A 68,797-nucleotide genomic window follows, 5' to 3' on the forward strand; every position below is an offset into this window, starting at 1 on the left:
CCCCTCTATCTGAGCTTTTCAAGGGTGATTGCTATTCTCTACCAAATGACTCCAGTCACATGTCAATCCATTTCATCCCTGAAAATCTGTGTCCTTTTCTTCCAGATTTCCATTACAGTGGCAGACTGCTGCATAAACCATCGGTTTTCATGGGGATATTATTTCAGTTAAATGCCACCGCACTAAGTAAGAGTTCTAACGGACACACATGTAAGTTGGGAACACCAGTATGTGCCTAGGAGGTCTATTCCACTCTAGCAATTTCCAAGTCTTGATGTTACTAACATTACATTATTCTCTCTCCCTTATCAAATCAATAAATTCGATTCATGAGCATTTACTGAATGTCTGATGCAAGCGTGCACAGGATTTGACCTGTCACTTCTCCCACTTTGCGTCCTTCCACTCCCCTCAAGGATGCCTGCCCTGCTGTTCTTTGATGGAGGGAGCACACACCGGCTCCAGGGCCCTTCTCTGCTGCTCTCTCATGGTCTCACTTTCCAGATGACTTGTCCCCTCGTCTAACCTAGGTTTCCTCCTCTCCCTGTTCCTCTCCAACTCCTTTCATCCCTCTACTTTCCTTGATTGTACATATCAGCACATGACACACAGTTATCGCCATATTCGCTTATTGTTTTGTCCTACTCTCAGGGAGGTGGGCGCGGTCGGAGAGGACGGGGTTTTTCACTGTTTCCCCAGCTCCCTGGGCCGCGCTGGGCACATGACAGGCACTCAAAGCTTCTTGAATGAGTTCTGCTGTCTTGTGAGGTGTAGCTAGGTAAGGTCCCATGCCAACAGCCTTCACACCCTAGAGAGGGAGGAAGTTCGCACAAATAACTATGATAAGGCCGCCCAGCCTTACAGGTACTGTAACAGGAGAACAAAGTACTATAGGAATACTTTATAGGGTCTCCTGGATCGCTCTGCACTGCAGCTGGGTTTTGCAAAACGGAGAATACCTTGAAAGGCTTGTAGGGACGCAGATGCATTCCAGTTAGGGGGAACTGCTTTGTGCCAGAGCACGGAGGAGACAAAGCACAGGGTACCTTCTGTACCAGGAACAAAAAGAAAATGAGTGAGGGAGAGTAAGAGATTAAGAATGTGGAAGAGAAGGAACCCCAGTGTGGAGGGAGAGGGACTGGAACATCGCTGCATACCCTGACTACAATCCCTTGCTTAGGCAGGCGCTGCCAAAGCCTGCAGGTCCACAGCACCCGGCAGCCCAGCCAAAGGTTGCCGGGAACAGTTTTCACCGTGGGTGCAGCCCCAGCTTAACACTGCGTGCAGTGAGGGGGATACAGGCTACAGCCAAAGGGCAGCAGCAAGGACTCAGAACGTTCTGCTAGATTAGGACGTCACGACGACCTCACCAAACTGCGGGCATTACTATTCACACTTCGCAAATGAAAGGTGTTTTTAACGCTTCTGACAACCCCATATCGAAATCCCTATCAGACCCTAATCCGTTAGGATGGCAGTGAACAGCAGAGCAGGGCGCGGTGCTCCACAGAGAGCCAGGGAGAGATGGGAGCGGACGGGGCCACGGCGCGGCCGCGTTTCCGGCGCGGGGCTCCGCAGCCTCTGCAGAGAGCCGCCGCTGGGCGACCGGCCCCCCGCACGCAGCGGCGCTCCCGGGCGCGGGAACCTGCGCGCCGGTCACCGCCCGCCGCCGAACCCAATCTGGGATGCGGGGGCGGGAAGGGCCGACTTCCTGTCCCGCCTACGCTAGCCGCCCTCTCGCCCGGAAGTTCGGGGGGTCGCCGAGGAGCGACGGTGACCTCGCCGCGGCCGGGAGGCCGTTGGGATACTTCCGGCCGGCAGGGCCGACCGAGGCGGGCCGCCACAGGCTCGAGCGCGCCGCACGGGTGGCTGGGAACGCGCGCTGCCCCGCCCCCTGCGGCGCGGCTCGGCCAATCCCGGGCGCCGCCGCCGACCGCCGGCCCCGGCCGCCGGAAGCGGGCCTGACGTCACTGCGGGTCTGCCGCCGGCCTCTGGGCCCCGGCCGGCCGTGGGAGCGGCGCCGGGTGGCCCACGCTCGGGGGGCTTTCACACAGTTTGGGAGCAGAGGCGAAGCCACTCCCCCGGCCCCTCACACACCTCGGTGTCAGAATTTCCCCCTTGCGCCAGCGCTGCCTCAAATGTCAGGGCTCGCCCACTCTTCTCCCGTCTCGCCGACCTAACCTTTTGGGGGCTCGGAGGGGAAATTCGCCGTTTCTGCCGGACCTCTCCGAGGCTTGCCCGCGCCAGCCTTTAGTGACAGTCGCAAAGTACCCTCACTCGCGGCGGCAGGGGCCTAACGTCGACCCAGGAACTGCAGTTCAGCCCCTCGCCCTTCTCAGTGAGCCTGGGAAAGGATGAAAATCGCGGCACATAAAATTTCCCACTCGGTGTCCGGCGAAATGAGTTTAATGTGGAAAAGAAGATAAAATCGGAATGAGAAACTGGTTGGAGCCCCATTGTAAACTGTAGTGTTCTACAAATGTAAACCGTTGATCCATAGCGATAGTCAAAGGAAGGAACATCTTCAGGGTGAAACTAAGACACGGCTTAGCAAGTATTTACGGAGCACCTGCTATGGGCCAGGGGCTGTCGCCGGTGACAGGGATTCAGCAGTGACCAAGACAGGAAGGTCCTACTGAATTCACAGGATTAGAGGGAAACAGATAAGGAAACAGAAGACAAAACGCTAAATAAGTACTATCAATGAGGGAAAAGAGAACATCCACATTCATAGAAAATTGAGTATTTCGTGAGATGAGATGTGAAATGTTAAGTGATGAGCGGGAAAGTAATAAGTAACCCGGCAGCAGTTTCTTTGCTATTTATTGTGATCAGGCTACTTTGGGGGAGGGTTGTTTTTTGGAAGCAGGATCAGAATGGCCACGGGTGGCTGTTGTTAATGTAGGGCAGGCAAAAACTGTACCTCTGTTTCCTTAGGGTCTCTGGCAAAGTCTGAGAATTAAATGAATATAAAAAGGTTAACAGAACAAAAGCATACAAGTTATTTAAGTTTTGGGAGACCCAGAAGCCTTCATAAGAAAATGAAGACCCAAAGAGGTGGCAAAAGGTAAACGTTTACATACAGAGTTGAGCAAAGAGTGGCAACTATGGAAAAGTAGCTAAAGTAAAACAGGGAGACTGAAGGAAGATAAGGGTTATTGTAACAAGGTCTCCATGTGCAAATTCTTCCAGACTCAAGTGCTTCTCTGGTGGTGGTTCTTTCCTCTTGGCACTGAGAGGGCAGCTCTCACCTGAGAGTTTCCTCTTCTTTCAGGATGAAAAAAGGGGGGGGGGATCTGAGTGCCTTTCTTGCACCTCTTGTTTTAAAAAGTGCCTTTAACTAAACATAATATGGCAAGGTGACATTTGGAGGTAGCATGTCCTGAACTCCTTCACTCACATTATCAGTATCATTTCTCCATTGCTGGATGAGGAGCTCATCAAGGCAGAACAGTATCTTTAAATGTTTCAAGCCCTTCGATAAAAAGATTTTAGGCTATCTGAGACCAGCCAGAGACTTTTAGTTTGCATGTCCTGCAATGCATAAAGACCTACCAAATGTAGAATTGAATAGTGAATAGGATGAGGTTTTCCTGCCTGGAAATCAGGGACTGAATTAGAAGGTGTCTTCACTGACAGTAATAAAGCTACATTTTTTGGTGAATGGTTGAATTTTTTGTTTTATTCTGCAAATGTGTGAGGAGAAATAACTATGAGCTAGAAAGTTAAGATGGGTGTCATGGGTGTTATGGACTTATTAAGAAATACTGACAAGAGTTTATGGTGGCTAGAGTGTGAATTTGGGTATCAGAATATCTGAATTTGACCAAGACTCTGTAGGTCCTTTTAGTCATTTCACCCCTCCAGACCCCAGGCTCTGCAGCTGCGAAATGAAAAGTATGTTTTCCAGGAAGTTAATATACAATGTCTAAAACCAATACAGAAAAATTATAGTATAAAATATTGTTTAAAAATACACTTGACTCTTGAACAATGTAGGGCCAGCAAACACTCCCCCACCCCGCAGCCTGTGCAGTCAGAAATTTGCATATAACTTTGACTCCCCCCCCCCACAATTATTTAAAAAAGTAATAGTTCACTGCTGACCGGAAAGCATTTCAATAACAGTCAATTAACACACACTTTGTTGTATTTTATATATACTGTATTCTTATAATAAAATAACCCAGGGAATAGAAACTGTTAAGAAAATCATAAGGGACACCTGGGTGACTCGGTTGGGTGTCTGCCTTTGGAGCAGGTCACAATCCCAGAGTCCCAGGATTGAGCCCCATGTTGGATCTCCTACTCAGTGGGAAGTCTGCTTCTCCCTCTGCCTCTCTGCCCGCTTGTGCTTGCGCTCTCTTTCTCAAATAAATAAAATCTTTTTAAAAAAAATCCTAAGTAAGAGAAAATACACTGAGAGTACTGAACTGTGTTCATTGAAAAATATGTGCAGACCCATGTAGTTCAAGCCTATGCTGTTCAAGGGTCAACTATTGAGACAATTACAAGAACTAATTTTAAAGAGCTGAAAATATTTTCCTCTGGAAAGCAGGGTTGACGGGTAGGAAGGACTGAGTCAGAAGACTGCTGTTTTTCATTATGAGCCTTTTAATGCTGTATCACTGAGCTGTTATGTCATATCAAAATCTGAGTACTAAAGTCTGCCATTTGGCTGTGGTGACTGCCTTGGGCACAGATACAGGTTGGCCGAGGGAGCACGTATTCATTCTGAAACCCAGGTTGAATGGGCAGCAGTAGCAGCCCTGAAGGATAGTCCTTTATATGACAGTGCAAATGTACAACAGAGCAAACCTGGTCATCAGGTCAATGCTTCTCAAGCCTTCAATCAGGTCTCATCTGTTAACATTCTTAGCTAAAACAAGGCCAGACCGGGGGTGCCTGGGTGGCTCAGTTGGTTAAGTGTCACCCTTCAGCTGAGATCGTGATCCCGGAGTCGTGGGATTGAGCCCCACATCAGGCTCCCTGCTTAGTGGGGAGTCTGCTCTTCCCTCTGCCCCTCCTCCATCTCAAGTAAATAAAATAAAAATCTTTTAAAAAAATAAATAAAACAAGGTCAAACCCAAAGTCAAGGGGCAGGAAATATCCTCCACTCATGCAGATGAAAGAGGAAAGAGTGGATATTTCTAAAAGATAATCTACCGTAAGCAATACTTGAGTTGTAAACACTATATGCAATGTATTCATTTGATAAAAATCGATGCTGACCCAGGTCCATTTCAGATCTTGATGGTGATGTAGATGTCTCAGGAGTGTTAAGTCAGGTTCATTCCCTCTCCTCCCTTTCACCACCAAGACCATCTGTCTTGCCATTGTTGTTCTATGCTGGCTATCTCATGCTGCAGCAAGCCACCAGCACGGCTGCCTCCTTCCAAGAGTTTACTGTGGGGCACTGGAACACAATAGCCCATCTTTGCTTGGTCTTCCTTCATCTACGTAAATTCCTCCTTGGTTTCTGAAACACATGTCTAACCCCTTGCCTATTTCCCACCATACTTCAAAACTGAAAGGAGGTGGCTTTTTCCTGCTTCCTCTGTAAACAGCTGAAGATAAAGTCATTCCAGAACTCCCAAAATGCTTTCTTAAAATGCCAAATAAGTACCTTATTTAAAGGTACTTAGGAATTTTGCATAGTGCAGTGTTGCAATTTATAAATCTATGTACAATTCTTAGCAAAAACCACTCTCACCACCATTGTAAGGATCTCATGAAATATATTAAAGCACTTTGTAAACCAACAAAGGCATGCAAGTTATTTCTTGAAAATACATGTTTTTAATAGCTAAACTGAAACTTCCAAAACACCCAGTGTATTTAAAATACTATTTGAGCTCACATATTACTGGCGAGTGATAAGTGACTTAACTTGTATGGAGTTGATGGATGTATCCGCCACTCCTGGGAATTTACTCCCCAGTTTTGCCTATACAAGTAGGACATATGAATAAGGTGATTCAGCGGTTGAGCATCTGACTGTTGATAGCATCTCAGGTGTTCTTCATCTCAGGGTCGAGAGTTCAAGCTGCAGGGGTTTGGCTCCATGCCCGGCAGGGAGCCTACTTTAGGAAAAAAAAAAAAAAAAAGTTGGAAATAACCTAAATGTTTATCAGTAGGGCACTGATAAACTCTGAGACATGTCACAGTGGCATATTATCTGAAAAGAAGGAAGTTCCTTTTGAGAAGGAAAGGTCTCCAACATCATGTGGTGGTGGCAGGGAGAGAAGGGGAGAACAATACAGTCTGCTCCATTTCCGTAAGCAAGAAGTAAAACTGTATCTGTTTGTGATTGCACAAGGAAATCCTGGAAAGATGCTCAGGAAACTAAAAGGTTACCCGCAGGGAGCCTGCGAGCGGGGACGAACTGCATGGGGACAAGGATAGGAGTCCATCTGGTCAATGTAACGTTTATCACCTTGGTTTCTGAAATAGGTCCAAGTATCAATATTCAGTTCAAACTTTTAACAAAATTTGAGTTTCTAACTTAAATAAGTGTCACCGATCAGGTCCATGTACTCAGCAGGGCTCGAATCCCGAGGCTGCAGCAGCAGCACCGGGATCTTGGGGGGAACAAACAGCTCTGAGAAACTAACCCACGGGAAATGCTAAGAGTCGCCCAGGACCGGGGGACGGGTGGCCCACCGTGGGGACACGAGCGGGAACAGGTCGGAGGGGACATGGAAGGCGCTCCAGGAAAGGGACCTCGAGCGCGCATAAGAAGCGTGAAGACTCAACTCCGCTCCAGGAAAACGCCTCTTCACAGCAAACGGCCAGAGCTCCCGAAGGGAGCGCGCGATTCAGGGCTGCGGCGCCCAGCTAAGGGTTAACTTCGTGAGGATGCATGAACCAGCGGGATTCCCGAGACGCTGGCGGCGCCATATAGAAACATCCCTGGACTCACAGGAACGACTCGCAAAGGCCGGCGCTCCCCCGCGCCTGCTCTGGGTGGGTCCTGCCGGATGTGACGTAAGCAAGCGAGCGGCGCCGATCGGTGCCCCGCAGGAGGTGAGGCCTGGGCGGCGTGCGTCTGCGCAGTACTGGGGAGGACGGCCCGAATAAGCCGAGGGGGCGTGCGTCTGCGCAGTGCAGGGCCGGGGCGGGGTGGCGAGAGGAGACCACGGAGGGGTCAGCGCGGCAAACGTCTGCGCAGGACCGAGGGGCGGGGCAGAACGAGAAGCCTGGCGGCGTGCGTCTGCGCAGTGCGCGTCTGAGGGTTCGAGTTCGGACGACGTGCGTACGTGCTCGGACGACGTGCGTACGTGCTCGTGTGCGTGAGCGTTTAGTCCGCTTGTGGTTTGGTCGTCCCTGGCGGGGAACTGCTGCGGAAGGGGTCGAGGTTCGGGAGTGTGGGCAGGGTCGAGGTTCGGGTTGGGGGTTGGGGCGCGCTGCGGGCGGCGAGGGGTCACGAAGCCGGCGCGGGCTTCGGAAGGGGACGGCGGAGAACGGGGTCCCGCCGCGCCTGCAGGGCGGGCGGCCTTCGGGCAGGAGCGGACGGGACGGCCTCGTATTCTGCGGGTCGTGTGCAGGGCCTCCTGGTCGGCAGCCGCGGGTCGACGCTGTGTTGGCTGAAGTGCTTTCATGAGCGCCGGTGCTGCGTGGACCGCAGACTCCACAGGAAGCACAGGCTAAAAACGGCTCCGACCCCCGCTTGGCAGCTGCCGTTTGCAGCAAAAGAGCCAAGTGCGAAGAGCGGGTCCAGTTAGGTTGAGTCTAGTGGGGGGAATTCCCATCTTTCTACGTCATTTTAAAAAAATGTGAAATATTTAGCACTGTTAACTTTCCAGAAATTCTTAGTGCACTTATTGGAACTTAAAAGAAAATCCCCTCCAAAAATCTCACCGGCTAATTGCTGAAGACTGTGTCTGTAGCTTTTTGCCCGTGAAATTAAGTTTAGTCGTTTCTCTGAAATAGTATTTCCAAAAATAAGGCTTTCTCCCCGCATTGTGTGAAATGCAAGACCCATGTATTTGTGTTTTAGAAAATTTTGGTTGCAAGAAGTCATTGTATACTGGGTTTTAAAAAAATGGTAAAAGAGAATCCGAACAGTGCTAACATGTGTTAGCAACCTTGCTGTGTTTGCATCTCCAAAAGTACAGCAGTGGAAGTTCTGTGTAAATCAGTATTACCCTAAAGTGCTACTTTACATTCTGTTTATCAGCACCTTTTCCCTAGGAGGCACTTAGTCACTTTGCTTAAAAAATGTACCAAAACCTGAACTTTCGGACTATTTTAGGGTTGCACTGCCAAGATTTTTGAAATTCTTCTTCTTCTTTTAATTAAGTCTTTTAAAAATACAACATAAGAATGGCTTCGAAAAGAGCTCTGGTCATCCTGGCCAAAGGAGCAGAGGAGATGGAGACAGTCATCCCCGTAGACGTCATGAGGCGAGCTGGAGTAAGTCCCCCAGCATTGTCTACCCTCCCCCCTTTTCAACTTTCTGGGTTTTGAAGTCCTTCTTAATAAGTAATACTCAGTATACCTCATAAGATATTTCAAACACACAAAAATAGAGTGCGTAGTAATGACCTGCTTCTTCTCTGTCCACATTTAATGCTTGTTAACATTTTGCCATATTTCTCATAGACCCACTTCTTGAGGAACAGGTGCATTAAAGAAATAAAGCGTTGCCCAGCCCTCTTTGTATATTTCCCTGGTATTATTCCCCTTCTGGCCCCAGAGATAACTGTCTGCTCATTGATGTGTATCCATCCCATGCATGTCTTCAGAATAGCGTTAGACTGCATTTGCATTTTGCATGTGTCTGTCTGTCTCTTTCTATATATATATCCATAGTGAGCACTTAAATAGCATTTACTGATGTTAGGTGTCATTCTAAGCACTTAATAAACTTGATTAAGCCCTGTAACAACCCTGTGAGTTACTGCCATCCTCTTCATACAGTTGAAGAAACCGAGGCACAGAGAGACTAGCTAAGGTGTCCATGTTGTAGACTTAGTGAGGATAAGAGCCAGTACTTCGATCCTAGCAGTCTGACCCCAAAGTCTGTTAACCCTTCATTTTTCTGGTTCTCATGAATGAAGACACATCCAGATCCGGTTTGTTTATTTAAAATTGCTGCTTATTTTTATGTTCTAGGAATATGCGCCAGTCTACCCATTCTATGCTGCTTCAGGACATTATAATACTTTAATAGTCTTGTACAGGTTTCCTTATGCAAATGTGTGGAAGTTTTTCCTGATTTTATTCCTGAAAGTGGAATTGCTTGGCCAAAGAACAGCCCACAGGTGGCTTTACCAGATTTTGCCACATGGTTCCCCAAAGTACCAACATGTGGGCCCACCAGCAGTATAGGGAAATTCTCATTTTCCCAGTACCAGCTCTTGGTTTTATTAGCTTCATAAATTTTTGCAAGCTAAAGTAATATTTCATTATTTTAACTTGTCTATCTTTAGGAAACACTGTGGTATTTAAATAGCAACAATATCTTTGTAATTGTTTTTTTGGTAATTTTAATCTTTGTAATTGTAATCTTTGTAACAACATCTTTGTAAGATGGATTATTAACATGATGATCGCCCAAAGCAGAACAGTTGTGGGAGAAAGGACACTAACCAGACAGGGTACCAGGACAGCATCTGTAAATCAAGACTGTCTCAGGCAAATGGAGAGAGACCTAGTTATTATAGTTAGCTAACTTACTAGCTTAAAGTCAGCATGGTTTTGTTGCAGTATTTCCTGCCAAGTTATTTTAAAACAGCAGCTATGAAAATGTTACTCTAAATTTATGTTTGAATGTTTTATTTGATGTCCTCTTTCTCTTAGATTAAAGTCACCATCGCGGGTCTGTCTGGGACAGACCCGGTACAGTGTAGCCGAGACGTCGTCATTTGTCCTGATGCCAGCCTGGAAGAAGCAAAAAAAGAGGTTTGTTCTCCATACCTGATGTTACTCCTCCTGTGCCTTCCTTATCGGGTTCTTCATATGTCTTTTGATTACATCTCAGGCTGTTAGCACTGACTTATTTTTAAAAAGTTACTTTGGGGGACGCCTGGGTGGCTCAGTTGGTTAAGCAGCTGCCTTCGGCTCAGGTCATGATCCCGGCGTCCTGGGATCGAGTCCCACATCCGGCTCCTTGCTCCACGGGGAGCCTGCTTCTCCCTCTGACTCTGCCTGCCACTCTGTCTGCCTGTGCTCGCTCTCGCTCTCTCTCTCTCTGACTAAATAAATTAAAAAAAAAAAAAATTAAAAAGTTACTTTGGTTGGATGTCTTCCCCACTGTGATAAGCCCTGGGAAGTCGAGGACTCTGCCGTTTTTCGCTCTGTATCCACGGAAGTTGGCAGTTCCATGCTGCCTGTGCTCAGTGAGTGAGTGGTACACTGTCATCAGTGTTCCTCTGGCCTCGAAGGCCGCTTTGCCTCCTGATACATCCTGATTCATCACCTGATACAAGGAGTCACCTGCCACATTTCCTGTTTCTTATTTATTCAAAAGCTGCTTTTTGCCTTTCCATTTTCAGTGACACGGACATAGCCGTGTGATCCATTTTACGTGGGACAGCTCATAGTTGATTAGTGGTGTGATTAAGGGAGGAGTAAGAATTCTCGTGAAATTGTGAGACTTTATCGACAGCTAACACTTGGGAATCTTTGAAGAGCTAAGGTCCCTTTTCTCAGAAGCAAGGCCACCCAAACATGCACAGGCGCTTTAGCCCACCCTTCCTTGTGGTTCACTGCTTAATGGCCATGTGATAGGGCTGTGGGCCATATGCTTATGGAGCATCTACGTGGCAGGAAAACCGGCAGAGGCAGCTCGTCGATGGCCATTCGTGCCCTGCCAAGAAGCCCAGAGTGTGATTCCTGTGCTCGGCTCTCCTCACTCAGAGAATGGTTTATTCCTATCTGATAAGTTCACATATTTCAATGCCAGATTGTAGAGGATGGGAATATTGGTATATATATAGAAGGTGTTGAGAGGTTCTAAAGAACATGTTCAAAGTGGCTGACTAGAGGTAGGTACTCCCTGTTAACTGTTCTGTTTCAGCTTGTGTCTGGGTGTCTTAGAATAGTGGTCACCTTTTGTATCTGTTTATTCAGATTCTAAAAGGAGTGAAAGAAGTTCTGTACTGAACATACTTTCTGTTCAGTTGGTAGTTTTGCTTGGTTTTAAAGCAACAGTAGAATGTTCCCTGTCTTCAAGAGCAATTCTAAGCAATATGTGTTACCCTAAGTATGTACTAAGTTGTCACTTGGTGATCTGCTGAATGACTAAATTTTTAAAACTCTTTTCACATCTTTAAAGTATTTTAAACCAATTTCCGTATCATAAATTCAGCAAGTGTGGACTCGGTAGATCTCTGGGCTGTTGGGTGCTTGGACCACGAAAACACTGCTGTTGTGCCCCGCCCCATGTATCACTTTTCACAGAGGTGGAAGCTTTTTTCTGTGCCTTTCACTTAAAATTTGTTTTCTTTTCATTATTTTTATGACTGTACATTCTTATTAAAAAAGTAACTCTTATACAGCATGGACCTACAAAAAGTCCCAAGTGTTGAAATGTCCCTTTCTCACTGTCCCCTTGCCACCATCCTGCTCCACACCCCAGTAGCAGCTGGGCTGCCTGTTTGGTCTGTGGGTGTCTGCAGACCATACCTGTGTATCCCATGTATGTTGGGACTACATGCTTAAAAAAAAAAATGTTTTAAAGTAAGCTCTGCATCCAACGTGGCATGCAGACTCACAGCCCCAGAGAATAGGAGTCACGTGCTCCACAGACTGAGCCAGCCAGACACCCCTTTTTTTTCCTTCTACAAGAATGAGATCATGTTACACCTGTAATTCTGCAACACGGACATCCTTTTGTGGTAACTGTGTTTAGAGTTTTCACTAGTTACGACAACACTACACTGTGGAGAAAGACCTTCCTTTATGTAACTGCTCTTCTGTGAACAGTGTTTTGCTCAGACCCACATTTACAACCGGGAAGTGTTGTTGAGCTATCACTGTAGTGCGCATTTCAGATGAAATGTTTTACCATTTTTTTTCTTCTTAACTACAGGGACCTTATGACGTAGTCGTTCTGCCGGGAGGCAATCTGGGTGCGCAGAATTTATCTGAGGTAAAAACCACATAGAGGAATTATTTCAGCATCTGCCTGGGTTCTGTTGGTTTTGTTGCTAAAGTATTTCAGGAAGGAGACTGGGAATAAAGTAGGAGCAGGTAAAATGAACAGAATGGTGTTCTGGCTTAATTAAGGAAACATCTCTACTAACATTTATCACATGAGTAAACGAAATTGGTGGAACAGTCCTCTGTGAACAGATTCTGTGTCTGCAGTAGAAGAATGAATCTAATTTTGTGTGTCATGAAGGTTTAAGCATAAAGGGGCTGGGGCCCGGGAGCTGCAGGGGAGTGAACTGCCAGTGGGGGGTGAAAGATGGCTTCAGCACAGGCCCCTGCTTCTTCACCGAGGTGCTCTGCGCGGAGCCAGCCTGCCGGAATAGCGGGAGAGAAGGGAGGGGCGCGGCCGACAGAAGCCTACAGAGCAGGTCGGATCTGACGTGGAGACTCTGCTGGACCCTGTTCCTTACTCGGCCGTCCAGAAACACCCAAAACGCCACACACCCTTCCTTTTCCTTCTCTGTCCCAGGAGCACAAAATGGCAAGGGTCAGTTTGCCCAAGGGAAGTTACTTTTCTCATCTCATCTTTAAACATCTTTTTAAAAAGGATGCCCTTCCCTTCTATCAGACGCCTTGCTTAGGTCTAACAATGTAGAGACGGCGTGAACTTGGTAATTTTTCTATTAATGATTTAGAAATGTTAGAAGATAGATTGAAGATCTTGCAGTTTCAACTAAAAGCAGATTCTCCCAGGGTTTCCAGCTGGAGATTGAACTTGTGGCTTCATGATAACTTGATGTGTTTGGGCTTTCCTTGAACAGTCTCCTGCTGTGAAGGAGATACTGAAGGAACAAGAAAAAAGGAAGGGCCTCATCGCTGCCATCTGTGCAGGTAACGTGCAGACCCGTCCTGTGGTAAAATGAGTTGTTGGGTTTTCTTCAAAAATACATGACAGGTAGTCTTGAATCAGAAGATTTTGTTCCACATACTCGCCCTTCACAGAGCATGAAGGGCATCCGTACTGGCCTATTTAGTTTGGGTGGCATGAAGTTGGTGTCACTTCAGAAATGAGTACAGTTGTTCTCTTTTCTGCCTCTCTGTGCTTTTGGTCTATGTTCCGTGAAACTTAATGGTTTCCGTGTTTGGTTGACCTCTGAGGAAAATAATGCCCTCTGGAATTCAGTAAACAGCTTGTTACAGCAGATCTCTGTGCCAGGAAGTATGTCTGCCAGCACCCAGTCAGCAAGAATCGGTCAGACATAAACATAACAGCGCTGTCCTGTGCTTGCCCTGTGGATTCGAGGCCTCGGGGTGCTTTCTGCCTGATCCTCCATGTTCAAGTTTAGATCTTAGGCACCGTGTTATCTGTCACGTAGTTTAGGAGGTTGTTGGTCCTTCATAGATGTCCCCACATCTTAGAAACTTGGTAATATTTGGTTTTCTGATTCCACTGTAAAATCCAGTCTCAGTGCTCCAGTGTCCTGGCACTCTGCCATCTGCATTTTTTCCGTATAACTTTGGCCAGTGCCGCCTTCGTTATTGGTCTTTATGAGGTCTTTGTCAAAAGAATAAATAAATGAATGGATAGTTAGATAAAATGACACGATGTTTTGGTCAGTACGAGGGACTGGTTAAAGAAGTTACAAGCCCGGGATCCTGGGGACTTTGCATAATTCCAGGAGAGATTCTCGGGAGTTCTTTCAAGGGGGTCATAAGGTGGAAGCAGATATTAAGACATTCTTTGCCCTTTTCCTTCCCATTCTCAGAGGAGTGACAGGAGAGTGGGGCGATGCCATCATTTGGGCGTGGCATGGATGCTCAAGTATTGTTGTGTTGTAAACGTTTCCCAGTTTTAATTTCTAACACGTGGCAGTTGCTGGTTGATGTAACCCACGTAAAAGCTCAGGGTTCCAAAGACCCGGCTGTTTAAGGACCACAGAGATGACCACCCTGGCAGGGCCTGTCCTCGGGTTCCAGTCAGCGCCAGCCCCTTGACCTGCCCTCGGGCACAGAGCTTTCTCCTCCCTGAAGGACGCTGCAGTCCCTGAGGCCACAGCCTCATTCTTAGGTTCTCTAACCAAAGGGAGAAAGGAAGTCTGGGGCTATTTACTGCTGAAAGTAAATAGCACATGTCAGTGTCCTTCTGTGTCACTGAGGTGGCAGAGTCATTAGCCAAATCTGGCTCACTGTCGGGGGCTCAGGCAGCCTGAGTGCCGTGCTGAGGAGCTCAGGCCGTGTAATCAGTTAAATCGACGTTAGCCCTAAGCAGTGCTCTCGCCTTGTGTATGTGTTGCTGAACGCTCTGTACTGCTCCTCTGGGTGCGGCCCCAAATAGGAAGAGTGGTGAAAAATAAGATTCGGAAGTGTTGCAGTTGGGAACTGCCCACTGTACTGAGACAATGTTCGCTTTGCCCCTGGTATTGAGGGATAATATGGAGTCACTGAGACAAACTGGAAGGGAGACTGTCTTGATGAAGAGACAGGGAAAGGAGCCTGGAGGTGACGGGCCCAGGAGTCCTCAGATGCCTGGCTCTGGGTACCAACTCCGGGACATGGGGGTGGGGGGGGGGTGACCTGTTCTCTCTACACGTCACCACACGGTGGCACTGTTGGCTTCTGTGTTGTGGCCCAAGGGGCTTCTGCCTGCCTTGCTCTCTGCTCTCCGCTGGCTGGGTCTGTGCTGCAGACTCAGCAACATTTCATTCGCCAGAGTTTCAAGTAATGGCAGGTAAATATCTCTTCTCGAATTCTCCAAATAGGATTTTTAAACCCCCAAAGCAGTAATTTTGGGCTCACCATGATGAGAGAGGCATCACAGAATTCCTACATCCAACCGAAACACGAGTTTATTAACGTTACCAGAGGCAGCGATTTTATCAGCTGAAGGGAGCAGCTGAAAACCCCTGACTCACTGTACGGTCACCTCTCAGGGTCTGCTTTCAAGTACAAGGTCATATAGGGAGTTATTTCTTATCTCTTAAAATCTTAGAAAGAATTCAGGGTAATTGATGAGTCCATTCAAGTAAAATTTGAATGGCAATTATTTAGACTTTACAGACTTAAAATTTGCCACCATACATGGCTGTCCTGTGTGTAGCATAAAGGTAAGGTGGAGAGAGACATCAAATCTATTTGACGCTTTTGATTTAGGAGATAGAAATTGGGACTTGGCTTGATGTCAGGCGGAAGGCTTATGTAATTAAGTATTATTTGTTGATCTTCCTGGGAATAGCAGCTGTGATCTAGCTGGTAGGTAGAGTCTATAACTCCCTTTTCCTTGGAACTGTGTTGATAAATGAAAAGTCAGTGAGAGCAGGTGCGTGCATTGGCTGAAGCTGAAGCTCGTGCGCTCAGTCCTCTGGGCTTAGCCACGGCACCCCAGCCCCTTCTGAAGGTTACGCTGCTGTCCCCAAGCACGTCTTTCTAGGTGTGGCATGGGGCTTGGAGAAAAAAAGTTAGAATAACTACTGTTTTTAAAGTTTTAATGTAACAAAGTTATAAGATATTTCTGCTTTTGGTCCTTATTTGAGGACTGTTACTTATGAAATATGCTTGTGGTTATCAATGAAATTGATCGCTTTCAAAAGTGAATACATTTGGATAAAAGTCTCAGTTAGCAACTACATGTTTCAGAGGATCAGAAATGGACATTTGTGCAGGACCTTAAGTGGTTTTTAATAAAGAAATGCTGGAGTCCTTCTCTCTCAGACTTCAGGCATTTCACAGGGCTGGACAATGTCCTGTTCCTTGTAATAATCCTGCCACCTGGGATGTTCGGGTGGGTCGATGGAGGAATGAGTGCTCATCTTTCATTTTCAAGTAGAAAAAATTAGTCTGTGAGGTCGCAGTCAAGCCCAGCAGTTGGGAGAGCACCAGCTGCCTTTTATGTGCTCAGAGGAAGCCTTGGTGGTCTCCCCTGCTCCGACCCCTGGGAGCCCTGCCTCAGTTCCTTGAAGGGGGCCACACGCCGTTTATCTGGATGCTTCTCAGTGTGTTTGGATTAGATGGGTATTGAAGTATCTTGGGTTCATGCTCTTGCCAGATGTGCTCAGCAGATGGTTTCTTACAAACATACTTACCTCTCATATGAAAAAGTGTTTAACTTCAGAATCATAAGTATATTTTAGGTAAGAGCCTCCTGGTTTTGAAGACTCCTGCTGCTGTTGCAATTTTTAAACCATTGGTTTTCCTGTGTCCACCCTTAAGTCTTTCTGTTAATCTTCTTTTTAGGTCCTACGGCTCTTTTGGCTCATGAAATCGGTTTTGGAAGCAAAGTTACAACACACCCACTTGCTAAAGACAAAATGATGAATGGAAGTAAGTATATCCTTCTATTTTAATGTCTAGAAAGACCTTCCAGAAAGCTGCCATTTAGCACTGTTTCCTGCCCGGGTTAGCCCTGTGCAGAGAGGCTGGGGGTTGAGGTGCGGGCTGTTCTTAGCTTTCTTCTCAAGCATTCCAGCTAGAGGGAGGGTAGAGAGAGGGAGCCAGCGGGGGGCGGGGGGGGCGGCGGAGATGGTGCGTGCCTGTCTCTGTGTGCGCCCTGACGGGGACGCGGGCTGCGCAAAGGCCAGCCAGACGCCTGATTGTCCTAGATGGGAATGGTTATGAAATGCCAGGCTTACTAGGATTCTCTACTAAACACTTTGCCAGATGCCTGAGGGTAAACTTTAAACCTTGACAGCAATTTCAGAAAGTGCCCTTTCGCCTGCAGTCCAGAGTAAAGTGAACATCGCTCTCTTCCTGGGTGGTGGGTCTGTTTCCTTGGGTGACATTGTTTTGGTTTTTTTTTTGTTCGTTCATTTAGATTTGTTTGTTTATTTTTAGAGACAGAGAGCATGAGGGGAAGGAGGAGGGACAGAAGGAGGGGAATAAGCAGACTGCCCGCTGAGTAGGGGCCCAGTGGAGGGGTCGATCCCAGGACCCTGAGGTCATGACCTGAGCCGAAACCAAGAGTCAGTCAGCTGACTCGGCCACCGAGGTGCTCCCTTGGGTGGCACGTTTCTTTTATAAATAACAGCTAGACAGCTAATTTTTATTAATTTATTTTTATAAAAAACAATTTATATTCGTGGTGTAGAGTGTAAACAATACAAAAGGGTGATGAAGTCAAAACATAAAGATGCCTTTTCTTACTTCCTTGCCCCCTTTCTGCTTTTCAGCAGTAGCTTCTGTTAGAAAGTTCCCTGTGCAACTCTAGAACTTCTCTGCACATATTATCCTTTGTATTTTAATGGTTTGGTATTTCTTTGTTTTTTTGTTTTTTTAGATTTTTATTTATTTATTTATTTGACAGAGAGAGAGAGAGAGAGAGATCACAAGTAGGCAGAGAGGCAGGCCGAGAGAGAGTGGAGAGCCCAATTCAGGGTTCGATCCCAGGACCCTGAGATCATGACCTGAGCCAAAGGCAGCAGCTTAATCCACTGAGCCACCCAAGTGCCCCTGTGTTTTAATGTTTTTTGTTTTTTTTTTTTTTAAAGATTTATTTATTTGACAGACAGAGATCACAAGTAGGCAGAGAGGCAGACAGAGAGAGAGGAGGAAGCAGGCTCCCTGCTGAGCAGAGAGCCCGATGTGGGGCTCCATCCCAGGACCCTGGGATCATGACCTGAGCTGAAAGCAGAGGCTTTAACCCACTGAGCCACCCAGGCGCCCCTATTTTAATGTTTTTACTCAAATGAGATCTAGATAAATTGTTTTGCTGCTTGCTTTTTAAACCTAAGATTGTATCCTTTGAGCGCTGGGGGGTAGGGGTCATCTCTCAAGCATTTCTTTAACTAGAAGGCGGTGTGTGACTCCCCAGCAAAGCAGGGTGACCAAGCACCTGAGGTACGAGTCCGTACTGACGGAGCCTTCCCCGTGACCACTGCCGCTCTCAGCACGAGCTTCAGAACACCAGCCCCGTACTGTGTTGTCAGGTGGCATCTTCCTCTGCCATCTGTCCCTGGAGTGCCTGTAGCAGAGAGGCAGAGACCTGGGAACTTGCAAAGAGAGAGAAAACTCACACTTGTGTGGGTAATTGCAAGAGCATCTGAAATTTCCAGTTAGAAGCCAGAAGTGGCTCGGCTGGCGCTCAGCCCGCAGGGAGGCGAAGCGGCTGGCTCTGGGTGAAACATCAACCAACCTCATTTCACTGAGCAAACAGCAAGACAACACGGTAACGTTAGCAGCTGATGTCGGGGTTACCTTGTTTCCCCTGCCTCAGGCCTGCTGGAGGCTGATACTGAACTAAGACAAAAAGGAGGGCAGGTAGCATCGCTTTGGCGGTCTTTACAGCCAAGTCGAGCTGTGCATTTTCACCATATCTTTTCTAATCAGTAGCAGACCTTGCTTTTCAGAGCAGTGTTAGGCGCACAACAAAATGAAGCAGGATGTGCGGAGTTCGCGCGCGCTTCCTGCCTGGGCGCGTGCGCCGTCTTCCTCGCCTTCCTCTCCCGCACCCCAGCGGTCTCTGAGTTAGGGTCTGTGAACCTGCCCTGACGCAGCATTATCGGTCCAAATCCATCATTCATGTTAGGGTTCACTCTTGCTGTTGGACATTCTGAATATTCTTTTTTTTTCTTTAAGATTTTATTTATTTGACAGATCACAAGAAGGCAGAGATGCTGGCAGAGAGAGAGGAAAGGAAGCGGGGTCCCTGCTGAGCAGAGAGCCCGATGCAGGGCTCGATCCCAGGACCCTGAGATCATGACCTGAGCTGAAGGCAGAGGCTTTAATCCACTGAGCCACCCAGGGGCCTCTGTTCTGAATATTCTTAAATCTGATCCAAGGTAGTATATTCTTAAAAATTTAGAATTTTATTTTAGTTGCTAGAAAGATACTTAGTTGTTGATAAAACCATCCATGTGGAAAGTGATTTTTTTTTTTTTTAAAGGGTCTTGCTGCTGAGCATTTTTAAATGTAGGAATAGAATTTACTTAGGGTGCCTGGGGGGCTCAGTTAAGCGTCTGCCTTTGGCTCAGGTCTTGCTCCCAGGGTCTGGGGATCAAGTTCCATGTTGGGCTCCCTGGTCAGTGGGGAGTCTGCTTCTCCCTCTCCCTCTAGCCCAACCCTCTGCTCATGCTTGAGCGCATTCTCGCGCTCTCTCTCACTGTTAAATAAATAAAATCCTCAAATCTAAAATCTTTAAAAAAAAAGAATTTACATGGAGCTAAAGGAGAGGTTTGGGAGAGTTGGGAAGATCGGAATCAGGCTTCCTTTAGTCCTTACGACATATTGGGGGAAGGGTCGAGTAGTAGGCCACTTGTTCTTCCTTTATCTGAAGGTGATCTGTTGTGTCTGTTCTCTTGTAATGCCTCAAGAACTCTGAGGTTGATTAGGAATAGAAGCAGATTAGATTGTTAACTCTTAGAGATTATAAAGTACATTCACAGACATTATCTCCATGGAGCCTCGCGGGCCCTGGTGCCCAGCGAGGCAGGTACTGACTTCACAAATGAGGAAACCGGCTCGGAGAGGCCCAGCGACTTGCCCAGAGTCAGGCTGGAACTCAGGCCCCGCCTCTGTCCCAGTGAGGCTCCCACACACGTTTAAGTTACGAGGTATTGAGTTCATCCAGTAAGTCCTACTGTGAAGAGAAAAATGCTGGAAGCATCTGCCCCTTCAGAGGCTCCGAGAGGTGGAGCTCTCATCAGCTCCTGGGTGTCTCCTCTGGTGTGCTCAGTAGATAAGAGTGAAATTTTTGCTCAGATAAGCAATCCAGTGAGAAGACTGACACAGTCTTCCCGTTTCTCCGTTTTTAAATGAAGAAATTGTGACTTCAGTAGCCTTTCCAGTTCCTCCCTGTCGGTGGTGCCAGGAGGCCCAGTCTGGAAGCTGAGCCCGGAGGAGCTGGGCCCCGGCCAGGGGGTGTGGGCGCGGCTCCCTGCTGGGGGCGGTCTCCTTCCCCCGCCGAGCCTTGGTTTCTCACCTGTCCTCTGAGGATACCGGTGGCCCCTGCTTCGCAGGGCTGTTGACAGGTCCCGTGAGTTACTTACTGTGTGTAATGCCTGCAGAATGTTGCCTGGCACGAGCCCGCGCGGGGGAGGGGAGAGCTGGTAAGTGCCCAGCTCTGGGCCGGGTGCTGGGAGGCCAGCAGCGAACAGGCTGTCCTCACCGGGCCGCCGTGTGTCATAATGACACCGCCCCCGGTCCTGCACCTCTGCGGGACTGGACTCCCACAGCAGGTCTGGGCGGCTGGCATCCTCCCCAATGTACAGAAGGAAAAGGTGAGGCTCAGAGCAGTCAGCTGACTGCTGAGTGTCAGCCCTGGGATTTGAATCCAGAGCTGCTGCGCTCAGAGGCCAGTGATTTTTTCCTTAAAGGGCCAGAGCGTAAATATTTCGGGCTTTGGGGACATTGGGTGTGGATGGCAACTACTCTGCTGTCCCAGAGCCACTGACCAAGCAGGTGAGACGTGCGCCAGTAAAAGCTGCGGTTCGGTGCTGACCCCTCACGTACAGTTGCCTTTCCTCTGAAGAGACTTCGGGATTTGGAAGGCTTGCTTCAAGTTAAAAAGAAGTTAATAATTAATGCTTCGTGGCAACGGAGGTGTCCATTTGCAGAGTTCCCAAATCCGCATCAGCTGAACTGCGCACACGGGCTCGGGCTTGCTGGTCCCGGCATGTGCGTGTTGTCCTTGTCCGTCATGGCCGCTAGGTGGAGGTAGTTGGCCAGTACGGACTGTTGGTTCGTCCTGGTGGAAACTGGAAAGAGCTGTGGAGCCTTGAAAGGTCTTGAACCAGTCTAAGCTGTGTTTGTAATATTTGCCCACGAAGGGGTTGTTCGGTGAGCCGTTTAGAAATCACCCGCCGGCAGTTCATCTGTGAGCTCCGGAAGATTCGACCCAGCCAATGTTCTGGTTTAGCATCTGACATTGCCTTGGCCCGGTGTGACCATCAGTAAGTGAGGTTAGAGATGAAAACCTTTTCTCTTCAAACTGGAGAAGATCTTTTCTTCTCTAGTAGGATAACTAGGAAACTTGTGCTGTGCTGTAGGCAGTTAGTTTCGTGAGTGACTTGATTTCTAATAAGGATAATAGGACATAAACTGCGCTAGGTGTTCTTGATCACTCGCAAAGGACGCGAACATGAGTGTGTGGTTTCTAAGGCCCGAGAATGCAGCGGAAGCTGAGTGGTGTCTGTGTGGCGCCGCCAGCAGCCCCGTCGCCCAGGACAGGCAGCGGGGGTCCTCCCTGCCACCCACGTTCGGTCCTGCGTGTCGTCTCTGAGGTTTCTTAAACTTTGATTTCTTCTCTGTCCCCACTGTCCCCACCCAAGTCACCATAAGCTCCCACCAGGATGGCAAGTTCTTCTCTGTCTTCCCCTTTGGTTCCTTCCAGTCCATTCTCTGCGTGGGTCTGACCCAGAGGTGTGCCCACCAGGATGGGGAGTACAGAGTCACCTTTAGGTGCTGGAGGAAGTTGGCAGAGGCTTCTCCTGGGGGCAGAACCAGATATGCTCTGATGTGCACTTGGAAGGGTGACCTTTTGTGGTGCTGAGCCGCGAGTGGCGAGAAGGGCGGCCGAAGGGGAGGGCTGGGACGCGCAGATTGTGTGTGAAGGGGCAGATGCGGCGAGGAGAGAACACGCGTGTTCGTAGGTTCCCCTGACACGTGGGGGCACCCCCGGGTTCCATCAGTGTTCTAGGCCACGTGAGGCCGATGGCGGCCCAGCCTTTTGAAGAGAGGCAGTAAACAAGGAGACTGTTTGTACCAGGTCCGTCCTGGGAGGTGCTGGTGTAGTGACCCGAGCGACCCCATCTGGGGAGGGATCACGTGTACCTCCTCTGACGGGGGGGTGGGAGGAGGTGGGAAGAGCTTTCTGTGCAGTGGAGGCAGGGGCCCGGGGAATGCCCGTGGGAGCCCGGTGGAGACAGGTTGGGGGGGCCAGGTTGCGGGGGCACTGCTGCTCCTGAGGAGTTCGGGCCTGGTTAGTCTGTGCACAGGGACGTTTGGTGACTGCTTGTGCGGACGGTATGGCCTTGGGGAGCTGATGCTGAGGAAGCCCAGCTTTGTGGCTGTGATATGCCCAGATGTCACATTCCCTGAATTCAGATACAGGAGAAGCACATTCTTGGTTTATTGTATTTGCCTCCAGAAAGCTAGTTGGGGAACACAGAAGGGGCCCCCGAGAAATGAATATGGTTTCTCCCTCCACTCATCTCCCTCATCCCGCCCCTGGGTGTCAGGTCTAGGTTTTGCTTGTTTTTGAGACAGCACAGTGTGTGTGTGTGTGTGAGAGAGAGAGAGAGAGAGAGAGAGAGAGATACAGGCAGTCTGAGGGGGACTCTGAGTGACAGGAGTCTGCGTGACAGGAGTCTGTAGCCTGTGACACGGCGCCTGCGTGATAGGAAGTGTGCGCCGCAGGCGGTCTCCGACGTGGAGTCTGGCGTGGCGTCTGCGGGGCCGGCAGTCTGTAGAGAAGGCAAGGGAAGGTGGGCCTCTCAGGAGAGAAGAACTGATTTTCAGGAGAGATGAAGGGGCCCTTGGGAGAACACATGGGAGGGGTGATGGTTTGTGACAGTCCAGGCGTGGTGTGGACTTGGGGCCCCCTCTCCTGCGACACGAGTCCGTCTTCCCAGTTGATGGACTCCGAGGGGACAGGACAGCCGAGGAGGACCGGGCTTCAGGCAGGAGCGGGGGTCCAGAGGAAGCCCCTCCCAGCGCTGGCCGTTCCGCCGGTGGTCGGTGCCGGTGCCCGGGCGGACCCTCGAGCCCCGCGGATGTGCCTGCCCTCCCCCCCCCGACGCTGCCTCACGCACGCGAGGGCTTTCGCAGGTGCGTTTGCCCTGCGTGAATTGTGGTGTGTCCCTCAGCGGCCGGGTGTCCTCGCCTCCTGGCCGTGGGCAGCCGCCGTGGTGGGTCCGCGCGGTGCTCACCGGAGCCCAGCCCGCCTCCCGGCACCGTCTCCGGGGCTGGCTCGGTTGGGTTGACGCGAGAGCAGTCCTGCGCTGCACCGGCGCGGGCTCGCAGAGCGGTGCTCACGGCTGTCCCGCAGAGCCCGCTGCCGTGTAACCGCTTCTCGTTCGACTTCGCAGGTCATTACAGCTACTCCGAGAACCGCGTGGAGAGGGACGGCCTGATCCTCACGAGCCGCGGGCCCGGAACCAGCTTCGAGTTCGCGCTCGCCATCGTCGAGGCGCTGAACGGCAAGGACGTGGCTGACCAAGTGAAGGCCCCGCTTGTTCTTAAAGATTAGAGCAGAAATCTTTGATCACGAAGTAGGGAAATGGGCCATTGGTAATCGTTGTCAGCGTGTTCGCTCGAAGCAAAATGGGCAATTCCTGCGCCGGTCCCCACGGTCCTGAACCTCGATGACAGAGTACATGGCATTTAGCAAACTACCGATAGTGACCTTGTCTCTGCTTTCCCCTCGGTCGTGTGTGTGAAATCAAAGTCACGGTCAGCCTCCCTTGCGTCCGTCAGCTGTCGGTGGAGCTGCTGGGCTACCCGAGCGCAGAGCTCACTGGACACAGCGAGGAGGAAAAGTTGAAAAGCCAAGATCTAAGAAGCTTGTGATTTTCTCCCATTTGTCAACTGTGTATTGTTAATGTGCTATTAAAAACACTGATGAAGGCAGCTGTCCTAGTGAATTTTTGTTGACCAGTTCCTTTTTCTGCTGCAGAAAGGGTCTTCAGATGGAAGTGAAAACCTCTCGAGGCTGGCCCAGCCTGTTTTCACTTCTTCAGTTAACAGACCTGAGGGGCTGATGTGCACGCAGCCCGGGCCCACCAGCCAGGTACCCCCCTCCATGCCTGCCCACGGGACCCGGGTGAGACCCACCAGTGCGTGCGACTCCAGTCGGGGCCCTTTGCTGTGTCTGCCGCAGCCGTTCTGTCTGCTGAGCGGCCAAGAGGACAGGCAGGGAGCCTGGAGCCGCTGGCAGCCGACCTGTCACTGCGGAGAGCCTGGCCAGGAATGCTGGGAACTGTGCTTGGCCTGGGATCCCGTGGGACCTGAACAAGAGTGACTCCTGGTTGTTCACAGAAGCCCGCAGCCCCCTGCGCTTTTTCACCTCCTGCTGAGTGACTGCTGCATCTCCAAAGGCGGGGAACAGGGTTAAGTCTTCTGAACACGGCACTAAGCTACCGAGGAAAGCCCTTAGCTGAACGACCTCATCGCGGGATACGCCTTCTTCTTGCTCCCATTCCTTTGCCCTTGACCTCCTCTGGCAAAGAGCAAATGCAGCAAACGTTGTAGCAAGGCCAGCTGGGAACTTTTCAACAAGAGGGCCGTAAGGGCTCTGGCACAGCTACTCGGGGGGCCTTGTAGCACCAAAGTGGCAGACTAGGCACACGTTAGGCAATAATCATGGTTGTGTCCCAACAAAATTTGCAAAACCAGGCAGCTGTGGGCATTTGGCCCTTAGGCTGCACTTTGCTGACCCCAGGACTGGGAGGCAAGGCAGATCTTTTTTTTTTTTTTAATGCAGACATGTAACTGCACTTTCTAATAAACTGTGGTGCTATAAAGAGACTGCTTGGGGTGACAGGTTGTTTGAGAGTATTCTGAGAGGAGAGTAGGGTAAGGACCAGTGATGGGGTCACTGTACCTGATTAGCGAAGGCCTCTCCGGGGGATCTTGGAAACCTGGGACTTGGGTGTGAATGAGGCAGGTCTGGTAGCATTCCAGGAAGGAAAAGCCGGAAGTGCAAAGGGCCTGAGGCAGGAGCACCCAGGGTGTGGAGGGACAGCAAGGGGGCTGGTTGTGGGGGAACTCAGGGAGGTGAAGGTGGGGAGGCAGCTGGAGCCAAGGCTTGGAACTTAAGAGAAGAAGCCATCAGGGAGGAAGCCAGTCTTACTTGGCTCAAAGACCCGAACGAGAAGGGCCGCCGCAGGCCCAGGGGTGGGAGTTCTGCGGCATCGGGGCGGAAGGCCGCGGTCGGGTGCCCGTGCACGGGTGGCAGGAGCCGCGCTTGGGCGCTTGGCCGCATCTCTGACTTGAATACAAGGTCCGATGGAGCTTCTGTGTCTGGAGCCGGAGGAAGTGGTTGAGGGTGGGCGGGGTGGCTGTGGAGATGAGATGGACAAACGGGGTGTCTGTAAAACACACTTTCACTGAGGAACGAGGAACCAGAAAGTCCCAAATTACTGACCGGAGAACAGTGAGCGTTTGTAAACTCTCTGAAGTTCCCTGGGTTTTACCAGCCGCCCCGGCTCTGAATAGGCCCCCTGGAATTTCAGAGGATCCACAGGAAGAGAACCAGCGAGAATGGGGGATCATTTGAATTTTTGTGCACTTAGGGCAGCCAGAAAAGGTGGTTCCAGAGTGGCCGACAATGCAGGAGCATTTCTGAGAGGATCCTGAATCCGAGCTCAGGTGTTCCTGGGGAGGGCGGCCACCTTGCCTGCACCTTGGGCCCCTCTGGCTGGGTCAGGAACCACTGGCTTTAGACACGTCGACAGGCAGCGGCTTCCACCCTCTCTAGGCAGCGGCTTCCACCCTCTAGCTGCAGCTTCCGGTGCTAAACACACCGGCTGCCCTCCGAGGGAGCTGGGGGGCGGGGAGCAAGCCACACGGGGGAGCACTGGAAAGCACCTGGGCTTGGAGGTTAGGGCTGTGGCCTGTCCAGCTTGACTGGCTGAACCCTCCTAGGCCTGGGGGTCACCGAAGGTCAAAGTTGGAGGGACTTTGGCCCCACTTTGTCCACTCAGCCTTAGGGACACTAGCCACAGCTTTGGGAGCTCCCTCAGGCTGCCCATGTGGCCCAGATGGTGAGGGAGGAGGGCGGGTCCAGGAATCAAGCTCCAGCGCAGAGCTCAGTCCTGAGAAAGGAGAAAATGACCTGGAGGGACACAGCCCAGCGCTGGGCAGGAATGGCAACTCTCGAGGGAAGTGACGGCCAGACTGCTCTTCAGGAGGGGTCAGGGACCGTGTTTCTGGTGTGATTTAGGACACTAATGTGAAAGGTTTCATCGGGCGCCCAGGGGCTGGAGACAGGACTGCTTTTGAGCGCCTAGTGTGGACCAGGTGACCCACTTCTTTCACATGCTACGCAGCGGGGATTGCGCTGCGCACACCCCCCTTCTGCCCCTTGTGGGGGCACCGGTTCTGCCGGAGGGATTCGCTGTGCCCCCTTCAACCCAATCCTCAGTGCGCACAGCCTTACAACGAGGCTGGAGTTGCCATCCATTGTGAAAAAGAAAAAAAACCTCGTCTCTTGAGAGGTCGAGAACTTGTCTGTCCTGTGCAGTGTAGGATTGCTACAAGGCTCGAAGGCCGCAATAAAAAGGAAGTACCTTTTCTTAAGCTACGAAACATGAAATGTACTATTTTCAGTGCGGCCGACTGTCTCATCTCAGAGTCTGCTTATGTGTTCTCTGTTCTAGGGTGTCGGTTCCCTAAGGAATAAAGAGAACATTAAATTTTCCTGCAGAATAATCTCGGCTTTTTTTTTTTTTCTTTTCCTTTTAAGGAAATTCCCTATCTTTGCCCTTAGGGGACCTTCCTAAGTCACACCTGCCTGCACAGTCATCGGTCCCGCGGTGAGGTGTGCAGGAAGGGGCCGCAGGAAATCCTGTTTGCATCGGCCCAGACACACCCTGTTCGCTCCTAGCGTGGGGTCCTTCTGGAGCTGGCCCTTCGCCCTGTGCCAGCTCTGGCTTCACCTGCTCACCGTTTCCACCATCACTATCGTCTTCATCACCCCCATCCTCTCTGCTTCCTGCAGCCTGAAGGGGCTGTTCCAGGTTCTCGAACCAGTCCTGGGCCAGTGGCCACGATCGTCAAACCTGATGAGGTCTGCCCACAGGGCCTCATGGCTCTATGGCTTTATTTTTGCTTTTTCAGTTCTGTGTGTGACCATGTCCTCGAGGCCTCTCTTTCTTGAAAAGTATTCCGTTTTTGAGTTCAGCCTGCTCTTGGAAACTCTTGCTTGGCTTAAAAATAACATGAGAGGAGCACGCGGCCGGCGCAGTCAGTGCAGTGCGTGAGTCTGATCTTGGGGTCGTGAGTTTGGCCCCCACATTGGAGGTAGAGATTACTTTGAAAAAAAAAATTCAAATAGAAGTCTTTAAAAAAAAATTTGAATGAAAAGTTCTTTGTCTTCAGAAACAAAGACAAGAACAAAACTTCAGGTAATGCAGAAACCACACACAGACGCAGCTCTTGGGTTGGGGACAACAGACTCTGGGAAGCTGCCTGGTAAGAGAGCCACCAGGATCAGGGCGCTGGGCCTCACTGGACCCACGTCTCTGTTTGAGTATTTTTTTTTTTTTAAAGCTAAACAAAGGTGAGTGTGCCATAAAAAGTACGCTCGCTCGGCTGAGGTTTCTTCTTTCAAAGGGAGGACAATTTCACCAAGCTGACTGAAGAGAAAGTGGTGCTTTGTTTTTACAACCGAATGGAATGCAGCCAGTGTCAGCCCTGAATTCCTGTGTTCGGAGGATCTGTCCTTTGGGCCATTGGGTGGAGGCCTTGGGCCCTGCCTGCCCTGAGCCCCGGGGCCCCAGCACGGTGTGTGGTCAGTTTCACAAACAGCACAATTCTCTCCAGTCCTGTCGCTGAATGACCAGCCCTGGGGACAGGGGTGGGGGTGGCAGGGGCTGTAAGCCGGCAGCCTTGCGAAGGATGACTTCACCCGCTGAGAGGCAGCTGGAAGATGGTACCGAAGCTGAGAGCCAGAGACCATCCCTTCGGATTTACTTTACGGGGCGGATCAATGCAGGAATAAAACGTGCCTGTTCACCAGCAAGAATGAGATCACCCTCTTTTCTAATACTTGGTTATGCGTCTACGTCCCTTATCCGAGAATGACAGCCACTCGGCATGCTGAGGGCAGAGCAAATTACCTCCGGACTGTGGATAATACTATGTCATTATTCCGTGAGGCATCTAGTTCAGTGCCACCTGGGTTTTAAAACACTAAAAAAAATTTTAATTACACAATGGATATGGATACGTCAATACCTGCTCGTTGGAAAAGACTCAGATGAAAGGTGAGCACACAAAGTAGGGCTCAGAAGTGTACCTTCCCGCCCTCGCTTCCCCAGCCTTGGCCGGAAGCCCCACTTTGGGGTCTCTCTTCCAGTCCAGTTTCTATGAACTTCCCAACGTCTAATAATACACACCCACACCCACATACATTCTAATAGGTTGCACATACACATGGATAGGCACATTAGAGTTTTAAAATTTTTTCTGGAATAAATAAAATGGGATCCTATTGGGTACATTGTTTCGCAGATACGATTTTTTTCTAACTTCAGATGTCTTAGAGATCTGCCCCTGCCAGGTCAACCTTGTCTATGTGCCGGTTGAATGGCACAGATGTATGGTAACCGATCCTCTACTGATGGATTTTTCCCCCCAATTTTTAAAATCACCAAAATTTAAAATCATCACATAAACTTTGTCATCTTAGCCATCTTTTAAATGATTCTTTGAACACCAAAGGAAGTCCTGCATCTCGTGTTTCCTGGCCACACCCACGTTTTTTTTTTTTTTTTTGAAGGATTTTATTTTTTTAAGTAATCTCTACACCCAACATGGGGCTTGAACCGTCAACCCTGAGATTAAGAGTTGTATGTTTCACTGACTGAACCAGCCAGGATCCCCTCACCTTAGCCTTTAAAACTATACTGTTGAGTAGCATTAAGCACATTCATTATTGTGCAAAATTCTGTCTCCAGAACTTATCTTGCCACACTGAAACTCTGTCCCTCTTAAACTTGAACTCCCCACTTCCCTCCCTCTCCATTTTCTGTTTCTATGAATTCGACTATTTTTGGTAACTCATAGGAGTTTAGGAATGATAAAGTGTTTGTCCTTGTGTGACTGCCTTATGTCATTCAGCATGCAAGGTCCTCAAGTTTTATCCATGTTGTAGCATGTGGCAGAGTTTCCTTCTTTTTTTAAGGTTAGTAATGTTCCATTGTGTGGACGGACTGTGTTTTATTCATCTATGCGTCTGTGGATGCACAGGCTGCTTCCACATCTTGACTACTGTGAATAGTGCCACTGTAAACATGGGTGTACAAGGTCTCTTGGAGAGGCTGCTTTCAATTCTTCTGGGTACACACCTGGAAATGGAATTGGTGGATCACATGGTAATTCCATTCCTGATCTTTTGAGAGATCACTAAGTTGCTTTCCACAGTGTCTGTTCTATTTTTACATTTCCACCAACAATGCACAAGGGTCACAGTGTCTCTGCATCCTCCCCAACACGTATGCTTTGAGAGAAAATGACAGCAGCCATCCTAATGTGTGTGAGGTGATAGCTTTTTGTGGTTTTGACTCACACTTCCCTAACGATGTGTTTGTTGAGCACCTGTTCATGTGCTTCTTGGACATCTGTATGTCTGCTTTGGAGAAATGTCTGTTTAGTCTCTTGCCCATTTTTGAATCCGGTTCTTTAGGTTTTTTGTTGGTGATATTAAAGGATTTTTAAGTTGGCTGTTTTTGTGGGGTTTTTTTTAACAGTTATTCAATATTTAAGAAAACATTTTAGAGGACAAATTTTTGTGTACATCTTTGTACAAGTGTGACTACTTTTAGAGAGTTTTGTTATGTCAAAAAGCAGGCATGCTAATTTTGATGGATATGGCCAAGTTGTTCTCCAATTTGCTGCTTCCCCCCTGTCCTCAACCATGCTTGTTATTAACTACCTTTTTTTCTAAATTATAATTCCAATATATTAACATACAGTGTTATATTACTTCCAGGTGCACAATATAGCAAGCCAACAATTCTATACATTACTCGGTGCTCATCACGACCAGTGTACTCCTTAATACCCTTCACGTATTTCCCCCCTCCCCCACCCACTTCCCCACCTTTCCTTTGGTGACCATCAGTTTGTTCCTCATAGTCAAGAATCTGTTTTTTGGTTTGTCTCTTTTTTTCTTTGTTTGTTTGTTTTCTTTCTTTCTTTCTTTTTTAATTAAGTAGGCTCCATGCCCAGTGCAAGGCTTGAACTCACAATCCCAAGATCAAGAGTCACATGTTCTATTGACTGAGCCAGCCGGATGCCCTGTTTGTTTTATTTCTTAAATTCCTCTTATCAGTGAAATCATATGGTATTTGTCTTTCCCTGACTGACTCAGCATCATACCCTCTGGATCCATCCGTGTTGTTGTAAATGGCAAGATTCCATTCTTTTTTACAGCTGAGTAATAATTCCACTGTATATACATACTACCTCTTCTTTATCCATTCATCTACCAGCGGACACGTGGGTTGCTTCCATAGCTGTCTTTCTATTTAAAAATATTCATTGTCACCTAGCTTATATACAAAGATTGGATGAAAATGCAGATATGTATGGGACACCTGGGTGGCTTAGACATTTGGGCTTGATTTCGGCCCAGGTCATGATCTCAGGATCTTGGGATCAAGCCCCATGTTGGGCTCTGCACTGGGCATGGAGCCTGCATGGGATTCTCTCTCTCTCTCTCTCTCTCTCTCTCTCTTCCTCACCCTCCCAACCCTGCCGCTGCTGGCACAGTGGGATCCTGGGATCGAGCCCCACATCAGGCTCTCTGCTCAGCAGGGAGCCTGCTTCCTCCTCTCTCTGCCTACTTGTGATCTCTGTCTGTCAAATAAATAAATAAAAAATCTTAAAAAAAATAAAAATAGTAAAAAAGGAAAAGGCAGATTACAGTTTTAAATGAACGGTTGTTTACACACCACTCAAATTAGGAAAAGGAAATTACCAGTGTTTTATTGGATGATTCTTCCCAGTCATAACCCCCAACCTAAGACCCGAAGGTAACCACTTTCCTGAATTCACTGGATGAATATTCCACGATTTGTCCATTGTACAATGATGAACATTTGGGTCACTTCCAATGCTGTGCACATGTCTCCTGATATCTACATGCAGGAGCATTTCCAGGGCAAACATTTTGCAGTAGACCGCTCATGCTTTATTGTAAGACTGACAGGGTCTCTTAAGTGCTTTTGTTTCATGGACCCCTTTTGCTCACTAGTGAAGCCATTGGACACTTTCTTAGAACAACATTTAAAAAGATATAAATCAAATACATATAGGATTACAAAGAAAACCAATTATATTAGAATATAAATTTCAAAATATTAAGAAAACAAACTTGTGATAAAATATATGTCCTCCTACCATTAAATGGTAATATTTACTCATCAATCTCATACCTAGCCCAATTTTTTTTTTTTTTTTAAACGTGGTCTCCGCACCCAGTATGGAGCCCAATGCAGGGCTTGAACTCACAACTCTGAGATCAAGACCTGAGCTGAAATTAAGAGTCAGATGCTTAAACAACCGAGTCACCCAGGTGCCCCATACCTACCCTAATTTTGAAGTCATGATGAACATAAATGATATTTTGAGGTATCAGCAACAAGTTTAATGTGATATAATGTGATAATCTCTATTCTTTTGGTGGAAGTCACAGGCATGACTAATACTACTTTGGTTTGGTTGCTAATAGAAGAAAATGCCAAGTTTCAGCTAGAAAATTATAAAAAATATGTAGTTTTTTTTTTCTCAGTGAAGTCTACAGAGCCCCAAGTTCCAGCTGTTGACCCCAGGTTAAGAATCCCCACATTAAGAAATGCAAACCCATCTCCCAAGTAAACGGTGCTTTATACTCTGTGCAGGGTGAATGACTGCTGTCTCACGTCCTGAGAGCACTAGCTATGGGCCAGCTTTCAAATTAGTGCCAATGTGGTGGGTGGGAAATGGTATCTCCTTGAGACTTCAATTTGCATTTTTCTGATTATTCATGAACCATCTTTCCATGTGTCGTTTTCTTCCGTGTAATGACTGCCTTTTGCTCATTTTCCTGCTGGGTTTTGGTTTCTTCTGATTTGTAGGAATTCCTTATATGAGAAGAAATGGGGGAGAAATGGGTGAAGTGTTTTTGCTTTTGTTTCTATAAAGAATAAAGAAGGGCGCCTGGGTGGCTCAGTGGGTTAAGCCTCTGCCTTCAGCTCAGGTCATGATCTCAGGGTCCTCGGATCGAGCCACGCATCGGGCTCTCTGCTCAGCAGGGAGCCTGCTTCCCCCACCCCCTGCCTGCCTCTCCACCTACTTGTGATCTCTCTCTGTCAAATAAATAAAATCTTTGAAAAAAAAAAGAATAAAGAAAAAACCCAAAAAACCCTATTATTTGTGTATGTTGCAAGTATCTTCTTCTGGATTGTGGCTTGCCCTTTTCATCCTTTATGGTATCTGTGATAAATGAAAATTCTTAATTTTAATATAGTAGAATCTATCAGATTTTGTCTTTATAGTTTGTGGTAAGTTCTTTTCTATCTCAAGATCATGAAGACTTCCAGTTTTGTTTTCTAAATTATTTACAGGTTTGTATTTTACATGTAAGCCAGCTGGAATTAATTTTGTGTATGTTGAGGTAGGGAGCTGATTTCATTATTTTTTCACATGCTTAATTAGTTGTCCCAGCATTGGTTGGTGAATCCATTAAGTCCCCACTAATCTGCAGTTCCAGTTCTGTCTGAAATCAAACTTCCATAAGAGCTTTTTTTCTGGGCTCTATCCTGTTTCAACAATCTATTATTCCTTGCTGGCATCAATGCCACACAGCCGAATTTCTTTACCTGGTAGAGGCAAGTCTCCCATTTTCTTTCTTTCTTTCTTTTTTTTTTTTTTTAGATTTTATTTATTTATTTGACAGACACAGATCACAAGTAGGCAGAGAGGCAGGCAGGGAGAGAGAGAGGAGGAAGCAGGCTCCCTGCTGAGCAGAGAGCCCAATGCAGAACTCGATCCCAGGACCCTGAGATCATGACCTGAGCTGAAGGCAGAGGCTTAACCCACTGAGCCATCCAGGCACCCCAAGTTCTTCCATTTTCTTAAGGCCTACCCTGGCTTTTGACAGCCTCAGCGCTTCCAGAGAAATGTTAGAATTGGATTGCCAAATTTCACAAAAAATAGAAGGAAGGAAGGAAGGAAGGAAGGAAGGAAGGAAGGAAGGAAGAAAAAGAAAAGAGATTCTTAATTGGGATCACAGTGAATTTGTAGAGCAATCTGAATAAGTTGACATCCTTTGGTTATTGAGTCTTATCCAAGAAAATAGTCTGCTTTCCACTCATTTAGGTCTTCTTTAACATCTAATGTCTTTTCAATAAAGTTTTGTTAATTTCTCCAGCAAAGGCTTGCACATCTTTTGTTAGATTTATTATTAGTTCTTCCTTTTTCCCCACCTTTCATTTCTTCTTTTCTTATTTCTGATACTATAAAGACCTTTTAAAATTTGTTTTCTGACTGTTGCTGGTATATAGAAATGCAGATACATACTTTCATATATTGATTGTGTGTCCAGCCTTTAAAAATTCTCTTATTCTAATACAAGGTAACCATTCATTATTTTGAAACTTTCTTATATCTATTCATATCATTAGCAAAGAATGACAATTTATTTCTCTCTTTCCAATACTTAAATGTTTTATTTCTTTTTCTTGACATTCTATCCTGGTTAGGATCATCAGTACAATGCTAAATTCAAGTGATCAAAACGGGCAACTTACGTCACATTGGGTTTTAAAGGGAATTAAATATGACATTTGTTGTAGAGTTGTCATTTTTGTTATATACTTGTTTCTGTCTTTATTGTTGTTACAAAATACTATGATTTTTAGTGGTTTAACAACACAAATATGTTATCTTACAGTCCTATAGGGTAGATATCTGACAGGGGTCCCCCTGGGCAAAAATCAAGGTGTGGACAGGGTTGTTCTTCCTTCCGGAGATACTAGGGAAGTATCCACTTCCTTGATTTCTCCAGCTTCTAGAGTCACCCACATTCCTTGGTTGTGACCCCGCCCTCCAACTTCAAAGTCACTGATGTTGCATCACTGATCCTTCTGTAGCCACATCTCCCTCTGACAGACTGCAGCCAGGAAAGGTGCTCCACATTAAAGGATTCATGGGATCAGATGGGACACCTGCATATCCAAGATGATCTCCCATTTCAAGGTCCTGAACCCTAATCATGTCTTCAGAGTCCTTTTTTTGCCATGAATGGTAATGTACAGGTTTTGGAGATAAGAATGGAACATCTCTGGGGATGGGTTCCGGAGAGCATTGTTCCAATCCATGTAGGCAGGCTGGGTCCAAGGACCCAGGCGGAGTTCCACAAAGACCAGCCAAGAAGGTCCCTGGCCTCTCACAGGGTGGAAATCAAATGGGAGCTGAGGCAGAGTTTGTTGAAGACAGAGAGTGCAGAAATGGACAGAGCATCCGGGAGACTTGGAAAGGAAAGGAGAGTGAGTCTCATCTTTGCTCGGGCTTTGGGGTTTTTATTGAGGATTGTAATCGGTTGATGTGTTTTCTCCAGCACCCAGGAACTGGTTAATATGAAGGCGAGTGTTTGGGTGTTCTCCATAAGTCACTTATGCCTTGGAGCCAGGAGTCTTGGTGAGCCAGAGGTCTAAGAAACACTCATGACAACCGCTCCTGGTCGCTCCTTGGACATTATTTATTGTGCTGGAAGCCTGTAAAGAACTGTTAAGTCCTTGACCTCCACAAGGAGGACATACATTATCTGTTCGATAAGGTGTATGTAAGGTAGGGGTGGGTCCCAGGAAAGGAGCAAAAAATCATTTCCACGGGGTCCCTTTAGTTTCCCCATCTAACGACCATCATAATATTATTTATTAGGTTAGGGAAATACACTTCCATTCTTTGACTGTGAAGTTTTTATCATAAGTAGATATTGAAATTTATTAAATGACTGTCCTAAGTTTCTCAGTTAAGATCCTATGGCTTTTCTTCTTTAATCCATTAATATGATGAATTATATTAGTACATTTTCTAGTGAACTAGTCTTACATGCCTGAGATAAGCCAACTTGGTTATCATGTTTTATCTTTTTTATATGTTACTAAATTCTGTTTGGCAAGTATTGAATCTAGGAAGTTTGAACTTGTATTTTCCTTTCTTGTATGATTTTTGTGTCAAGGTTATGCTAAAGTGGGAAAGTGTCTTTCTTTCCTACAGAAACATTTGTGAATGATGGAAGTTATATATGTATATAATTTTAATCATAAATATATGTGTGTTTGTTTATGTGAATATTTAATACAATTTGCCTCTGAAGCCATCTGGGTCTGGGTGTTTTCTTTGTGGTGAGATTTTTGTTTTAATTGAGCTAAAATTCATATAACATAAAATTATCCACTTTAGACCATACAATTCAGTGGCATTTAGAAATTCACAGTGGTGTGCAAGCATCACCTACCTCTATCCAATTCCAAAACATTTCAGCGTTCCCCAAGTAGACTGTCCCCCTTAGCAGTCACTCCTTCCCCCTCTCGTAGGCCCTGGTAATCTCTCCTCCACAGTCTGTCTCTATGGATTTACCTATTCTGGGCATCTCACATACATGGACTTATGCTGGTGTGACCTTTTGAGTCTGGCTTCTTTCACTTAGCCGAATGTTTCAAGGTTCATCAACACTGTAGCAGGTGTCAGAATTTCATTTTTAAGCTTGAGTGATTTTCTATTGTATGGATCTACCATATTTTGTTCATCCAATCACTTGGGTTGTTTCCACCTTCTGGCAGTTGTGAATGGTATTGCTGTGAATATTCATGGACAACCATTTGTTTTAAGTACCTATTTTCACTTCTTTTGTGTGCATACCTAAGAGGGGAATCCTAGGTCTTATGGTAATTCTATGTTTAACTTTTTGGGACACCACCATTCAAATTCTTTTCAAGTAGTTTTGGCAGCCCATGTCCTAAAATTGGAATGATACAGAGAAGATGAACAGGGCCCCTGCACAAAGATAACAGACAAATTCATGCATTCCATATTTAAAAAAAAAAAAAATCTTTTCCGGTAGTAGGATTATTCAGTTCTTTTGGTAAGTTGTGTTTTTCTCCAGGAAGGTACCTACTACTTTCTTTAAGTTTTCAAATATATTGGGATAAATGTTGGTATTAACTTTGATAATACTATTTTTTTAAGGGGTAGAGAGGGGTGGGGAGGGGCAGAGGAGAAAGGAGAGAGAGTGTCTTAGCAGGCTCCTTGCCCAGCATGGATGGAGCCCAATGCAGTGCTTGATCCCACCACCCTGAGATCATGACCTGAGCTCAAGTCAAGAGTTGGAAGCTTAACTGGCTGAGCCACCCGGGCACCTGACAATGCTCCCTATTTCATGTTTTCCTTGCTTTTCAGAAATTTCTACTATTATTCTTTCCTTTCCAGACTTTTTAAATTCTGAAATTGAGTGCTTGGTTCATTTATTTGAGATTTTCTTCTTTTACAACATACATATCCAAGATTAAACATTGTTTCTATATACTGATGTCAGTTTGTGTCAGCATCCAGTTCTGACTACTTCCAAGCATATGCTGCCCCCCCCCCCCCCCCAGTTTATCTGGCTATGTTTTGTCACTAATTTCTAACTTAATTGTAGTGTGGTCAGAGAGCCTGGTCTGCATGGTACCAATCCTAATAAATATGTGAAATCCAACCATTGGCCAACTTTTGTAAATATTTCATGTGTGATTGAAGAGAGTGAGTCTTCTCATGTCCATCAGAATGGCTAAAATGAAGAGGTAGAATACTATCGACCATTGACGAGGTGTGGGACAACTGGAACATTCACATACTGCTCATGGGAATGTAAATGCTACACCATTTGGAAACCCTTTGGGCAGTGTCTGCAAAGGTTAAACATAAGCTAAACATGCCCAGCAGAAACACATACACATGATCATCAGAAGACACCTATCAGAATGTTCATCCTGGGACACCCAACTGGCTCCATTGGTAGAGCACATGACTCTTGATGTCAGGGTCATGAGTTCAATCTCCAAATTGGGTGTGGAGATTACTAAAAGAAAAATAATAATAAAGGTTAAAAAAATGCTCATCCTAGCACCATTTGTGGTACTTGCGAGGATGCAACAGTCTAAATGTCCATCAACAGAAGAACGGAGGGAGCCTCAGTGGCTCAACTGGTTAAGTGTCTGCCTTCGGCTCAGGTTGTGATCCCACGGTCCTGGGATTGAGTCCTGCATCAGGCTCCCTGCTCAGCGGGGAGTCTGCTTTTCCCAACCCTTCCCTCCCCGGCTCATGATCTCTCTCTATCTCTCTCGGATAAATAAATAAAATCTTCAAACAACAACAACAACAAAATGGATAAATGTGATTATTCATACAATGAAATAAGAATGAAAAAGATATTTCTACACACATAAATCTCACGAACATAAAACTGAGCAAAAAGACACAGAAGAGTACTACTCTATGCTGTCATTTATAATAAGTCAATATGGGCAGAATTAATCATTTAAGCATTTGAAGTCAGAGTGGTGGTTTCGTGTAGCATGGACTATGACTGGGGGTTGTGCAGTTGCAAGAAAAATGGCTTGAGGGTGTCATAAAGTTCTATTTCCTGATCTAATCCAAGTCCTGGATCTGAACTGTGTCAACTTCATGAGAATTCATTAGGTCATATATTTTTGATTTGCATACTCCTCTCCATATATGTTACTGTTCATTTAAAAAAAGTTCAATTAAGGGTCGCATGGTGGCTCAGTTGGTTAAGCACCTGACTCTTGATTTCAGTTCAGGTCATGATCTTGGGGTCCTGGATGGAGCCCTGAGTCAGGCTCCTCACTCAGTGGGGAGTTCTGGGAGAATCTGCTTGAGGATTCTCTTTCTCTCTCTCCCCTCCTTGTGTGCATGCATGCACACACTCTCTCAAATAAATAGATCTTTAAAAAAAAATTTCAGCTAAAAAGAAAAAAAGAACGTGTATTCTTTCATTGCTGGGCACAATACTTATATATTCATTAAATCAAACTTGTTAGAGGTGCCTGGCTTTCTCAGTTGGTGGAGCCTGCAACCCTCAATCTCCAGGTTGTAGGTTTGAGCCCCACATTGGTTGTAGAGATTATTTAAAAATAAAATAAAAATATTGAGACACCATCTCTACACTGCTGAACAAAGAACAGCAGCCACACGATCCCAAACTTCTACAAGAAAAATAACCCCATTTTGTCAGCTATTGTTAGGTGTTGTTTCTGTTATTCATATTCCAAAGTAATTCAGACCAACACATAACTTTCTTTCTTTTTTTTTTTTTTTTAAAGATTTTATTTATTTATTTCACAGAGAGAGAGATCACAAGTAGATAGGCAGGCAGAGAGAGAGAGAGAGGGAAGCAGGCTCCCTGCTGAGCAGAGAGCCTGATGCGGGGCTCGATCCCAGGACCCTGAGATCATGACCTGAGCCGAAGGCAGCAGCTTAACCCACTGAGCCACCCAGGCGCCCCATAACTTTCTTTTTATGTGTGTCTTCTGTAAATAACATATAGATTTTGTTATTGTTATTAACTGAGAATCTCCATATTTTAAAATGGAGATTTAATTCATTCTTCTTTTGTGATTGCTAATATGTATTGATTTATTCCTGCAAACTTATTTCACTTACTTTTTCCATCATTCTTTTAAAAATATTTTAAATTTAAGTTATCTCTACACCCAGCATAGGGCTTGAACTCACAACTTGAGATCAAGAGTTGCATGTGCTACTGTCTGAGCCAGCCAGGTGCCCCTCCCATGATTTTTTAAATGTTAAATTTCCCCCGTTTTCTTTCCATTTGTTAGATTCATCATTTTTTTTAAGTTTTCATTTTCTTTTCCCTCAAAAGATTTAGAAGTTGTACATCTAATTTCTAGTATCCCAACAGAGACAATTTTCTGATCATTTTTTCTTTTTGTGTTCTGTAGGTTGAATACTCTCTACTCATCTGTCTTTATATTCGTTATGATTTTTTCTTTTATCCAATCTGCTGTCAATCCTCTAAAACAAAACAAAATTTTTGATATAGCATTTTTCAGATCTAAGAATTCCATTTGGTTCTTTGTTATATTTTCTATGTTACTTTCAAAAATTCACTATATCTTCACCCATTCTGTCCACTTTTCCTGTGAAATCCTTGTGATAATTATTTTGGCATCTTTGTTGATTCAGCATCAGGTGATCTGTGGGTCTGCTTCTATAGACGGATTTTTCCTCTTTTTTTTTTTTTTTAAGATTTTATTTATTTATTTGTCAGAGAGAGAGAGAGAGAGAGAGCGCGCACAGGCAGACAGAGTGGCAGGTAGAGTCAGAGGGAGAAGCAGGCTCCTTGCGGAGCAAGGAGCCCGATGTGGGACTCGATCCCAGGACGCTGGGATCATGACCTGAGCCAAAGGCAGCTGCTTAACCAACTGAGCCACCCAGGCATCCCTGATTTTTCCTCTTGATTATGAAACAGATTCTCCTGCTTCTTTTCATGTCTTATAAGTTTTTATCGTATAATGAATATTGCAGATGATACAGTACAATGGTTTCTGTCATCTTCCTCTGAAAAGTGATAAATTTTGTTTTAGAAAGCAAATAAATTACCAGCTGATAACCTTGATCCTGGGGTGGTTTGGTTATAGGCTTTGTTAGGGTGTTTATTTCAGTTTTGCACTCAATCTGGGATGTGGCCCTCACTTCTAAAATATGGCCTTTCTGGTGTTTTATTAGAAAGCCCAATGGGTTTACCAGGCACCTTGAACCTGGCTGGACTTGATATCCAAACTCTGTCTCCATAGTTGGGCATAGTTCTGCTGAAATTCCTGCTCAGTTCCTTTGGCCTTCTGGTTGCTGCTTTCCACTAGATCCCTTGGAGATGTGACCTGCTCATGCAGTTCAGGATTCAGCGAAGGATTTGGGGGATGTTTGTCCACAGATCTGGGGGTGTCCTCCTTTCCAGGATCTGCCCTCCCTCAATTCCCATTTACTCTGCCAGGTAACCCTGAACTCTAACTTCTTTTTAACCCAGTAAAACTGCCACTTTCAGTATGAACTCTATTCCTTGTATGCTGAGAGAATTAAGGAACTGTCTTGGAGGAAAGCTGGTTACACATGGATCTGCACTAGTTTGTTTCCTTTTCTTCTACGGCACGGGTGGCTCTCCACTACCTTCATATAGTTGTTTTAAAAAATATTTTATCCTGACTTTATAATAGTCATAGGCAGGTGATTAATCTGATGCAAGTTTTTTTTTTTTTTTTTTTGCTACTACCTGAAGTGGAACTTAGCCTCTAAATTTTTTATGTACATTTAATGGTATCCAATAACATCCAGAATTAATCAATGGTATCCTCTCCTCCCAAAGACCCAAATCTTCATAGGTTTTCAGTTTCCTTCTTTTTCTCTTCCTCCTGGGATTAACCTGGGATCTTCATTCTCCATTATTATTTTTTTAGTTATGTGTAAAAAATTAGTTAAACTTTTCTGAAAGTTATAATGGCTTTTCTCACCATTGCCACTTGGATACGACTGCCTCCTCTTTAAGTTCCTTTTGTTTTGCTGTGTTGCAATTCTTGAGAAATTCTTTCAGAAAGCCAATCTGAGAATGACACACTTTCTGAGGTTTGTATGTCCAAAATATTTCATTCTGACCTTTCACTTGAATGCTAATTTGGCCGAGTATAAGACTGTGGATTCAGAATCACTGTTTCTTAGAACCTTGATAATATGGCTCCACTTTCTTCCAGTATCCTGTGTTGTTGGGCTTATAGAATTTTTGCTCCTTTGTGGGTAACTTCCTGCTTGTTTTTCCCTTTGGAATGTTGTCCACCTCCCCCCACTTCCTTGGTATTCTGCTGTTTTAGGAAATGTATCTGGGTGTCTCTTATTTTCTTTCTTTTCTTTTCTATCTTTCTTTCTTTCTTTTCTCTTTCTCTTTAAAGATTTTATTTATTTGAGGCAGGGGAGGCACAAAGGGAGAAGCAGGCTCCCCATTGAGCAAGGGGCCTAACATGGGGCTCAATCCCAGGATCCCAAGGTCATGACCTGAGCTGAAGGCAGCCATTTAACCTACTGAGCCACCCAGGTGTCCCAGGTGTGTCTTATTTTCAAGTAAATTATTTGGTATGAGAGGATCCTTTCTGTATGAAGACCCATGTCTTCAGATCTGGGAAGTTTTCCCCTATTATTATTTTTTAAATTCTTAATTGATGTATGGTCGACATACAACATTTTGTCACTTTCAGGTGTACAACACAGTGATCTGACGATTATATACATCACAATATACATGTTTTAAGCATTTCTTTTATGCTACTCTTCATTTTTGTCTTCTCAGATACTAAATGGCTCTTAACTTTTCCTCCTATTTTCTGTCCTTTGGCTCTTTTTCACAGTAGGCAGTTTTTGTAGATGAAATATTCTGTCTAATCTCTGAGGATTATTTTACCATCTGTTTGCCTTGTGAAATGCTTGCATGGGTGCTGGTCTCTGTTTATTGACTTGTGTTCTTTTCTCGACGTTAATTTTTCTCAAATGCTTGGTGATTTTTGATTTTATGCTTATATTTGTGTTTGAAAATCACCATGCTCCTGTCTGTAGATCCAGTTTCTGATTGCGTGGGCTTGGAAGCGGAAGGGCCACACTTCCAGACAGAGTGTGTGTGGTCGGACTGGTGCTCGCCACCTAGACATTTCTGGTTATGCAGGGCCTTGCTGTATCTCTGTCACCAAGGCCCCAGCTTGTAGGCACACACTCCCTGACAAAGCTTCCCACAAGGGGAGAGGGGGAGAAGCTGGCTGGAGAATACTCCAGAAGGGGTTCCCCAGATAATCACCCTGATGCCCACCCCAGGGCTCTTTCCTGTTCCGCATCCAAAAGGCAGAGTTTTCTCAGAACTCTCGGAGGTGCTGTCACCGAAGTCGTGTCCTCTGACTATTTTAGCCTTTTCCTTTGATCTCAATTTTTCTATCATATCACAATCTTCCTGAAATAATCTGGTATGCCAAGAGACAGTTCTGTGTCTTACTTACAGATTGATCCTTGATTTCAGGAGATTTCAGGAGACACTAAGCAGGGCGGCAGGAGGCCCCCATGGGTTTGGCTATCGGTGGACTCTCCGAAACTTGATTACACAGCATTCCTGGTTGTGAGCTATAAAATAGGATACTGGTCTGCATAATTCCTGCAGTTTGTCTCGGCTGAGGTTTAAACTTAAAAAAAGAGACCCACCAACATCAGGATTTGTAACCGGAAAAGGAGTGGAGAATACGTCCTTTAAGATTAGACTACCAGGGGCGCCTGGGTGGCTCAGTGGGTTAAAGCCTCTGCCTTCGGCTCGGGTCATGGTCCCGGGGTCCTGGGATCGAGCCCCACATCGGGCTCTCTGCTCAGCGGGGAGCCTGCTTCCTCCTCGCTCTCTCTGCCTGCCTCTCTGCCTACTTGTGATTTCTGTCTGTCAAGTGAATGAATAAAATCTTAAAAAAAAAAAAAAAAAGATTAGGCTACCAAATTTTAGAAGAAAACCTTTCTGGGAATTTCCCACCTGGAACCAGTAATGGAGAAGTGAGGTGATAAATAATCCCAGAAAAATATAAGTGGCCTTCTAAGTCAGCCACAGCTGTGAGTACACACTGGTGTATAAATAATATGGCCAAGTTTTATATGCAACTCAGGGTGTGGCACATAGGTATGATTCAGAAAGAATAATATGAGTTTTTGTATAGATGGAAATGGGCATTTGGGTGGGGATTAAGCAAGGACAGAATTATAAAGCACGCCGGTGGGTGGCAACACCTCTTTTTGCCTATTCTTTTCCTGTATCCAGAAAACTTTTTGTAATTAATGCATACATAGGATCCCTAGGACTACGATTTAAGAGAGGAAAAAAAAAAAGACATGGATAGAAGTTGTCTACAGACTTACAGAGAAGATTTGGAGAAAAACATTTTAAATAAGCATAACAGTTTGGTGAATCAATTTCTTTAGGAGATCCTCACCAATGACGAGATGACAAATCACGATCTATTTACTAATGCTATTAAAACGAGGGGATTCTTGCAAAAGGAACAATTGGACGGATTCAGCATCCACTTGGAGCTTGGGAGGAAAAAAAAAATGTGTCTTCAAAAACAAAAAAACAAAAACAGATTGCTGGCTGCGGTCCTCCAGATCCTCCTACACAGCTGATTAACGCAGGATCAGCAACTGTTGTGTTCCACACTCCCACAGCCCGGCTTTCCTCCGAGAGCCACTGCTGGGCCCTGATGACGGTGACTTTCTCCCTTGGCTCTGGACAGGTGTGTTTCCTTTTGAGCCAGGGCTCTGGGTACTAAGGCTGATCCCAGTGGGATCCCAAACTTTGCACCCTCGGCGTGCCCAGCGTGGCACCCGGCACGTGACAAATGTCTGATGACTGGGGGCTGTGCATACTGTTAAGGACGGCTGCCCAGTTAGATCCGCCCGAATGCTGCAACACGAGAGACAGCCCGTAGGCCCAAGCTACGCTGCACGGAGCAGACCATGTGGCCTGGGGACCCGCCTGACACTGGGCTTTCTCGGACACGGATTCTGCTGGGGCGCTATGTAGCTGTCCCAAGTCAAGGGGCAAGAGGAAGGGTGAAGACGGAACAGCTGAGAAGGTCGATGAGAAGATAAAACCGTGGCGATGCTTTGGGTAGAAGGACTGCCCGGTTAAGTGAACTCTTGTTGTCTTTGGAATGCAGTTATTATAATTTGTATTGAAATGACGCACGGGGCTCCGAGGTGCCTCCCCCACCCGGCAGCACAGGCAGTGAGAACCCAGCCCGCGCTATCTTCACAGTTCTGGGATCATGTGAGCCCGGCCACCTGGGCTCCTGCAAGCCCCAGACGTGTAATTAGAGGCTCCCGGGCCGAGATGATGCGCAGACAAGTCTTATCATGCGTCTGGGCTGCTGTGGGTGCGTGAGTTCCCTCTGCAGCTCCGAGCTGATGAGCCAGCCCCTGGGCCTCCCCGAGCCATGGGGACTGTCCGAGCTTCTGCTCAGCTGAGAACTTTGATCGATCCCCGAAAAGAAGCAGTGTAGACAAAGATGCGGGTTCACGCGGGCACACCAGGGCGGCTGGCGATGGGGCACACACAGCACTCAGCTTCCTGTGAGCCGTGGTGCCTGAGGCTGCCCGGGGCTCAGGCCAGAAAGACAGACTCATCCTGCCTTACACAAGAGGGGAGGGTACAAAAGTCATGCAGTCCCGGGGGGAGGCACAGGGCTCAACCCTCATGACTGTAAAAATGAAGAAATATGCAGGAAGCATGTGGTTAAGACGTTTATTTGACAAGAATCCAAAGTTACTTCCAAGGACTGAAGTGGCTGCCTTTCTCCGTAAGGGCACAAAGTCAAGTTGAGAAACACGATGCACCCCCAAAGACTGGTCCCTGGTTACAACAAACAGCCTCCTCCCCGGGGCCTTTTTACTTTGTGTGTGTGTGTGTGTGTGTGTGTGTGCGTGTGCGTGTGTGTGTGTGTGTTGGGGAAGCAGATTTATGCATGGTCACGGATGTTGTGTTAGTGAACTTGCTACAGGTTGACCTGCGGAGGGCTCCTGGCAGTTTTCGGGAATCACCGGGCGAGGGCTGGGCGCACTGGGGAGGCACGCGTAAGCCCAAAAGCCCGAGAGCAGCTCTCTCTCTAGAAGCTGAAAACAGGACCCAGAAGAGTCCTTTCGAACATCACCAGCTCGCTCCCCGGTCTCAAACCCCCTCTGCGGCCTGGCAGCCGGGCACACTGAGGTACAGTTCGCAGGGCCGCTCTGATATGAAGGGTTTCCTCCCATACGAAAGTCAGACGCACCAAGTACGTTTGCCACTCTGAGTTCTGGGCAGGTAACATGAAAGCAGGGGTGAGCTTGTTTAAACACGCTCCCCTGACAGATTCTCGGCGGCTTAGGCAGAAGGTTCTTGAAGTTCGATACATTCAAGGGAAAAGCAAGCATGAAAATTCACACCCTCCAATTGCCTTAGACGTGCCTACATCATGTTATTCCGCTCAGTCACAAGGAATGAAAGGCAAAGCTCACCAAGTTCAGGCACATTCGGAGCTTCCTCCCTGTTCTCTTCTCCCCTCTCTGCTTTCCCCTAAATAAGACCCAAAAATGTCTCTTGAAAGGCGTATAATTCTCATGTGGAGGGGAGAAGAACCCAAACCTTTGTTCAAGGGTCTAGTCTGCAAAGAAAACTTGTCTCTGTGCTGTCATTTGCCCCAGACTCTTCCAAAGACAAGGTTAGCTCAAAGCTTTAGTACCGGCTTAGAAATTCAGTTTGCCTCTTGCTTTGTTACACATTTCGAAGTTGTGGCACCTCAAGGCTCTGGGAAACCATTCCTGACCCCTCCAGGTTTGAAGGGTTAGCTTTACTAGAGCTCATGCAAATTAATCTTGCAGAAAATCTTGGCCGATCAAAGGCAACACCCATCAGCTTTATCTCCTCAATTACCATTAGCATAATGTATAAATATTTACATGGCAATGTATTTTTAAAGCTTTATTAGCTTTTCATAAAACGCCTAACAGAATGCCAGGATTAATTTCTGAATTAATTTTAAGAAGTGGGACACAAGTCCATTTCGACAGGAGCTCTTTCCGAATAAAATAGCACATCTGGGTATTGGGACAATGTCCATTTCCTGGTTTTGATGATGCACTATAATTTTGAAAGATGTTATATTTGGGGGAATCTAGGTAATGGGTCCAGGACATCTTTCTGTGTAAGTTTGAAACTTCTCGGGAGTCTGTAATTCCTACAAAATATAAAAGCAAAGAAACCAGGTATGAAATAACCCCCGCAAGCAGCTTATTTTCAAGAGAAAATCTCCATGTACCTCAAAACTACAAATCAGGTGACGAAATTAGGAACGACAGGAGAGACTAACTGAACTCATATTTTGATACTTGAGCCGATGGACAGAGGGATGCAGTTCTCTGTCCTCCGACTCTGAAATGCTCTGCAAGAATCTGTCGGCCTCTTTTTTTGGAACAGGGCCCCTAGCTGGGAAGAGACACCCTCTTAAGGAACGTTCTTTTCATTGCATAGTTAAGATATCCCTAGAGACCTAGGGAGAAATAAACAACATGTAAACAAGCACGTGGCATTTTAAAAAAGATAAGGAACTCATGATCGATTATGGCCGCCTGGGGAAACTTCCCATCTAATATTATCCGCGTTTGGAGTTGACCGACAAACGGGTCCTCTTGACCTTAGCATCTGCTCTCTGCCATGAGACAGTCCCTAATAATAAATCCTTGCGGTTTGTGTGGTATTGGGCCTGCTGGGGCCTGGTCTCACGTTGAGGGGACAGCGGGGCTCGGGGAAGCTGAGGGAATCCTTCGTATCGGAGGTGGGAGGTTGACCAGAGCCCCCGTTCCCCGACTTTACCAACACACTTTGTCGCTAGATAGTACCTGCCCGTTCACAGTGTGTCCAGCAGCCGCTGCCAGCTCATTGCTCCTGCTGGGCTGTGGCAACAGCTCAGAGCGCAGGCCGGGGCCAGCTGGGGCCGGGAGAACTGCCGGAGCTCGGCTGGCTCGGGGCGCGGCGGGAGGACCGAGCTTCTGCTCTCACTGAGTTTCAGTGGCGCACGCATTTGGTCGGCCACTGATCAAATGGAAAGTAGGGAAAAGCCTTCTTGCAAAATCAAGGAAAAACGCGAAGGTTCAGAGGGAAGCAAATGTGGATGCTTGGGGCGCGTGGGTGGCTCCGTCGGCTGAGTGGCCGACTCTTGATTTCGGCTCAGGTCGTGGTCTGGGCGTTGTGAGATTGAGCCCCACCTTAGGCTCTGCGCTCAGCAGGGAGTCTGCTTGAGGTTCTCTCTCTCTCTCTCTCTCTCCCACTGCTCCTCTCCCCTCCATGCCCACGTGCTCTCTCTAAAATAAAATAAATCTTAAAAAAAGAAGGGGGGGTGCCTGGCTTGCTCAGTGGGTTAAAGCCTCTGCCTTTGGCTCAGGTCATGATCCCAGGGTCCTGGGATCGAGCCCCGCATTGGGCTTTCTGCTCAGCAGGGAGCCTGCTTCCTCCCCCCTCTGCCTGCCTCTCTGCCTACTTGTGATCCATGTCTGTCAAATAAATAAAATCTTTAAGAAAAAAAAAAAAAAAAAAAGGTGGTCTTGACCACAATACAAGGAAAGGCAATGGAAGGGGGAAGAAAAGAGGCAAAAAATAGATGTCCGCAAAGATCAGTGGGAGTGCTCTATTTACCTCTCCTGGGTCGTCCTGGCACCCCTAGGGGCTGGTGGAGCTCACAGAGGGGGTTAGGGTGGGAGTGGAGGGCTGGAGCTACATGCCCTGAGCTCATCCCACCCAAGGTCTTCAAGCTGCTGCTTCTACCTCAAAGGATCTCTCAAAGCTGGTTTTCTCCATCTCCAGGCCTGACATCTCCCCTGGCCCCTTGTCTCTCCAGGTCCCGACACCTCCCGGTCTGGAGCCCCACATTCCCCTTGGCTTCTCTCCAATCTGTTCCCCATACAATAGCCATTGTCATCTTTTTTTTTTTTTTTAAGATTTTATTTATTTATTTGACAGAGATCACAAGCAGTCAGAGAGGCAGGCAGAGACAGGAGGGGGGGGAAGCAGGCTCCCCGCTGAGCAAAGATCCTGATGCCAGGCTCGATACCAGGACCCTGGGATTATGACCTGAGCCGAAGGCAGAAGCTTTATTTGACCCACTGAGCCACCTAGGCGCCCCCGCACTGTCATCTTCTTAAGATAAGTCCTGTCGCTCCCTTACCTAGATCTTTAAGTGGTCACTACCTTGCCCAGAGTCCATCCTCCTGTGGCCACAACTTCTGGCTCATGGAAGATGCCAGCCTTTTCTTTCCAGCCTCAGAGGCTCACAGGTGTTTCCTCGGCTTTTCGTCCCTGTTTCCTCCACCTCCTTCGCCTTAGAGTCCGACCCTTCCATTTTATCACATTAGAGTCCAGCCCCTTTGTTACCTTCCACACTGTTCACTCCTTGGTGGCGCTCACCACAAACCATAATTAGGGACTGCTTTAAATTCTAGAAGGCAGGCTTCTAAATTCTAGAAGCCTGGGGGCTCAGTCGGTGAGCATCAGCCTTCGGCTCCGGTCATGATCCCTGCATGGTCCTGGGATCAAGCCTGCATCCAGCTCCCTACTCAGCGGGGAGTCTGCTTCTCCCTCTTCCTCTGCCCCTCCCCCCTCTCATGCATGCACTCTCTCTTAAAATCTTTTTTTTTTTTTTTTTTAAGATTTTATTTATGACAGAGAGATATAGCAAGGAGTGGGAGAGGGAAAAGCAGGCTTCCTGTCAAACAGGGCGCCTGATGTGGGGCTTGATCCCAGGACCCTGGGATCAAGACCCGCGCCACCCAGGTACCCCTCTCTCTCAAACTCTTAAAAAAAAAAAAAAAAATTCTAGAGGGCAGAGGATATGCCCACTTCCCAGGACCCAGAATGTGGTTGGGATTTCCTAGCCAATGTCTGCTGAACCAACTCCCTCAGCCGATTTCCTGGTCTGTAAAGTATCCGAAATAACACCTGTCAGGGCACAGTAACCAATGATCACGAAGGCCATGCACCTACTGGCTGCCAAGGGTTCATACACGGTTGCCACAGAAATTCCCTATCACGGGTATCAGGATGCTAATTTTACCCAAGGACAGAGACGTTAAGAATCTTCCCGACACATAATTAGGCAGAGGTTGAGGTGGACTCCCAGCCCAGCTCACTGACCTCAGAGCCCTGGTACTCTGAAGGATACCAGCACAAGCAGGGGCTCGGTCAAGGTTACGGAGAGCTTCACCATTGCCCAGGAGCCATGGAGGGGTGAGAGTGACTGGGTTTTGGCTACAGGGCCCAGGAGAGGGGAGAGCTGAGCATAGGGACCCACGGGGCTGGAGAGGTGCCCTCACACACCCAGTGGCCTAGCTTCCTCCTGTGCAGAGAAGCCGGGAAAAGCATGGCTGTCCTCTCCGCGAGGCCTGGGCAGGCTGGGGTTTCTCTGGTGGCCTCATGTCAGACAGGAAGCAGAGCTTCCCAAAGGGCCCACAATGATCCGGACCTAATCCTGAAACTCATTGTGAGTCACATCAAGTCTCTTCCGTATGTGCCCCGTGATAGGCAGGCCCCTCCACAGCAGGCCCAGCATCAGCCCAAGCCCCCTCTCTGAACTGTTAAAGGTGAAAACAAACAGCCCGCTTGCACTGTGCATGTCTCTAAGATTCAATTATCAGTCGCTCAAATTACTTTTATTTTAGGGAATGATGGTAAATTTCAAGCCCTTAGGAAGCCATGAAAAAGCTTCCCTTGTGCTTAGAGATGGCAATGCTTGTCAACGTACTTGAGACATCAACTTTTATAAGACTTTAGGCAAGAACATTGTTAACGGTGTCATAAATAGTATTATAACTTTATTAAAATGAAAAGACAATATTCAAAATAATGCAACAGAAATGAATAAAATCCTTTGTCCAACACTGTACACATAATGCAGAAATCAGTGCATTTTTTCTAAAGCATGTCTTAACCTTCATTTAGTTCATACTAAAATATAAGCTTTAAATAGCTCAAATCTTATCATTCAGCAGTTTAAACTGTAAACAGCTTGTTGAACTGTTAAGAGAACATTGTAGTAATGTACCTCTGTTAGTGAGCACCTTCTCTTTTGTGCTTGTCTCTACAAGATCCACACCTCGAAGCGTGTGGAAGCCCCAGCGCACGTGACAGGTCTCACTGAGTCGGGGTGAAGCAGCCAATCGGGACGGTCCCAGAAGCAGGAAGATGCTGATGTGACCTGTGCCATTAAGACATACTGTGCTCTTGGTCACAAGTGTTTCACTCAAAAAGCAAACAATCCCCGGGAAATACTGAATAGGAACCAGCAACACAAGGCCAGCTTGTGCTGTATTTGTGTATTAATACAATCTTAAAAAAACAAACAAACAACAAAACACCAACACAAAACCACAACACATGCTCCCAGTGACTCTCAGTCACACAGCTGTTTCACGATTGCTTAAAACTGACTTCCTGACCACGGGCAAACGGTCTGCTTCTCCACAGGACCTGAACCTGCCCTCCTTTCGCAGCTGCGAGGCCCGTGCTACGATGGGCCACGCTAGTGGGCAGAACAGAGCAGGAACTGTCAGGAAAAATGATTTATGGATTCTGGAACCTTCTCATTTGTCAAAGTGTGAGACATGTGCACAGGTGAGAACATGGCTGCCAAGCACACTGCCAACCTCCCCTCAACGGAGCAGAAGGCAAACTGGAGGGACCCAGGCCTCGGGACGATTTTTAAACTGGGCAGGAAGGGCGACGGGACAGATGTGGGCCCCGCCCTCAGTGGCACAGACTGTTTGCAGAAATAAAGGAGACAGAACTTCATGGGCCCGAGAGCCAGATCCTTTCAAACTGACTAAGCAAAAATGGTTTTTGTTTTTTTTTTTGGTTGTTTACTGTTTTTTGTTTTTTTAATGATTCTGATCTAAACAATACTGTGTTTTCTTTCCATTTGCTCAATTTTCAGTCAGGAGTCGTCCTCCAGCTTGTTTTAACATTCCGAATACATGTTACTCTAAGGTAGCAACTAATTGGTTATCCCGTGACTACAGCCCGTGGCTGCCACACAGGCTTCTATAGGTCTCTAATGTATACACACATCGAAGGTTCCCCAGCCTTCCCTCCCCGCCGGCACAGCTTTCCGTTCTAGGCTGGAACAGACTTTTCTGCAACGCCAACAAAATCAGGGCTTCCCAGCCTGAGGGCGCCTGGTGGCTGCTCTGACCCTCTCTCTAAGACGGAGGGTTCAGCTATTCTGCTCTGCGATCTGGAACACTCCCCGTGAATCTCCACTGAATGGGAGAGTGGCTTGCCAACCATCTGCTCCCAGGGAGCCCCTGCTGAACCACGACCGCAGAGCCTAAGGAGAAACCACATAGGACAAGTGTTTGCGCTTCATGTGGCCACCGAGGTCCAGTTTTGTTTTTGGATCCGGTTTGTCTGCGGCTGGGATGACACCGCAGTCAGCAGACAGGGGCTGGGGTTGGGGGCCTGTGTGTGTTTCTTCTGCTTCCCGAAAAAACTTTTCATATTTGTCCAGGTACGGGGGTCTCTCAGGTAGTAGGTAATAATGCGTCGAGCTGACCTTCTTCCCATTTTCGATAATGGGCAGAATGCAGGGAACCTTATTGGCAGATCCTTCGCTGTTCTGTCTCTGCAGAGCCTTGCTGCTGACGTACTTGGGGTCGGGGGCGAAGCTCTGCGTGGGAGGCATGACCCCGTTGAGGTAAGACGGGAGGCTCTTGGGGCTGGGTGTGCGCGAGTTACTGCGGGATAAAGGTTCTCTCGGCGGCACTTTGGGAGGCCTGTCTTCGTCACTGTAGGTGCTGGAAGTAACCTCTGCTGACCACCTTCTGTAATCCGGCTTCACGGGCCGGGGAGGTATGGGGACCCTGGGGGGCACCTCGGGTTTGTCTTCGTCTGAGTTGGGAGAAGCTCTGTGTATGTAGCTGGACACCCTTATGGCGGGCTTGTTGAAGGACCCGGCCGGTCCCGAATGCGACCGTCGCAGTCTCCGGTGGCTCTGGGGCGGGGGAGGATTTGAACTCTGCACCGCGCCGTGCGGCTCGGGCGCCTGGCTGAGGTCGGCCGCGGAGACCGCCGGGGTGTCGAAGTACGCGTAGTTGATCTGTCCACACCCGCGGAAGCTGCGCCGGCCGGGGACGTCGTATCTGAAGCCGGAGAGCGCGCAGTCTCGCAGGAGCAGGTCGGTGTCCGAGCTGGTGAGGAACTCCACCTCGCAGTCGGCCTCGTCCAGGGCGAGGTCCTCCGAGATGGGCAGCGGCGGGAGCGGCCGCGAGCCCCGGTCGCAGAGGGCCGCGCAGGGGAAGGGGGACGGGGGGCTCCTCCCGGGGGTGAGCGGGGGGGACGCGCACAGCCCGTTCACCGAGAGCCGCCGCAAACCGCACACCACGCGCTCCTCTCCTCGCTGCGCGCCGTCTTCGCCCGGCGGGATGACCAGCGCGGCCAGGCTGGGCTTCTGGGCGGGGCCGTCCCTCGCCGCAGGCGTCGCCGCGTGCCCTGCAGCCAACCAGACGCGTCGGGAAGGGGCCGCACGCGCGACGTGCTGCCCCCCCCCCCCGCGCCGCCCCAGGCCGAGGCCCCCCCACCCCGACCCCCGCGCCCGCGGCTCTCTGCTGAGGCAGCGCATGCGCGACGGTGCCGCCGAGAACACCCCGGGGACAGCCGCGGGCCGACGAGGCGCCAGTTGGCGGCCACACGGGACCTGCTTCAAAGGGCACGTCATCGGGTCCATCTGCCCCGGCCGTGCGCGGGGGGCACGGCCACACACCCCGCAGTCGGCGGCAGGTTGGGTGACGCGCGCGAGCCTCGCAGACCACGAGCAGCGTGTCCTTTCCCGAGGGCCGCGCCACACCGGCCCGGCCGCGGAAAGAGCGGCGGCGACGCGAGGCAGGCGAGGGCCGCGTCGGGCGACACCGGGGCGGCACCGGCAGCCCAGTGGGACGTCAGGGGCGCGCAGACCTGCCCGTGCTGGGCTCGGAGCCCCTGACAGCAATCTAAGGAGCGCAGTGTCCGCGGCACAAGTGCCGGGCGGCACGTCACACGCTTTCCTCAGTCTCTCGTCCCCACGGACACGATTGCTCGCCCACGGATGCGTGCGCGACACTCGTGAGGGAGAGGACGGGTCTCCGAGGTCTCTGCAAGCTACGTGTGGACCAGAGCTGGGGCCACGTCAGCGACTGTGGAGGGTCCTGCTTCCACAAACGGGTCTCGTCAGGGCCCCGCCGACTCCGGAGGAAGGCAGGGGCTGGAGAGCCGGGCTCGGGCGGCTCTCTTCGGCGCCGGCTGCCACCAGGCTCCGGCGGCTTCCTGACGCCGGCGCGGAGCTGCAGGACCAGCCGGCCCAGCCCCAGGCCCTCGCCCCCCGCAAGCACCAGCCGCCCTCGCCCCCCCAACCGCGTTTCGGGGACATGTACCGAGAGACGCGAGGTGCTCCTGGGCCGTGGAGTTGAGGCTGTAGGCCATCGTGATCGGGTCAATGTTCAAAAAGTGACTGAAAGGAAAGGAAAAACATCTTGGTCACTCACAAGGAGCCGTCCCAGCCTCCAGCTCACCGGAACACCAGGGCTTAGACTTCTCAGGCCCTTCTGTCCTGCGCTTACTTTTCAAACTCACTGCGGCCGCCCCAGCAGGTCCTCACGGTCCTCATGGCTTGGCCATCGTGCAGATATCCAGTTTTTAATGGGACTCTAATCTCCTGAGCAGCAACTCCTGCCGTGGACATGGTGTCTTACTCTGGGAGGTCTCCACGCTTGAGGCTGAGGGATCTGCGGTCAACCAGTAGCCTGCATTCCCTGCGCAGGGGCGACAGAAAAGAGCCGGGTGAACAAACAATTCGGAAATACCCAGAGAGAGCTAATATTAGAGAATCCGGGGGCATTTGGGACAGAAAACTGCATAGACGTTCACTCGATCGCAACCTCTTGCACAAACTCACCCTTACTTCTCATGGTCATGGCACTACTCAAACGTGGTCACTCTGAGCAACTGGGAGAGGGGGAGGTACTAATCAAAGCACTGCATGCTTTCGGCAAAGTGAGGAATAATCCATAGCGATCCATCTCCCACTGCAGCCCAACAGCTGCAGGATAAATCTTGCTCACTTCCCGAAGCATGAGGAGCTCCCTGTCCCCCAAGCCAACAAGGTCATTTCAGAAATCACTGTATTCAATCCCGCAGAACTGACATTCACTAAAACCCAAGGCTTACTGAACAGGAGAGCCTATGGTGGCAGCAGACCTCCCCACGACCTAGCATTTGTTTGGATTCTGTAGTTCAGGGTTGGCCCCTGGAGGACAAATTCTCCAGTTACCACCTCTTTGAGAATAAAGAAATTGCTAGATAGGAGGATCCTAATTTCCATTATCCTGTAAAAATCAAGTTCTGCAAGGTTATGGGCTTCAGCAGAGGCCTGGGACAGCTTCCTCCTCCCTTTGAAAGACAAACTTAAAGGCACATTCTTCACATTCTGTACCAAGTGCCTTCTGCTTCATGCCTTGCCTCCTGCAAGGCAAGGATGACAGAGGCTAAGTAAGTGCCTTTTCTTAATCTAGCAGTTTCTTAATGTGAGCAGTTCCTCAATGTCCCTCAGCAGGTGCACCGTGTCTAGGGTCAACCAGTAGCTCCCCCCACACCTTCTTGCTGGAGGAGTCTTCTAGCATCTGGCTCTGCTTTCTTGGCATCTTCATGCTTCCTTAAAGTTGAGGCTTTTTTTTCTTTGAGACACTAGGATATGATCTGTCAACTCTGTGTAACACTGACCCCTTCTGGGATGAGCACAGACGCTTCGTAATGCTCTAGTGCCCCAGAGCATGCACGTGTGGCTGCCCAGAGCCGGGGGGTATGCTGAGGACCTGGGGCGTTCTGGGGGACGGAGGAGGGGGTTCACATGTCCTCTGTTTCAGGGACAGATCTGTCACCCACTAGACTGGGAGTCCAGGAAAGAGGCTAGGTCGCAATCATCACTCATCACTACGTGGAACATCAGCAAGTGACTGCTAGTTGCAGTGGAACGACCAGACCCTACCATCTCCTTTTTACCACGGTCAGGGTCAACTGAACGTACAGGGATATGAGGATTCCTGTACAGGGAATGTACAGGGGTCTTTTTTTTTTTTTTTTTTTTTTTAGCTACAGATCTAAAAAACACTCTGTAAGTGCTTACTGTTGTTCATGCAAAAAGAAATGGAGAGACAGTAATGTTTTGGAAACAAAGTGAAGATGGGGCCATTACTGATCCTCGGCTTTTTACTCTCCCAAAGCCAGCTGCTCTGATACATGAGGCAGAGACTTAAGTAGCTTTCAAATATTATTTCAAATAGTCAAGCTTTCTTTTCCTATGATGAGTCTCTCAAAGACATACTGTTAAGAAGAATGGGGGGGGCGGAGAACCCCACCATTTAAGAAACCCAAGTTATCAGGAGACCTTATTTTTTGGTTTTGGTCCTCAGAGGCTTAAAATGAAAAGCACATTTATTTTACCTGGATTAAGGAGAGCTATAGAAAATTAACAACAACAACATTTTTTAGAACACACTGCTCGGTACTCCCTCTGGGCGCCTGGCCTTGTGGCATGTGATACTTCCCCGCCCCCCAGCACCCAACAAGCTCAGGCAAGACCACAGGGAAAGTATCTGTGGTGATGTAAAAATGAAAGGCCAAGATAGGAAGAAGAATATGGTATTTAAGTAGTTTGAAAGCACACGTTTAGAGATCGCTCATCCAGATTACAGGAAAATGCTGCGGGGGTTTCTGGAGGCCCAACCCCCCACCTGTCTGCAGGCCAGCAAGTGCTCCTCGTAATTACTGCGTGTCAGCCTCCTAATGCCATCTAAATCTTAGCTTTCAACAGAATGATTGTGTAACTATCGCCTCTGCTGGAATGGCCTCGGAATTCTAAACTCACATTTCGGCAGCCCCTCCAAATTATGTATACGTTCTAGAAAGTTATTTTTTATTCATTGTTTCCATCACCTACTTGTTAGCTTTCTTAAGAAAAAAATTTTTTTAGTATAAAAAGAATTGTGTTCACTAAGCCAGCTCACTTCTGACCACAATAGTGTCTTTGTGTATTCATAGAAGGTGACCTGCCTCTACATTTCAATGGGGAATTGTGAATGGGACGTGTTATGAAACTGTCCGAACTTCCTACTTGCTTGCTTGGGGGAAGCCAGGAGGGAAACATAACTGCATGTTCTCGTTCGGAAAATAACTTCCAACGATAGGCCCAGGAAGGGTGACATGCTGTAGGTTTGGAAGCAAATGTTTTTGGCATGCTCCTGGGAATGCCAGCCACCTACAACTCTTCCACGCCTTTCTCAAAGCTCCCAAGTCTGCAGTACATAACCTCCTGGGTTTGGAGGGTGCGGGGGGAGATCAGCCGCCTGGCCAAGCTCAAGTTAAAAAGAAACCCACAGTCCAGTGACATTTCACTAATGCTCAAGTGTTTCAAATTTTGTTTCTGTGTCAACTGTAAAGCCAGCTCTCCCTGACAGCTCAGGAGGCAAGCAACTGCAAGAACAGCCCTAGGTGGGGAAATCAGCATCTCTCAGCACAAGACAGCATTCTGTTATGAAATGCAAACTATGAGAGCGGATGTGAACCGAGGCAGTGCGGTGTCCAACAGGATCGGAATGACCTTGGGCAAAAGAACTTCCCTAAAATTCATCAACTAATCTTTAGCCTTTTCAGTGTGTCAGAAGTGCAGTTAAATACCAATCCCAGATGTGAACTGTTTCCTACTAACCTCACTTTTTTTAAAGTTCAAGACAAAAAGTAGTACCCCCTGAAACCATCTGTTTCTTGCAGCCGTCCTCTGCTTTGCTCTCCCTGCAACTCCCCCTCCCCCACCCCGCTCCTGGAGTTTGGATCTACTTCTACTATGACAAGACAACTCCTCCATCTCCTGAGTCTTGACTCCAGCCCCGACTCAAGCTTCCACTTTGCATTTCCTATTGTCTGGTGATTATCTTTCCACTTGGAGGGCCCTCTGGCATCTGCAACACTACAAACCAAACTCCTGTCACTTACTTCACACCCCCGCCCCCTTCCCAAACCAGTTCAGGGTCTGCCAGGATGCCGCTTCCCCCACAGGCACCATTTTTCATAACCTGAGCCAGGACCGATGCACATTCGATCGCCCAGTTCCACTGCCTGCTTCTGTCCTGCTCTCAAGCCTCCTTTCCTTCCTGGGTCTGAGAATACCTGATCCACCCCACACACCAGAACCAGATCCGTATTCCTGAACTGGAGAGCAAATTCAGATCTTCCAATCTTCAGAGGCTTCTAAAGTAAGGCTCTGCAGGCTGGACGTAAGGCCTCTCTAACAAGGCAGGCCCTGACCCACCTTTTTCAAGCTCCTGCTTCTCTTTTCCCTCATCTCTGTTAGAATGCACCTTTTCCTTGGAGGCCATCTGTCACACCACCTTGTCCACTACCTGGCTCCCTACTGAAAAGCCGGCACAGGGTCCCCATGTTCTTGGGTTATTTTGTGTCTTCTTGCCCATCCTCCAAATCTTTGGGGACTTTCCCCACCTGCTGTGTAGATCCTGGTATCACACATTTCTGATAAATATTTACTAAACGGGTATTGAGAAAAAAGTCATCTCACTTCTAAAAAAAATAATGACATGACAGACTCATGTTTCCTGTAAATCAATGAAGAACTAAGGGATAAACCTAACATGGGCTGACACCTCCCGATAATGTGACAAATTTAGGTAAGAAGCAGGCAAGGGATTCTCATTTCATTGACTTCCAAAATCTGAAGTGGACAGTATACAGACTGGGTGAAAACTCTAAGCTTAAGTGATTAACAATGTAACTTTCTCAGTTGGTTTCTATTACTATACATTCACCTTAAGCACCCGGGGGAGAGCTTTCTGAAAATAATGAATTTCACCTTCTCTTCCACACTATTCCTTCTGCACTTACTGTTCTTGTTGCTAAAGTTAAGGTCACTTTCCTTAAACAAAACCAAAAAAGGCTACACCAAAAAGCATACCACAGATGCGTTATTAAAATGAAATCACATGCCTTTACATTGAGGAAAGTCACTTTGAAACTTTTTTTTTTTTTTAAACCAGGCTACCTTAAGACTGTAACCTAGATGTGCTTACCTTCCAGCAGATCTCATTAATAAATCTCAAAAGCAATCCCCAAGAGGAGGAGGGGCACATTTTTGTCATACAACTCACCCAGTTCTGCCCAGTGCTTCCTTATTTAAAAGTGTGATGTAATTTCCTTCTTTCAATCTGGTTTTAGAACCTGATTTCTGTTTATTCAGGGTGATAAATGGTCTTTTCAACCTTATTTAACAACCACCTACACGACTATATCCTTAACAAAAGAGATAGAAGATAATCCTATTCAGAGCCAAGATTTGTTAAAAAGCAAAAACCAAAACCAAAAAACCAAAAACTGATTTTGGAACGTGACAAATTCCATGATTTTATTTTTTATTTTAAAAAAATGATTTTAGATCCTCCCCACAGAAACCACCACTTGCACATTAACCTTCAGTCTGAAAATGCCTAAAATAATCACCTTTGAGAATATTAAAACAAAACTAAAATCCCATCATTTTTACTGTGATTCATGTCTTAAGCTTTAGCAGCTCAGCTATTTGACACACTGAACATCTAGTGTGGCTGTTTTACAGAATTTTCACTTTGACTAATAACATGAGAAGACTTACTGATTAAAGGACTCTTCACAATCCAAGGCCCAAATTCAGGGTTTTTCTTGGATTTCACCCTAACAGACCATGATTTGGGGGAAGGAAAGGGGAGGCAGGCAGAAATTACCTTGGCGATCCCCTGCTACATTCCATTACATCCTCCACATGCATGGCCTTCACATGAAGAGCACAGAGGACTTCACATCTTTCATGTTAAGTTATGGGAAAAAAGGTCACTGAAATGCTTCTGCATGAATTCAAGGTAAACACGAGGGTTTCAGGACCCAGGGCAACGCTGCTCTGTGGAGTGAGGATGGATATCTCGTCCCTGGCAGCATCCATCTGCCCTTCAGTGGGCAAGCATGGAACAGTCCACTTGTAGGTGGTAAAAACTGGGGCAACAAGAAAAATAATTTATCTTCCGACTGTCAAAAGCAAAGCTGAGTGACATAATTTGTGGAATAATTCAGAGTATTTTCTAGCTGAGTATTTTAAGAAACAGCAAACTAACAAAAAACCTATTCGTTCCATGACCATCGTCATCAATAGCCTTTTGATTCACTTGGTGTCCTACGCGGCCTTCGCGCGCAGGCAGAAGGATACCACGGCAGGGACACAGGCTCTTGTCCTTTGTGCTCTTCCTACAGATGCTACGGTCAGGAGCCACACACATGCACGGGATTGCAAAATATTATTCCTTTTAGACATACACATAATAGATTTCCAAATGGAAAAAATACGTGGGTTCTATTCTAATCTTAACAAGGAGCACAATAATCCAATGATGGGAAGGGAGTCTTTGAAACTTGAAATGTACTTAACGAGCACTGGAGTCACCCAATGGGGTAACACCAGGTTGTTCCAAGGAACATAAAACCAGTACAAAAAAGAAACTAATTCTTGGGAACTTATCTGGCAGGCATTGTTCTAAGTGATGTATAACTTATTTAATCCTCTCAACAACCCTGTGGGGCAGGTTACTATTATGACCCTCATTTACAGCTGAGGAACTGCAGGCACATCAAGTTAAGTAACTCGCTCCAGGTCAACGGTGGGGCCCGGAGACTTAAGCCAGGCTCTTGCTGTGCACACCACCGGCCCCTCCGAGCCCCTCAGGCTCTTAACTGGGAATAAGATCTGACCCACTACAAGGCCTGCGTTCAGGGTGGCTCAGACAGACTTTTCTGGGGATTTGCTGCCTGGTAATAGTTTTTCTTGGGTAACCTTTAGACTATGAAAGTTCCTATTTTATTTCAGCTCCATTAAATCCTCCTATGAAAGTTGTAAATTGAAGATTTGGCCTGTGTATCCTCTGGAAGGGTGGTCAAGGTATCAATTTTATACTCTGTGACTACTTGGAGCAATTCTTTCCAAGCCTCAATTTTTGAGGACACACTGATGCCCCAGCACTACACACCCCGCTACAACACGATATGTGGTATCACACGGGCCTGTCTTTACCCAGGTGTCCCTACAGATACCCAAGGGGCCTCCTTTTAACATCCTCTCACAGCATGGATCCCGGTAATGCCATTATAATCAGGCTCCATTTTAGTCTGGAATCGAATGATGGCGTATCTTGTCTTCGCAAAGCACTCTATAAATTACAAAGTACTTTCCGACACATCATCTCACCTGATCCCCACAACATCCCTGTCAGAGGAGGCAGGGATTACACTCTGTGCCTGCTGAGGAGGAAGTGAGGCCAAACACCTTCCTGCCGGCAGCAAGGCCAGCGAGGCTCTTCCGAGGCTCTTCCGCGGCTCTTCCGCGCTCTAATCCAGCACTCCCCCGCTACACTTTCACTCCTTTCCTCTCCACGGTCTCTTTATTCTAGGCAGAAACCTCAGTTCTTCCTTTTCCTTCTTTCTTTTTTTTTTTTTTATTTAAAGATTTTATTTATTTGAGAGAGAGAGCATGAGTAAGAGGCGGGGCAGAGGAGAGACAGAATCTCAAGCAGACTCCCCGCTGAGTGTGGAGCCCCATGGGAGGGGGAGACTTGAGACTCAATCTCACAACCCTGACCCCAAATCAAGAGTCAGATGCTTTGCTGACTGAGGCACCTAGGCACCCCAACCTCACTTCTCTTTCTAATGTTCTCCTTTATCAGTGGGGAAACTGATGCAGAGATGGCTAAGCAAAACACTCAAGACCTCAGTGCAAGTCACCCGTTAAGATGGGAACGGGAGCTCCACGCACAGGATTTCACTCAAATTCTTAGAGGGCAAGGATGAGTTATTTCCACAAACGGTTCTCAAGTGCTTATTCTGGAGTAGATGCTATGGTAGTGAAGGAGACGTGGCTGCTGTGTGGGAAAGCCTCAGTCTCTGACGACAAGCAGTCTCAGACTGTGAGAACGTCCCCAGGAGGACAGGGTGGGGAGGCCGGACTGACAAGGGCAGTTAGGGCAGGCCTCCCTACGTGACTTTTTAAACTGAAATTTAAAGATGAGAAAGAGGCAGCCATGAGAAGAATGTGAGGAACATTCCACGAAGAGGATATAAAATACAGATTATTTTAAATAATCTGTACCTGGCCAGGTTTCATATTCTGTGGGTCTTCAAGGAGAACTTCAATGTCTTCTCATCCTTACCCTCCTACTGCTTCCCCTGAAATGTTGAATCATGTCACTGTGGAACGGAAAAGGAGTAAAACTCACGTAGCCAAAGCCCCATATTTTACAAATATATCCACTGAGGCTTGGAGGATTCAAGTGCCCCATTTTATAGTATGAGGAATTGGATTAAACTATCAACAATGATTCCAAATTACAGAATCCTTTTCCCCTTCTGAAGTCTGAGTCCCACACTAACTTTTCCCTGTCTTAAAGCAAATTTCTCTATTATGCTAGCTAACATTCAGAACCCTGAAACTCACCAGTTTTATCTACCTTTACAGAGCACGCATTTATGCTGTGCAAATTACGCCCGAATGCCACAGCTGACCTTGTTTACCCAGTACCCAGGAGGTTATTCGTTAGCTTTTCTGAAGCATGGCCAAACACCAGCATCAAAAGATGCAAAAGGAATCCCGATGATGAGGTACCAATTCAAATTTATTGAGGTTAAAAGCAGAGCTGTTTCTCTGGCAGAGGGAGCTGATGACATTCAAATTCCTGGAATTACCCTTGGCACCACCTTTCCCTCCTCTGCTCACCTTTCTAAAGCAACCTGATGGTATGCAGACATTCAGGTCAGTTTCAAGCATGTTAGATTGTACCTGTAATTTAGGCAACTTGCTTTTAAAAGCTACCATTAGTATTAGCTGAAAGGGAGTATTATCTGGTTCACCTTCTGAGGAGCAGCAGTTAAGAGTCATTTTCACACAAAAACTCAAGTCTACAGTATAATTAAATCTCAGAGCAAAGTGACCAGTGCCTATTGTGAACTGAAAGGAGGAGACACAATTCATTGAAACAGTAGTTTTATGTATCTGTCGAAAATATGAGTAACTCAGACATTTCATAACAGCCATAAAGAAAGATTTGCTTCCCACCCTTATCAGCGACTGGTCCAATCCTGCTGAGCTTTAAGATGCAAAATATGCTTCCATGCAATTATTTATCAACCATCGACTATGTGCAAGGCTGCGCAAGATAGAAGCTGTACAGAAGAGTTCCTGCCCTGAAGGAGTTCACAATCTAATACATGCCAGGTTAAAATCCTAAGCCCAGGACCTCTAGCCCCTTCTACCACGGAGACAGGCAGCTGAAAATAAGCCTCCGCGTGGAAGGAAGGAGCTGACAAATTGTGTCTGAAGTTCAGGCTAAAAGCTGTATATACTTCTCTTCAAATCTGCTAATAACTGGAAAAGACAGCAGTACCTACTGGTAACCAATCACAGCACAATGAGCAAGAAGCCAACTTTTACTTTGCTTAGCAAAATTTGGTCAGTTTCTGAAATGGGTAGGTGGCCTCCTGTCTCTGCTCTGTTTAAGTAAAACTTTGCTGAAAACCATATTACAGGGGCACCTGGGTGGCTCAGTGGGTTAATGCCTCCGCCTTCGGCTCAGGTCATGATCCCAGGGTCCTGGGATCAAGCCCCATGTTAAGCTCTCTGCTCAGCAGGGATCCTGCTTCCCCCTCTCTCTCTGCCTGTCTCTCTATGTACTTGTGATCTCTCTCTCTGTCAAATAAATAAATAAAATCTAAAAAAAAATTTAAAAAACCATATTACAGAAATGGGGGGTGGGGGAGGAATTTTAAAAAAAAGCAAGACTTGGCATGGCGAATGTTTCAGTATCCTCAACAAATGCACACCCTTCGCATTCTTACAGATTTATAAAAGCTGAAAAACGTGCAGAATACTGTTCTTCAGGGGGGTAAAAACAAAACAAAACAAAACCACACACAAAAAAACGCATTTTAACCTCACCTTTCTTCACCTCTGACAGTTGCTTAGAAACCAGTCCGGCCCTACCTGTGTTGCAGGTGTACCTAAAGTCACCAACACATCTCTTTTAAAGCTACAGTCTATTCTGACTGCACTTAAGTTTATGACTAACAATCTATTCATATATATATATATTTTTATCAGGTAAGAGACTGGTTCCTTTCAAGCAATGACGAAATCCTAATAAAGACTTAGGAAGCACCGATACAGCACCAATCATGGTTAAGAAGTCATCTAATTTGTACGAGGCTGTGATATACATATAAATACACACGCACGGACACACGAAAAACACCCAATAAGCAGCCACGTTCCGAACACAGAATTCTGCACTCCCATTCCTTCGGAAACAGTAATTAGGACGCTCCGACCGAAGGATCGCGTTTCTGAGACAGGAGGGGGGGGGCTCGGAATTACTCAAGGGCCCTGACCGGGGACGACCGTCGTCGCCGAGAGACCGAGCAGAGGGGCCGCGGGCCGGCCAGCCCCCAGCACAGCCTTTGGGACAGGGCTGACCAGCACACGGTGCGCGCCGGGGCAGCGCAGCCCCATTGTGGAAGGGGGGACGCCGAGGCCGCCGCCAGCCTCACCCGCGCAGGACCCCGGCCGGCCGCCCTCGAAGCCCGCGCCCCCGCGCAGCACCCCCGGACCGGCCCCTACCCCTGCCCCCCCATCCCCCGTCCGTCCGTCTGTCCGTCCGTCTCTGGAGACTCCGCGTCGCGGCGACCCTCTCCGCACCCCGGGGACCCGCCCAGCGTCGGGAGCCGCCCGCAGCCCGCCTCAGGGGCCCGGCAGGGGCGGGGGCGCGGGGCGGCGCCGCCCTCCCCACCCCACCCCCGGCCCGCAGGCCCCTTACCCCCGCGGAGCCGCGGCTGCCCCACGGCGCCCTCCCGCGCATGTCCGTCCCGGCTGGCTCAGCGCCGCGGGCTCAGGGGCCCGGACACCGCGCAGGCGCCTCGCCACTCGCTGGCCGCCGCACCCCACTCGCACTCCCCGCTCGCACTCGTCCGCCGTCGGCGCGGCCGCAGACGCCGCAATATATGCCAGTGGCGGGGCCGTGACGTCGACATCCAGCGCCCCACCTCCCCCGCTCAGCCAATCCCGGCCGCGCGCCGCTTAAAGGGGCGATGCCGCGGCCCAGGCGATGGCGTGGGGTCCACCGGCGTCGCGCGGCCCCGCGGGGATGGCGTCTTTGTCTCCGAGGGGGCCGTTTCTGGGCCGCGGCGGCCTCCGCCCCTCAGCTCTGCGCGAGCCGAGAGCAGCTGCCGAGGCTTCAGAATCCTGACGCTGAATGCGTGCGGGCAGCTCGGCCTCGGCCCGCGTTCCGCGCGGCTAAAGGGGGCGCCGAGCGTCGTGCGGGGTTTCCCGTCGTTTCCTGGCCCCGGCGGGGCGCGGTTCGGCGCGTGTAACCGGGTCCACGGGCCGTCGCCGCCGCCGGGGTGGCGGAGGACGCCCGGGCCAAGGCCAGTGCAGCCTCTGCGGGCAGCAGGCCCGCGCGCACCGGGAGGCCTGCGAGCCGAGGCGTAGCGGGTGCAGCACGGACAGAGTGGAGCACTGACGGACAGTGTGGGAAGCAAGCGACGTCGAGGGACGGAGTTGCCCAGCGTGGGACAGCATAGGGCAGGGTGAGACCTTGAGGGGCAGTGAGGCCACCCTGCTGAGGGCCTTTGCTGGGACCGCTGAACGCGGGTCTGCCCAGCCCCCTCTCCTCGGACCACATGCCCGAAAACCGAGGCCAGTCTCTGGTGGCAGTTGACCCGCCCGGGGCAGCCTATGGGCTTCCATAAAAAGCACCCCCCAACCCTACCCGGCCTGTCCTTCAGTCTCTAGTCCGGTGTTGACTTTAGTACTAGACCCACGCCGCTCTCAGCATCTCTGGGCATCGGGTGGCCAGTGATGCCCAAGGACGAAACACCGGAAAGCCTGCGGGAGGAGGCTTCTCCCCGCGACGGTGATGCAACTTAGGCTTACAGTTTAACCGTAAAATAAATAATACAAATGATAACAAACCAAGAGTAACTAAAGTAAGAAAAAAAGCAAACAGACAGAAACCCTCCAGTTTTAACTAGACCAGTCCCCTGAATGGTACTCTCTATTAAGTAGAGGCCACGGACCTCCGGCTGACCTCGTCCGTCTTGCAGAGCCCCTTCTCGGTTTTGGCAGTTGTGCCTGAGAGTCACACATTCAGCACTACCTAATTGGGGTAGTTTAACATATGGAATGAGATTGTGACCTCATTTTCAGGTTAACTATTAACTTACAAACTCCGTGAAATGATTGCCTTTTCTCCCCCACTGTTTACTTACATTCTTTTAAATTTAATTCAAAGGCACAATTTTGAATTCGATGACTTCTCTCCCTCCCTCCCTCCTCTCTCTCTCTCTCTCTCTCACACACACACACACACACATCTGAAGGATTCCTTTGCCCTTTTCAGTTGCAAGATAAACATGTTTAGCAGAGAGCTCTACTCTTTTGGTCTTTCTGATGGGCTCCTCTGGCCTACAGGGGCTCATGGGTCATTTTCATGATTTCATGATTTCAATTTAATGATTCCATCTATGATGTTCTCAGTGCCCTCCGTTTATTATTATTTTAGGACGATGGAAATTAGTCACAACTCCTTGTTGGTTTTCTTAACCAAATTCGGTTTTTTGATTCACAGAAAATCTGCCCAGATTGTTTCCCCCCATTTCGCTTTCATTTATGTTTAACACTTACCCATATGCTGTTATCAGTGTACCAAAAGGACCAGCCTGAGAATTTGCCAGAGAACATCTTTTCAGACCTCACAGTGCAGCATTTACTGAATGGGGACCTAGATGAGCTCAAGTTTCACCCAAAAGGAACCCTCGTTACGCTATTTCAAGCCACTACAATACAGTTGTAATTTGTGCTTTGGCCTTATTGGCATGCTTTTACATTCCCCTATTCATTACCAGTGATAATTACCAGAGCAACCACCAAACACACCCCTTCTTTAGAGAAAAGATCAACAGGATACTTGTTATATGGTTGTGAACTGTCTGGTGTGCTGTTTTGGTAAATTATAAAAAATCATAAAAACACAAGTAATATACGATTAATCCATTTTTTCCCCTTCCAATCTATTTTAAACGTGCAGAATCAACAACTTGGTTTATTCATTTTTTGGGGAAAAACAGAGTTGATGGCTTACTGAATTTTGCTTACAATTATGTTCATGTGATATAGCTTGCTCACCTGTTGCTGAATTGCATGCATAGACTTAACACCCCACAAATCTTTTATCTAATAGTCTATTAGTGATATTTTGTAATAACGTGGTCATGTCAATGATATTGTAGACTATTTTGGGAAGAGTTTACAAGGAAAATGCTAAGCAGCGTGAAATAATATTAGCATATTGTGTTCATCGAGTGATCATTCATTGACTTTTAACAGACTAGAACACTAGACTAGAGGTTTAGGGTAAAAATATTCTCTTTGTACAGAACATAACTTGTTTTAAATTGTCTCCAATGAGAAGGTTGAAGTCAGACAATTTTTTTTATATCTCTCACAGTCCATTTAATCTTGATGTACTTCCCAAGGAATTTATATTAGCTGATTGTTTTTTAATTAAAAAGAAAACCTAAACATAACATCTAAAATGTTAGACTTACATCACACTGACCTAAATTGTCTCTGTGCACTTGCCCATTTTTCAGGGTAAGAAGAAGCTGTCCTTGGAGTAAGAACAAGGAGAGGTTCTGGCTCAGAAACCATAGAATCACAGACACTGCTTTTCTAAAGACATTGTTCATTTTCATCCTGTCTAGCAAGACCACAAGTTGTAGGTAAGCAGGAGCATACTGAACAGGGACCTTACAAGCTTTCCAAATTTATGTTCAAATATTGAATCCTGTGGGAGAGGATACACGTTTTGGTGTTTATTCTTCTTGATTATAGACGGTTTTGTGTTTCTTTGTTGTTTATAAAGAAATACTTTTAAGTGAGACATGTTCTGAATTGCCCTCTTAGTCCTAGACTGTTTACTTTTGTCTGTTCATGATCTAAATGTGACTATGCAGTTTTCTTTTTTTACTAATTTATAGCTAAGTGTGCAGTAAAAAAAATACACAACAATGGAAGAATTGAATTTCCTAGGAGTCATTTGTTAGTAGGCCACTTTATGACTTAGGGACATCCGGGCACTGATATATATTTATATATCCAATAACCTTTGTGTGTTACTGCAAAACCTCCAGGCTGGTAAGAGCCGGGATTCCTTCATGAAGGCCACCACAGCCCAGGGAAGTCTCCATGGCGCTTCCATCAGTAGCAGCCAGTTGAAAAATTGAGCAGAAAAAGATTTCTTTACAAATTCCATTTTTCCCTTCTGAGGGTAGGGATACTCCTCTCCCTTCCTAGATTTTTCGCCTAAAAAAGAGAGAGAGAGAGAGAGAGACAGACAGAGACAGAGAAAAGAAAAACATATAAACAGTAAACTCAGCCTTTTTCATAGTATGAATTTTAGAGAGGCAATTTGTATAGTTGCTTATTTTTAAATTGAATCACTTTTCATTGACCTCATACTCCCTTAGGGAGCTTTTGATGCTATTTTGGTGATTATTGTATTTCCAGTTCTAGCCCATTTCTGGAACTTAGAACTATTAAAACTTTTTAGTGTCCAATAGGTGCATTAACTGAATATGTGGATTTTTGCAAGACAGTGTTTTTCGGGTTTCTTTTAATTAGCAATAATCGTGCTTCGGATAAACCTCATTGGCTATGATACTACCACTGCGCAAAGCTTCAGGTTTCTTTTAAACATGAATCTGATTTAACTTCAAACTTCAGCATTACGTTTCCCTCCAAGCAAATGGTGCATTTCCTATTAGCTGGCCAGTAGGGTGCGCTCTAGTCCCTTGCCAGATAAATTAATAAATTAATAGATTTATTAAAAATATTAACATAAACCCTTTATTAGGAGATTTCAGAAATCTGTTTCATTCCTACACTGCCACCAACACAGAAGAGACATGTTGATATAGACACAAGCAAATCGCCCAGTGTGCACAGAATACATGGAGAGCAAAGCTGTTCCCTCAGGAAAAGAAAAAATTGAGAAGTTACTTCTTTGGATTTAGTTCTGAAATAATTTGTTGTTATCTTACCAGATCAATCCCTCAGTGACAGATATTTTCTTTTATTCTGAGTAGAATGAGAATAAGAAATCTGGGGCAGTGAAGAGCCCAGGCTCTGGGCCTACATCCTAACTTTCTTACCAGCCGAGGGATTCAACGGCTTACTTCACTTTTGTAGGACAGTGATAACAGTGGCTCCTACTCTAGAGGGTCCTGGGCCAGAGAAATGAGATTGTATGTGGGAAAGTGTTTAGAACATAGCCTAGAACATCAGCATTCCGTCACAGTATCTGTCTCTGTCATTATTGCTGTATTCTCATTGTGATTGCTGGTCATTACTCACTGATTATATCTTTAGAATCTTTGCAAGATTCCAAAATTCTCTATTGCTTATTAGTATACATGATTTAATTCATCTGGGAGGTTATTTTGTTAAATTCCAGGAGCATAAACGATTTAGAAGATAAAATGTCTTACTTGGTCTGCAGTATTTCCACTTAAGGGGCTGTAAAAGCTTATGCCAAAGAAGAGGGTCTGCCACAGTGAGATTTCAGGCATCAGAAATCCTTGGGGAGATACACTAGGGGCAGGAAGGATCTCAGCATCTCTGAAGGGAAGGTAACAAGTTGCTAAAAATCTATAAGCATCTTCTTATAAACCCATACTCAGAAACATCCATAGGCATGTGTCTTTTCTTTTTTTCTTTTTAGATTTTTATTTATTAGAGAGAGAGCACATATGCTAGCAGGGGCCTGAGATCATGACCTGAGCCGAAGACAGATGCTTAACCAAGTGAGCCACCCAGGCACCCCAGCATGTGTCCTTTTGAAAAATGTATTTAGTTTGTACATAAACTTAAAATGCCAGGAGAAACGCTTAAACATGAATGGCTTTATCATTTTCTCTGTAATGCAAGCACAGGGGGATATACCCAGTGATTAGGCACAGTAGCATTGTGAGAAGTCAGCAAATGCCAACACTTCTCCGGGTTCTACCTATATTCATTCATTCATTCACCAATTAATATTTATTGAACTCCTACTGTGTGCCAGTCCATGGTAGGTACTGGGCAGTGAGCCAGAAAAACATTCCCAGAACGTTGGGTGGTGGGGATTATAGACAGGCACACAGGAAGCTTAACTGATATAAAAGTGCGAAAGAGTTCATAACGAGACTGTAAGATTCTGTCTTCTTCAAAAACTTGGAGACTCGGGGGGCACCTGGGTGGCTCAG

General features: G+C 47.4%; 3 protein-coding genes, 1 long non-coding RNA gene and 2 pseudogenes across 8 annotated transcripts; 2 read left to right on the forward strand and 4 right to left on the reverse strand.

Annotated features, from left to right (window-relative positions):
- Window positions 1-5,721: 5,721 nt before the first annotated feature.
- LOC101682845 (uncharacterized protein DKFZp434B061-like) lies at window positions 5,722-7,787 on the reverse strand. Of its 4 annotated transcripts, none has more exons than XR_006601644.1 (2): window positions 6,757-7,787; window positions 5,722-6,083 (listed from the first exon to the last, which is right to left on the reverse strand). XR_006601644.1 is itself a non-coding variant. In XM_004768628.3 (2 exons), exons 1-2 carry the CDS (start codon window positions 7,599-7,601, stop codon window positions 6,028-6,030), a joined length of 732 nt encoding a protein of 243 aa, XP_004768685.1. In that variant the 5' UTR covers window positions 7,602-7,787; the 3' UTR covers window positions 5,722-6,027. The 4 variants fall into 4 exon arrangements, 2 of the variants coding, with proteins under 2 accessions (XP_004768685.1, XP_044919618.1); XR_006601645.1 differs by having other exon boundaries at window positions 5,722-6,080; window positions 6,752-7,787; XM_004768628.3 differs by having other exon boundaries at window positions 5,722-6,080; window positions 6,923-7,787.
- PARK7 (Parkinsonism associated deglycase) lies at window positions 7,167-23,655 on the forward strand. 2 transcript variants are annotated; one of them, XM_004768630.3, is made up of 7 exons: window positions 7,167-7,288; window positions 8,303-8,415; window positions 9,805-9,906; window positions 12,038-12,097; window positions 12,921-12,990; window positions 16,330-16,416; window positions 23,115-23,655. In XM_004768630.3, exons 2-7 carry the CDS (start codon window positions 8,326-8,328, stop codon window positions 23,273-23,275), a joined length of 570 nt encoding a protein of 189 aa, XP_004768687.1. In that variant the 5' UTR covers window positions 7,167-7,288; window positions 8,303-8,325; the 3' UTR covers window positions 23,276-23,655. The 2 variants fall into 2 exon arrangements, with proteins under 2 accessions (XP_004768687.1, XP_004768686.1); XM_004768629.2 differs by having other exon boundaries at window positions 7,235-7,357.
- A 12,079-nt stretch (window positions 23,656-35,734) lies between these two features.
- On the forward strand, window positions 35,735-35,835 carry LOC123387413 (annotated as a pseudogene).
- An 8,273-nt stretch (window positions 35,836-44,108) lies between these two features.
- LOC123387292 lies at window positions 44,109-47,973 on the reverse strand. The gene is made up of 2 exons (XR_006601646.1): window positions 47,780-47,973; window positions 44,109-45,590 (listed from the first exon to the last, which is right to left on the reverse strand). It is a non-coding gene; the product is annotated as an uncharacterized LOC123387292 (long non-coding RNA).
- A 1,222-nt stretch (window positions 47,974-49,195) lies between these two features.
- Window positions 49,196-63,479, reverse strand: ERRFI1 (ERBB receptor feedback inhibitor 1). The gene is made up of 4 exons (XM_045063684.1): window positions 63,313-63,479; window positions 52,990-53,181; window positions 52,804-52,880; window positions 49,196-51,886 (listed from the first exon to the last, which is right to left on the reverse strand). Exons 2-4 carry the CDS (start codon window positions 53,109-53,111, stop codon window positions 50,727-50,729), a joined length of 1,359 nt encoding a protein of 452 aa, XP_044919619.1. The 5' UTR covers window positions 53,112-53,181; window positions 63,313-63,479; the 3' UTR covers window positions 49,196-50,726.
- Window positions 63,480-67,072: 3,593 nt separating this feature from the next.
- Window positions 67,073-67,232, reverse strand: LOC123387485 (annotated as a pseudogene).
- Window positions 67,233-68,797: the final 1,565 nt, after the last annotated feature.

This window comes from Mustela putorius, unplaced genomic scaffold (assembly GCF_011764305.1).
Source record: "Mustela putorius furo isolate JIRA1106 unplaced genomic scaffold, ASM1176430v1.1 tig00003853_pilon_pilon_pilon, whole genome shotgun sequence".
Taxonomy (NCBI): domain Eukaryota; kingdom Metazoa; phylum Chordata; class Mammalia; order Carnivora; family Mustelidae; genus Mustela; species Mustela putorius.

Coding starts and splice junctions, on each gene's coding strand:
- LOC101682845 (XM_045063683.1), bottom strand. CDS start 7,601: ATGAAAGCACTTCAGCCAACACAGCGTCGACCCGCGGCTGCCGACCAG. Junction 6,084..6,922: donor GGCCTTTGCGAGTCGTTCCT/GTGAGTCCAGGG, acceptor TTTTTCCTAAAG/TAGGCTCCCTGCCGGGCATG.
- PARK7 (XM_004768630.3), top strand. CDS start 8,326: ATGGCTTCGAAAAGAGCTCTGGTCATCCTGGCCAAAGGAGCAGAGGAG. Junction 12,098..12,920: donor GTGCGCAGAATTTATCTGAG/GTAAAAACCACA, acceptor TTCCTTGAACAG/TCTCCTGCTGTGAAGGAGAT. Junction 12,991..16,329: donor CATCGCTGCCATCTGTGCAG/GTAACGTGCAGA, acceptor TCTTCTTTTTAG/GTCCTACGGCTCTTTTGGCT.
- ERRFI1 (XM_045063684.1), bottom strand. CDS start 53,111: ATGTCCACGGCAGGAGTTGCTGCTCAGGAGATTAGAGTCCCATTAAAA. Junction 52,881..52,989: donor GGCCGCAGTGAGTTTGAAAA/GTAAGCGCAGGA, acceptor CTTTCCTTTCAG/TCACTTTTTGAACATTGACC. Junction 51,887..52,803: donor GGAGCACCTCGCGTCTCTCG/GTACATGTCCCC, acceptor GGTTGGCTGCAG/GGCACGCGGCGACGCCTGCG.